Raw genomic sequence first — 72089 nt, forward strand, 5'->3', positions numbered from 1 at the left:
AGGTCCCCAATGTCTTTGTTTATGGGCTCCATGATGATCCTCTCCATAGCCTTGCAGACTAAGCTAGTCAGGCTTATGGGGCGATAGTTTCCAGGGTCCATAGAGGTTCTACCTTTGTGGAGTGGGACCACTGTTGCTGTACGCCATTCTGTGGGCACATATCCTGTAGTGAGGCTGAGATTGTATAGCTGTTTTATTTGAGGGATTAGTTCCTCTTGTAGTTCATGTAGGACGCAACCTGGGACGCCATCTGGTCCCATGGAAGCAGTGTTTTTTGCTTTGGAGAGGGCAGCCTTCACCTGAGCATCTGAGATGTTTGGTAGGCAGCCCTCTGCCGGGATAGATACTTGCTCTTTTGGGGGGGGGGTGGAGAAGTTTGCACTGAACCTGTCTGCCAGGATATTGGCGATGTCTGTGGGTTCAGTGTATTTTTTGTCGTTTAGAATCAACTCAGAACAAGTCTGGGAGTTGCATCCCAGGTTTCTAACATAACTGAAAAAAGCCTTATGATTGTCTTTGGTGTCCTGTGCAATGTTTCTCTCGAAGCTGGCCTTGGAGGATTTTATGAGGGATCGTAATTATTTGCTAGTACTGATCAGAGATGCCTTCCCTATTAGGGATTTTGCTCTATCATGTAGTAGCTTCCTCCTTCTGTTGTACAGTTTATTTATGGCAGGGGTCCACCAGACTGTACGCCTGCCTTTGGATGATTGGGTCTTGGTTTTGTTTGGGATAGCATGATCCATGCATTCCTGGAGATGTCCGTAGAATGCAATTATATATTAATTATATATTAATACATCTCACTTTCATACTGCCCTCTCTGCTCGGTCCTGCTTCTCTTGGCATGCTGGGCAGTGCTAATTAGAGGTGTGATTCTGTTAGTATCTCCATGTGGCCAATGCATATGTCAAACCACAGTCTACTGATACCACCATCTCCTCTTGCAGTTAGTGATGGGTAACATACTAGGATCTACAGCAATGTCTCCAGAGGTTGTAACAAGACTGCCGCCACCTCTCTGGGAGAGACATCCCTCCATCCTGAGTGAGACACCACACAAGGCCACCATGGAAAACTCAAGGTCACTCACTGCTGGTTGACCTAGGATACCTCATGAAGACAGTTGAAGGTCCAGAAGGAGAAGGCAGAGCAGACAAATGGTGTGGTTTCAGCTGCCACACAACAGACACTATTGTGGCTTAAACACAACCAACATTAAATATATATATGGATAATAACATATAGACAGATAGACACACACACACACACACACACACACACACACACACACACACACACACACACACACACACACACACACACAGAAATTACTATCAGGTCCATGTATGACTTTCAGGTATACAAGCGGCTAGAGAAATACAGATATGCAGTGGTAAAACTGAGGATATGTGTCACGAAGCACACTACAGGATAGGATGCAGCTGCAGGAAGTGAATTCAAAGAGGCATTAAGATACAAATATCATCCATGCACACTACAAGTGTATTTGAGTATAATGCAGGTGGTATGCTCTTGGACAGCAGGAACATGGAAATTATAAGTTAACACATCCACTAATATATCTTAACGCAATGGGAGAAAGAAGGGTATGGTAAACATTGTCACCTTTGCAGATGTTTTGGGGCAACATGACTATGCCAGTATGACTTTAGAAATGGCGGCCAATCCAATAGCCAAAACAGGGAGAGCTGCCAACATATGTCAGACAAAATATTCAATATATGCAAGCCACTAGTTCAAGACAGAGTAGTCATAAAGGTAGCATGCACAAAGCATGGCGGTCAACCAAATCCTTAGGTGTGAGACAGCTCATGGGAGTTTGCTTGATGTAAGATTAAGCTTTGACAAGCCTATGTTCACTACTGTGATCACTAATGGGATAGGGGGTGAGTCAGTCCCTTTCCTTGCATGGAAAATGCAAGTGTGTTGAAAACTACATATTGCTATAGGCAGTGTTACTAGTAACCACAACATAAGCATAATTTAGGGAATTCTTCTGCTGTGACGTGTAAATGTGGATATACTGGTACATACATGTACTTACCCAAGACGTCTGGAGAAATTCTGCATATAGCTATGAATGGTGAGCTGATTCTCATCAAACTGCTCAGGAACTAAAGAAACAGAAAGAAAATTAAAATATACATAAAGCATATGTCCTTGACATGCCCTGATAGTTATGCATTACATTAAACTAAGAGGCATCTGTTAAGCACACTTACTGTACAATTCATGGATACTATATCTGACCTATCCTTCCCACTGGAGCAGAACATCTAGGTGATACCACCGGGGTCACTATAGTGATGCCAGCACTGATCGCCAGTGTAGATGATGCCAGTTCCTGCAGTCACTGCACTGTCAGTGCTGTGCCAGGCATCCATCTTATACTGTTGACCCTCTGAACAAGAGATTCCTAACAAGCCTTCCTTGTGGTTTCTGTACATGAGTTCTTCCAGAAATATTTTGAATTTTTTAGAACACCTGAGCCTTGCCACTCTTTGCACCTTCAGACATCATGGCCACTTCACAGGTCACATTTCAGGGAAAAATGGTAGCTCATTCACTTCGAAGCATACTGCTACTGATAGAACATGAAGTGCATCAGTGGTCTCCATAGTAGGATGATGTGCCATGACATGACAGTACAGATCTGGGTATATAAAGCATAATTATATCATTATCTATAGCCCAGAGTGCCCACATCTACTTCCATTGTTACTCTTAAGTATTTGTGTGAGACATAGAAAACTGTTACATATATCTATGGGCTGGCTGGTGTCAGTGAGCCACTCACACATGTGAATGTACTTCACAGCTACCCATGTGAGTTTAAATCAAGGACAAACCTCAGAGAACAGCCTTGGGCAGGTACACACACAAAAAAAATGTGACGCAGAGAAATTTACCCATAGTTGATTTAGCTTCAAAGCTGCATGCTAAATACATACAATGAGCCTTAGGAAGCAAATAGCAGCTACCAGTATGTTGTGTGGAACTGAAAAAGAGGATAAGCTGGAGAGAATTTGAGGAAGGAAATCTAGCAGTAAATTGAAAAACAGCATAATTGAAGAAATCTCTGCTAGCACAGTGTATACGTATATGAATGCATGTTGGTATGTACACATTTATGAATGTTTAAGTTGCAGTTTCTTGTATATTTCTTTACAGAATATCTACAGATAAACACTTTCATAGATTATCATAAAATGCTGTAAAAATATATGCCTTATATTCCTAAGTGAAGACCTAACAGAAAACCTGTATTGCAGTCTATCCTGGTTATTTCAATTTAAAATTTACATAAAATTGAAAAATAGAGTGATTATTAATGACACATATGCTTATGGCATGAGACCTGATCTTAATCCTTTGTTGGGCGTGGAGATTGAGCTGTACTGATGTACAACTTTCAGTAATTAAAAAAGTAAGTGTAGGAACATGATATGTTTTACATCATTGAAAGCTGTAATACACTTACAGCTAACACACACAATATGAATGAGCAAAGTGCCTATATCATCAATCACACTATCAGTGTATGTGTGTGTGTGTGTGGGGGGGGGGGGTGGCAGAGTGAAGTGTCTTACCATATCTATCAACATCCTAACTTAAGAAATCTGGACATAACCTTAAATAATGGGGGGAAAAAAGACCCCAAAATGGGGACAGAACTTAAATATTGCTCTTATAAACTTATAATGTTGTCAGAGTAACAGGTTTTGTGTTAGCTTGCATTTTAGGAAATATATGAAGTTTGAAGCTCTTTACATCATTATTTAGTGACTTCAATCCCCTGTAGCTTGCCAGAAAAATACAAATTTTAAGAGGAGTGGGCCAAAAATGTTCCACATTGGCCAATATGAAAAATGTTCCCCATTGGCCCTTTTTTTCAATAATAAAGGAATTCCCAATACTATTCTAGCATGTCCAAAGGTCAGTTGTCAATCTCCACTCTGGTCCAGCTGGTGAATCTGGGAATCTTGAGGCAATGTTACAACTGCCTCATGTACACAGACAACCTTCTCCTTCTCCCATCAAATTCCAACACATGTGAGAGATGCAACCATATAGCCAAACTGGAGGCTAAGCTCTCTCAACTCAGTACTGGCGTAACCCCATCTCAGATGCTCAGGTAGGAGAAGGAAACCACACTCACTACAATTCCAGTCTCACATAGACCTACCACGACAGCAAACCAAACACATAAACACACAAAAACATACTCGGAGGCTCTAAATAAAAATCTGCCTAAGCAACAGAGACCTCCAAAGCAGACACCCAAGCAACCACTACCCCAAAACAAAACACGTGCAACACATAGCTCACAAAGCCAGTGTGCCAAACAGTCACAGCCCTTAAGGCTAAACAACACACTTGATACACTTGTCATAGGTGACTCTATCGTCAGGCACACTGACGTCCTGCTCACCAGGCTGAACAAGGAGAAGGTCATGGTGAGCTGCCTGTTGGGCGCTAGGATCCGCCACATAACACAAGCACTCAGGTCACTCCAAGGCAAGTACAAATATGACTTAGTCATTGTCAATGCTGGTGTGAATGACCTGAGATGTACCTCCCTGGACTACATGAAAAGAGACATAGAGGAGCTCTCTGAGCATGTAGCCCAGGCCAGTATGACCCTGACCTTGAGTAGCATCTTACCCTCACCAAGAATGATGCCACAATATGAAGACAAGATGATCAATTTCAACAATTGGCTTAAGTATTGGTGTCATTCAAAGGGGATCCAATACCTGTCAGCCTGGGATGACATGCTCGACAAGCCACGATGCTTCGCTAGGGACGGCTTTCACCTGTCACCCCTGGGCTTTCGGATATTGGCAAAGGCTCTTGCCACCCCCATAGTGCCTTTTTTAGGCAAGGCTCAAAAGGCAAACCAACCTCCATAGGTATCACAAGGGATAAGAAACTAAGAGTAATGCTACTCAACGCCAGAAGTCTAAACCTCAAGATGCACGCACTCGAAACTCTCCTTAGCATGGAGAACATCGATATCTGTGCAGTAACAGAAACCTGGTTCAAGGCTCCCAAGAGCACCCCAGCACTTCCAGGTTATACCTCATACCATGTTTTTCGGCCCCAAAACTTGGACTGAACCACAAAAGGAGGGGGAGTATCAATATTCATCAAAGATACCCACACCTCCAGGTTGGTGGCACAGCACGAAGCATCAGAGAATATCCATGTGCAACTAACAGTGGGAAAACTGCCTTCCAGTTTATAGCCTGCTACAGACCACCCTCCCAAACCCAGGAACCCCGCTCGGCCTTCCTGAGAACACTGGAAAATATGAAGGTCTCTCCAAACACCATTATATTGGGCGACTTCAACTACCCAAACATAGACTGGGAGCATTACTCTAGCTCCAACACCCTAGCCCAAAGGTTCCTAGAATTTATAAACTCAAATGCTATGGAACAACTTGTTACCACTCCCACAAGAGAGGAAAACATACTGGACCTGATCATCACCAACATGGGGGCTCTATGCTCCAGACCAGAAGTGTATCCCTCACTGGTAAGATCATGCAATAAACTAATCTCACTGGATATTCACATCCCGACCCCACCCCCTGCCCAGAAAACCACAGTGAAAAACTTCTCTAAAGCAAATTTCACACTCCTCAAAACCGAGGTGGAATCCTTCAAAGCCCTCGGGCCTGTGGAAAATATGGCCCAGACAACAGAATCCTTTATAAACGCATTCTATGAACACCTTCAGGAATGCATGGATCATGCAATCCCAAATAAAACCAAGACCCAATCCTCCAAAGGCAGGCGTCCTGTCTGGTGGACCCCAGCCAAAAACAAACTATACAACAGAAGGAAGAAGCTACTATATGATAGAGCAAAATCCCAAAAAGGGAAGACATCTCTGATCAGTATTAGCAAAAAACTATGGGCACTCATAAAATCGTCTAAGGCCAGCTTCGAGAGAAAAATTGCACAGGGCACTAAGGATAATCACAAGGCTTTCTTTAGTTATGTTAGGAACCTGGGTGGGAATTCCCAGATATGCTCAGAATTAGTCCAAAATGACAAAAAATACACCGAACCCACAGACATTGCCAACATCCTAGCTGACAGGTTTAGCGCAAACTTCTCCCCCCCTTCCCCACCAAAAGAGCAAATATCTATCCCAGCAGAGTGTTGCCCCCCTAATATCTCAGATGTTCAGGTAAGAGCCGCCCTCTCCAAAGCAAAAAACACAGCATCAATGGGACCAGATGGTGTCCGGGCTGCATCCTACATGACCTCCAAGAAGAGCTAAACCCAAACATAAAACTACTGTTCAATCTAAGCCTTACTACAGGATATGTACCCAAAGAGTGATGTACAGCAACAGTGGTCCCTCTCCACAAAGGTGGTGCCTCAACGGATCCTGGAAACTATCGCCCCATAAGCCTGACTAGCTTGGTCTGCAAAGCTATGGAAAGGATCATCATGGACCTCATAAATAAAGATATTGGGGACCTACAGACACTGGATCCTACCCAGTTCAGCTTTGTTAAGGGCAGATCCTGCCTCTTAAACCTGGTTGATTTCTTTGAAACAGTCACCAAGGCCATTGACGAGGGAAAGGTGGTCCAAACAGCCTACTTGGACCTCGCAAAAGCCTTTGATGCAATACCCCACTCGGGCATTATAGATAAGCTCACCAGCTTAAATATAAACCCCTATGTCACTAGATGGGTTGCAAACTGGCTCAAGGACAGAACCCACATGGTTAGAATTGCTGGAGCCATGTCAGACTCCAAACCAGTTACAAGTAGCATCCCACAAGGCTCAGTCCTGGGACCTCTCTTGTTCGGTATATATTTCTCGGAGGTACAGGCCAACATGGAAGGACTGTAGCTGACCAAGTTCGCAGATGACTGCAAACTAGGCGCCATAATCGACTCTTCAGCCGACACAAGCATCCTACAAAAGGGCCTCATAGAAACAGACAATTGGTGCCAGAGCCATGGCCTCAAGCTAAATGCCAAAAAGTGCATACTCATCCCCTTTGGCAAAAACAAAGTGCCCACAAATTACCACATAGGTAGTAATCCATTAAGTATGGAAGAAGTAATTAGGGACCTGGGGACCCAAGTTGATAGCAATCTCTCATTTGAAAACCACGTGGCCAAAGTGGTTCGAAAAACATTTTATATAGCCCACCTAATCATGAAGGGATTCACATCTAGATCAGGGGAGGTCATCTTGCCTCTTTACTCATCCCTCATCAGGCCCATAATTGAGTACAATGCCCATTTTGGGATCTACCTTACCAGACACCTGCAGCAACTGGAAAGACCCCAAAAGTACCTCACCAAGAGGATCAAGGGGCTCAAACAGCCATATGCTGCCTGGTTAAAGAAACTCCAGCTCTACTCAGTGGCATACCGCCTGCTCAGAGGTGACCTGTGCCTGATGTTTAAGGCCATGTCCAACCCGGAATTAATGGACATGCTGCACCTCAGAAAATCCAAATCCCATCGAGCTACGCGCTCGAGAGACTTGAACCTCAGCACTGAAATAAATAGGACACGCTGGAGGGACAGATTCATAACCCAGAGGCTCCCTTCACTCTGGAATAAAATCCCAGTCCAGGTTAGGCAGAGTCCCACACTGACTCTCTTCAAGAGGAATCTTGATGAGTGGATGGGAGATCGTAGGTTTACCCCGGGTATCACTTCTGTGTCACTGTTAGACAGAGGCACAGTATACTAACCTCGAAAAAGGGCATAGCAAAATTAATTTAAAATGGGTGGCGAAAGCCAAACACACTCTGACTAGGCTTATAAATGCCCTAGGGCAGATAGCCTAGTATGAACCTATGAACCTATGAACCTAAAAATATGATTCAAACATTTGGAGATTCTGAGAAAATCTGGACAGTTGAGAGATATGTCAGTCTTACAACTTGTAAAGCTGTTAAAATGTTTGCAGTACTGTTCCCTGGTAGTTGTTTGTGTGCTGTATTATGAGAATTATAATACCTTTTTAGGCAACCCCAAACAGATACACTTACCAACATAACAAAACTAGCAAAAGAATATCTGGATGTGTTTCCAGTCAATGCTTGAAAGCTAAAGAATACTCTTCAGTTCCTACAAGCTCTCCTTACCCTGGATAATGCAGAAGTCTGTGTTGTGCTTCAGACAATGTAAAACATTGGAGAGCAGTCCAGTGGTGCAGGGCTATAATACCTTTTTTCACTTTTAGACCTGTTACTGTGTAGAAGGAGGAAAAAAGATGGCGGTGTCAATCTTCATTCAAGAGAGACTCACATCAAAGCTGGTAAAGCAGCATAATGCACTGGAGCTTCTTCATGTCTAAATCACCATAAGAAAAATCCCATAGTATATAACAGCCAGATACCGAACTCCCTCTATGACCCAAGAAACCATAACTCCTATATACAGGAATTGAAGTCTCTCAATATAAAACTCAACAAATTGTCGTAGGTGATTTTAACTACCTGGCTATAGACTGAAACCTACACCACCATAACTGCACAAGCAGAGATATTCCTGGACTTTGTAAATACAAGTGTATTGGAGAAATTAGTTAAGGAACTCACTAGGGAGACAACATCTTAAACATTGTCCTTACCAATGTGTCGGCATCTTGCACCAAGCCATGAGTATCATCGCCCCTTGTTAGGTCTGATCATAAAGCTGTCTCTTATAAAATAAAATTGAAACCAGAGGCCACTTAAGCCCATGGCTCCTTTAGACATTTTTCTACGACAAAATATCTGTTCCTAATTGACTCACTGGCAAGCTTCAAATACCCACCAAAACCAAAAAGCTCAGTGAAACACATAGAAGTGTATATCACTAAACAGTACCAGCATGTAAACAACTGCATAGATGCAGCTGCCCTCTGTAGAAACAAGTGCAGACCAAACCACAGGAACAAGCCCCCCTGGTGGAACTATAATATAAACAAGCTATATAATAAAAGGAGGATAATTTTGACCAAAATTAAGAGGAGTAATTCCCAAAATGATACAGCTGTTGCTATTAAATTAAACAAAAAAAAACTCAGGTGCTTAATCAGATCAACCAAAGACAAATTTGAGGTGAAAATAGCCACTGAAGCTAAAGAAAACTAAATTTTTTTTTTCAGTCATGTTCTTCTCAGGAACACAGTACAATGATGTTCTAAATGATTGTGAACAATGTTACCTTCACAGAACCTGAAGATATAGCTAACCTTCTGGCTCATAAATTTAGCTCAGACTTTGCCCCATCTCCTTTCCTTATCTATCCAACATGAAATATACAAAACTCAACCCCAGCTATCACATCAGACGAAGTATTGGAAGCGCTCTATAAAGCAAAACATAGTGCATCAATGAGTCTGACAATATCCATGGATGCATATTGAACAGCATAAATTACGATTTAGCCACACTCCTAACAACACTGTTTAATCTTAGCCTCTATATGGGTTTTGTACCATGTGAATGGAGAACATCAACATGTGTTCCACTGCACAAGGGATGAACGTACAGAGACCGAAGAAATTACAGGCTTGTAAGTCTGACCAGCCACATATGCAAAGCCATGGAAAGAATTGTCATGGAATTAATCAATAAGGGCATACAGAGCTACAAAACACTGGACCCTTCATAGTTTGGATTCATTAAAGGAAGGTCATGCTTACTCAATTTGGTAGACTTTTTTGAAAAGATCACCATAGCTATGGATGAAGATAATAGAACCTGGAAGATTAAAAAAGGTGACACTGCATCTATTAAAAGAACAATCACCTATGGAGTCACTCAAGGCTCAGTGCTGGGACCTCTCCTATTTAGCATCCACTTTTTCGAACTAAAAAACAATACCTAAGGGCTCTGGCTGTCTATGTTTGCAGAAGACTGCAGATTTGTACAGTTATCAGATATGCAAAAGACATAGCCATCCTGCAGAAAGGCTTATCTCAAACAAATAATTGGAGCCCAAATCATGGTCTAAAACTACTTGCCAAACAATGTGTTATCATATCATTTGTTAACTTGTCTGCCCTGGAGAGCTACCACATTGATAATACAACCCCTAAGGGTTGACCCAGTTATTCGTGATCTGGGATCTTATTTGGACAGTGACTAACTTTTGATCAACATGTGAACACTGTGTCGAGGAAGTCCTTCTGTATCATACAGCTCATTAAAACTAAGGAATTGCTTCCAGTACCAAGAATGGCACCCTTTACTCAGCCGTTCTAAGGCCAGTCATTGAGTATAATGCCCCCAGTGCCATGCATTTATCCAGACACTTGCAGTAGCTGGAATGCCCCCAGATATACCTTATAAACAAGATACTAGGCCCTACATGGACTGCTTCAAACCCTGTTTCTATACATGGTCTGTTACAGACTGCTAAAAGATTATGTCCTCCTTAGACAGAGGAAGTCAGTATTAACTACCATAGACCCTTACCTCTGCGAACTTTACTCACTTAACCACCAACCATTGGGGTAACTCGGGATAAATATGGCTAGGGTTGTAAGGGCTCTTGCCTAGTAACCTTCTCTGAACCTATGAACCTATGTGTGTCTGGCCTACAAGGCATTCTCTGACCCAATATAGATGGGCCTAGCACACATCAAAAAGTCAAACGGCATCAGAAACACTCATTTGAGGGATTTAAACCTGTTTTGCAACATCAACAGAATGGTTTGGAGGGACAATGTATCTCACAGAGGATTCCATTGCTTTGAAATGGACTCCCTAACTAGGTAAAAGAAAGCTCATCCCTGGCCAAATGCAAGCATAGCTTGAATCAATGGATGGGGAACAGGAATTTTGCCCCAGGGCTATCCTCTATGATACTAATGGACAGATGCGGCTCCTAAATGAGTTGACCCACAGGTAGAGACTTTCTAAATATCTGTGGTAAGATCTTAATTACTACCACTAGAGGTAATATATGTATAGTCCATTAATGAGTAAGGTTAATCAAAGCACTAAACAAAACAGGTAATTCCAACAACCAATATGCGGTTAGGCTTAAAATGGTCCACAAGTGCAGCTAGCCTATGAAAGCAATATGTATCAAAGATGCATAACAACATTTGTTCAGCACTCTTCTTCCTCAGAAAGGTGAATAACAACTGTATCACTGTGTCATGTGATCACAGTCCAACCAATCAAAATTTAGAATACTTTAACTTCCTTTTATTTGGAAAAGCTTTAAAACTTTATCTCCCTGTTTCCTTTCCATGTAACATAATCCAATTTGAAAAGTTATGTCTAAATTTCCAAAAAATAACTCTTGCTCTACTCTTCTGAATTATCTGCACACATTCAAGGATTCCACTTCTGTGACATTGCTTTTTATGCTTACAGAGGCTGACATACCAGTAGCTTGGTATAAAACTATGGATCTTAAAACACAGCAAAAATCTAGAAACATGTAGACTAGAGGGGGGTTAGACATATTTTTAAACAGAGTAGCAGAGGATAGAATACTAACTCTTGTGAATAAGGAAGTTCAGGGGTGGCTATGACTAATTTTCATGCCATGTAGAAATAAGAAGAGGGCACTAAAGGTGGAATTGGTGACCTGGTTTATGGTATACAAGAAGGAGAATGAAGGAAAATGGACCTAGCCATTTATCATCCAAATTCAGACAAAGAGGAGCTAAACAAAGTGACAATGTTACCAATGAAGGAAGAGATGCAGGGCAAAGCAAGGAAGGAGGAATAGAAACATATGGGAAAAGAGATACAGGTGAATGCAAGTAGAAGGATTAAAAAGGAGGAGGTAAAGCAGAGAGAAATAAGGACATCTCGGAATACTCCTTAGGATTCCAATGGAAGCTCACTGCTTACTAGAATTGATTACTGTAGGTAGGAATCATTACCACTCCAGGGAGAACATTGGATTTGGAAACAGCTATTATTGCAATGAGAAAGACCTGATCATTGGCTCATTAGCAAGTGTCTGAGTCACTATCTAACACAAGAGCTGTCAGACTAGATGGTAATAGTGTTCTCCAGAGTAACCCATACATTGCACTGGCAGATGTAATCACCCTAGACTCAAGCACATACAAACACACACACACACACACACACACACACACACACACACACACACACACACACACACACACACACACACACACACATAAACGCAGACACATGCACTCACACATTCATGCAACTTCATTTGTGCCTTTACAGACATGCACACACACATGTCAATACACATAGGCACACTTAGACACACTCTAGCCCCACATTGTCTCTGAGCATGTCTGCATTATGATTGCTTCTATTGGAGTGAATGGGTGACCACGACCTTTTGATGTCATTTACCTTTTCCTGCAACAGGTGAAACTGCACACTGTCAAACAATTATTTTAATTGTTCAGCAGTACAAATAAGGAGTCACAAGGATTTCCAGGGGAAATCACAATGGTTAATTAGAATTACTTGCTTCCCTGGATTGCCACATTTGGTATGAAGCTCTGCTAGTGAACAAGCCTTCAGCCCAGAGGTGTCTGATAGCAGGAAATCTCAGTGCTAGGGCAGCCAAAGAATAAGAATGGCTTACTGCAATGGGGAAAACACTGATGCTAAGGCTTCTCCTTCATGGTAAGCTTTTCTGAATCCCAGCCTCTGTTTAGAAGGAAACAAGAAAGGAAAATGTAATGGCAGTAGACTCTAAGTGTGGGAAGACAAGAAAGGAAAAATCTAATGGCAGTAGACTTTAACTGCAGAGCATTTCATATGCATGAACAGTAGTAAAATTTTACAATATTGACTTAGGGATAAGTGGTTTTATGGTGGGTAAGTGAAACAGGAAATTAGTGGGCATAGAGAAAAAGAAGAAGAAGAAGAGCTTATATACTCAAAATAAACATGAGAGGAAAAACTGACTTTAATACAGAGTTATACAAGGAGAAATACGGGTGGATATGGAAAACATCAAGCTTTCCGTCAGAAGGGAGGTGAACACAGGTGATGTATTAAATAGGAATAAGACATGTAAAATGTACTTGGAAAGGGGAAGAGTACACACAGCAGAGAGAAAGAAAGAAAGAAAGAAAGAAAGAAAGAAAGAAAGAAAGAAAGGAAGGAAGGAAAAGCAGAGATAATCAAAGGGAAAGAAGCAGAGGGGCTGCAAATGAAATGATTATGAAAATGGAACTGAAGAGGAACAGTAAAAAAAACACAGGATAAAAAAAGATTGGTGACAAAGAAAGTTATAAAATGCACCTGTAGAATAAAAAGGATCAGGAATAGCATGTGAAAATTATCAGTCAGTGATACATTAGAAGAAAGAAGGTTGGCTTAGCAGTTGTGAAGGACATGAAGCACTTCAGATGCACACTTAACAACTAATACCAGCAGGATGAATAAAAGATCTTGTGGAAAAGAAGAAACATATCAAACCAGAATCTTGAAAAATAATTCTGCTAAATTAAGTAGTGCAGCATATAATTCATATATGCTGGCAATGATAAATACCAGAATTAGCAAAACTGGTAAAATTATCTGCTCTGCAGAGTAGGTAGAAAGTAACATTCTCCCAAGCAGCTCATGTGAAAGTACAGAGATTAGAAGAAAAGGAAATCCCCTTCATGTCAATACTCAGAAAATGAGACAGCCAGCTAAAGGATGGAAAAATATTCTTTAAAATGTTTCTCTTATATGTTTTAAGTAGGCCAGTAGTGTAAATGAAAGTTGGGGGATATATGTACTGGGAAACACTGGAATGGGATTTAATATACAGCTCAGCAGCCTCCTGCTTGGTGCCCTGCAGCAGCAGAGAGACTTTGGAGTGATTAAGTATCATTTTTCTGCATTTTCCTGCTGCCTTTAGCTAATTCCACCTAAAAAGTCGATTTTCTAGAGTTTCTGTGATTTAAAAAGCTTGTTTCAGCTACATATTGTACTTATTTTACTTCCTGCACTTTAACAAAGTCGTTTTTGTGTTTAAATTACCTGTTTAACTGTTCTAGTCCAGTTTTCAGGTTAGTGCTGAATTCAGGGCTGTGTTACAAGTTTCTGTGTTTGCCCATGCCTTACTTGGATAGAAGGAAGTTTCTCTGTTCACTGTGAGAGAGGGAACTTTGAGCAGCCTATCTGTCCCTGCTCTAAAACCCGCATTTGCAATGTTTTTGTGCTAGAATGCAGCTCAGCAAGCTCCTGCCTGGTACCCTGCAGAGTTCTACAGCAGCAGAGAGGCAAAACAGAGACTTTGAAGTGATTAAGTATAATTTTTCTTCATTTTGTTGCTGTCTTTAGCTAATTCCACCTAAAACACAAATTTTCTAGAGTTTCTGTGATTTAAAAATCTTGTTTCAGCTACATATTGTACTTATTTTACTGCCTGCACTTTATCAATGTTATTTTTGTATTTAAATTACCTGTTTAACTGTTGTAGGCTACACACTCATGTGTGATAGCCATTTCTGTGCATATAAAGTGTTTTTTTCATTGTATCTCCTTTATTTTCTGAAAAGAACAAAACAAAACAAATACTTGTTTTCCCACCTTTCTAAACTAGTATAGTCCAGTTTTCATGTTAGTGCTGAATTCAGGGCTGCGTTACAAGTTTCTGTGTTTGCCCATACCTTACTTGGATAGAAGGAACTTTCTCTGTTCACTGTGAGAAAGGGAGCTTTGAGCAGCCTATCCGTCTCTGGAGGAGTGGTTTCAGCCCAGAAATTAGTAGTTTATTGGCCATTATGGGCTAATTTCCATCTCTTTCATTTCCCTGCTATAAAACCTAAATTTGCAAGGTTTTTGTGCTAGTATACAGCTCAGCAAGCTCCTGCCTGGTGCCCCTGCAGAGTTCTACAGCAGCAGAGAGAAAAAAGAGAGACTTTGGAGTGATTATCATTCTTCTGCATTTTCTTGTGCCTTTAGCTAATTCCACCTAAAACACCAATTTTCTAGAGTTTCTGTGATTTAAAAAACATGTTTCAGCTACATATTGTACTTATTTTACTGCCTGCACTTTAACAAAGTCATTTTTGTGTTTAAATTACCTAACTGTTGTAGGCTAAATACTCAAGTGTGATAGCTATTTCTGTGCATTTAAAGTGTTTTTTTGATTGTATCTGCTTTATTTTCTGAAAAGAACAAAAAATATGTGTTTTCCCACCTTTCTAAGCTAGTATAGTCCAGTTTTCAGGTTAGTGCTGAATTCAGGGCTGCGTTACAAGTTTCTGTGTTTGCCCATACCTTACTTGGATAGAAGGAAGTTTCTCTGTTCACTGTGAGAGAGGGAGCTTTGAGCAGCCTATCTGTCTCTGGAGGAGTGGTTTCAGCCCAGAAATTTGTAGTTTATTGGCCATTTTGGGCTAATTTCTATCTCTTTCATTTCCCTGCTATAAAACCTAAATTTGCAAGGTTATTCTGCTAGTATACAGCTCAGCAAGCTCCTGCCTGGTGCGCTGCAGAGTTCTACAGCAGCAGAGAGATGAAAGGGAGACTTTGGAGTGATTAATTATAATTTTTCTGCATTTTCTTGCTGCCTTTAGCTAATTACCCATAAAATGCTGATTTTCTAGAGTTTCTGTGATTTAAAAATCTTGTTTCAGCTACATATTGTACTTATTTTACTGCCTGCACTTTATCAATGTTATTTTTGTGTTTAAATTACCTGTTTAACTGTTGTAGGCTACACACTCAAGTGTGATAGCCATTTCTGTGCATTTAAAGTGGTTTTTTGATTGTATTTGCTTTATTTTTGAAAAACAAACAAAACAAAATACTTGTTTTCCTACGTTTCTAAGCTAGTATAGTCCAGTTTTCAGGTTAGTGCTAAATTCAGGGCTGTGTTACAAGTTTATGTGTTTGCCCATACCTTACTTGGATAGAAGGAAGTTTCTCTGTTCACTGTGAGAGAGGGAGCTTTGAGCAGCCTATCTGTCCCTGGAGGAGTGGTTTCAGCCCAGAAATTAGTAGTTTATTGGCTATTTTGGGCTAATTTCTATCTCTTTCATTTCCCTGCTATAAAACCCACATTTGCAAGTTTTTTGTGCTAGTCTACTCTTCAATTTTTCCCTTGGAACTAGACAAACTTTCAACTTAAGCACTCAAACCATTCACTTTTCATCACGGCACTTGCTCTAAATTCATAGCAAGTACTAAGGGTTGGGAGGGTGGCCTAATGGTTAAGGTGTTTGCCTTACAAACACAAGGTGCAGGGTTTGAGTCTCACAAGGGATAATTGGCTAAGCTTAAAATGGCTCGCAAGGGCAGTTAGCTTAGTACTAATCTATGAATCTATGAATCTATAATAAACCTTAGCACTAGACCCCCCCTATACTGTAGAGAAGGACAAGGCACTCTATTCAACCTTACCAGCCAATCAGTAAAACAGTTCACTGTACCTATTCAGGCATGTCCAAAGGGCAGTTTCCGGTGTACTCTCTGGTCCATCTGGTGAATCTGGGCATTTTGAGTCAAAATTCCAATTGCCTCATGTACACAGACAACCCTCTTCTCCTTCCACCAAACACTAATACATGCAAGAGATGCAATTATACAGCCAAACTGGAGGCTAAGCTCTCTCAACCCAAGACTGGACCAGGCAGTCAAGAGGAGAAAGGAATTATTTGCATCACACCACCAGTCTCACATAGACCTATGAAACCAGCACCGTCAAAAAACACAAATAAATACATGAAAACATACTCAGAGGCTCTAAAGAAAAATCTGCAAAAGCAACAGAGACTTCCAAAGGAGACATCCAAGCAACATCAACCCCTCAACACAAACCATGAAACACATACTTCACAAAACCAGTGTGTCACACAAACACAGCCCTTAAGGCAAAATAACATACGCAACACACTAGTAATAGGTGACTCTATAGTCAGGCACACTGATGTTCCACTCACTTGGCTGAACAAGGAGAAGGTTACTGTTAGCTGCCTGTTGGGTGCCAGGATCCGCCACATAACACAAGCATTCGGGTCACTCCAGAACAAGTGCAAATATGACTCTGTCATTGTCCATGTTGGTGTGAATGACTTGAGCTGTACCTCCCTAGACTACATGAAAAGAGACATGGAGGAGCTCTCTGATCACATAGCCCAGGCCGGTATGAACCTGACCCTGAATAGCATCTTGGACTTACCAAGAATGATATCATGGTATAGAGAAAAAAATTATCAATTTCAACAATTGCCTAAGCTTCTGTTGTCATTCAATGGGGATCCAGTGTCTGTCAGCCTGGGATGACATACTCGACAAGCCATGCTGCTTTGCTAGAGATGGCTTGCACCTGTTACACTTAGGCTTTCAAATACTTGCCAAGGTTCTTGCCACCCCGTAGTGTTTTTTTTTTTTAAGCAAGGCTCAAAAGACAAGCCCACTGCCGTAAATAGCACAAGTAACAAAAAAACTGGGGTTAATGCTACTCATTGCCAGAAGTCTAAACCTCAAAATGCATGCACTCAAGGCACTCCACAGTATGGAGAAAATCAATATATGTGCAGTAACAGAAACCTGGTTTAAGGCTCCAACCAGGCTACAATTCATACCATACATTTTGGCCACAAAACCCGGACCGAAATGCAAAAGGCAGGGGAGTATCCATATTCATCAAGGATACCCACACCTCCAGGTTAGTGGCACAGCACGTTTCTTCAGAGATCATCCACGTGCAACTAACAACGGGCAAAACTGTTATTCAAATTATAGCTTGCTACAGATCACCCACCATGTCCCAGGACCCCCACTCTGCATTCCTGGAAACACTGGGAAACATAAAGATCCTACCAAACACCCTGATATTGGGTGATTTCAATTACCCAAACATTAACTGGGAGAACTACTCAAGTACAAACTCCCTTGCCCAACATTTCCTAGAATTTATAAACTCAAATACCCTGGATTAAATGGTCAACACCCCCACCAGAGTTGACAATGTATTGGACCTGGTCATCACCAACATGGGCGACTGGTGTTCCACACCAGAGGTCAACCCCTTGCTGGTTAGATCTGACCATAAACTAATCACTCTGGATATCTACATTCCGCCACCACCCTTGGTCAAAGAAACCACCATGAAAATTGTTTCAAAAGCAAACTTCACATTACTTTAGATGGAGGTGGGAAGTTTCAAAGCCCCCATGCTAAAGGATGATGCTGTTCAAGCTGCAAAATCCTTTACTAATGCACTCTACGGGCACCTACAAGAATGCATGGATTGTGCTATCCCAAACAAAATCAAGACTCACTCCTCCAAGAAAAGGAAACCAGTCTGGTGGACCCCTGCCATAAACACACTATACAATAGAAGGAGAAAACTAGTACAGAGAAGAGTAAAATCCCAAGAAGGGAAGACAGCCCTGATCAGTATCAGCAGGAAACTACGTTCCCTCATAAAATCATCCAAGGCTAGCTTCGAAAGAAAAATTGCCATGGACTCCAAAGATAACCACAAGGCATTCTTTAGCCATGTCAATAATCTAAGTGGCAATTCTCAGATATGCTCAGCGTTAGTACAGAATGGCACAAAATATACTGAACCAACAAATATAGCCAACATCCTGGCAGACAGGTTCAGTGCAAATTTCACCCCCCCCCTCTCTCCCCCAAAAGGGCCCATAACTATACCAGAATAATGTAGAGCACCTGAAATCACAGACACTCTGGTTAAAACAGCCCTCTCCAAAGCCAAAAACACAGCATCAATGGGATCGTACAGTGTCCCAGGCTGCATCCTACACGAGCTCAAAGATGAACTAACCCCTCACCTAAACACACTGTTTAAACTCAGCCTCTCCACAAGCTACGTGCCCACAGAGTGGCACACAGCAATGGTTATTCTGCTCCACAAAGGTGAAGCCAACACGGATCCCGGAAACTATCGCCCTATAAGCCTGACTAGCTTGGTCTGCAAAGCTATGGAGTGCATCATCATGGATCTCATTAACAGAGACATTGGAAACCTCCAAACACTGGACCCTACCCAGTTCAGCTTTGCTAAGGGCAGATCATGCCTCCTAAACCTGGTGGACTTCTTTGAGACAGTTACCAAGGGTATAGACGAGGGAAAGGTGGTCCACACAGCCTACCTAGACATCGCAAAGGCCATCGACACCATTCCCCACTCAGATATTATAGACAAGCTCACCAGCCTGAACATAAACCCCTTCATCATGAGATGGGTTGCCAACTGGCTCATGGACAGAACCCATATGGTAAGAGTTGCGGGAGCTAGGTCTGATGAAAGAAATAAAAAAGAAAATCTAAGGAAAACCTAAAGCTAAAGAAGTCCAAATCATTGCAAGCCACGTGCTCTAGTGAGATAAACTTCACCACAACAATAAATAGAACATGCTGGAGGGATAGATTCCTGTCACAGAGACTCCCCATGCTTTGGAACAAAATTCCAAATTACATCAGGCAGAGCCTCTCACTAACACTCTTCAAGAGAAACCTTGACGAGTAGATGGGTAACAGAAAATACACCCCTGGGATCACTTCATTGGCTCTGCTTGACAGAGGATCAGTTAATTAATCAATGCAGTGGTGAAAGCTGACACACTCTGGCTAGGCTTATGAATGCCCTCAGGCAGATAGCCTAGTACCTACCTATGAACCTATGAATGTATGACTCTAAACCGGTTACAACTGGCATTCCCCAGAGCTTAGTCCTAAGACCCCTCCTGTTTGGCATATACTTCTCAGAGGTACAGGCAAGCACAGGACTATGGCTGACCAAGATCGCAGATGACTGCAAACTAGGGGCTATAATTGACTCTACGGCTGACACAGACATCCTCCAAAAGGGTCTCACTGAGACATATACCTGGTGTCAAAACCATGGCCTCAAGCTAAATGCTAAAAAGTGCATAGTCATCCCCTTTGGAAAAAACAAAGTACCCACAAACTACCACATAGGTGGTAGCCCCCTAAATACGGAAGACGTAATAAGGGATCTGGGGACCCAAGTAGATAGTAACCTCTCCTTTGATAATCACATTGCCAAAGTGGTTAGAAAATCCTTCTATGTGGCCCACCTAATCACAAAAGGGTGTGTATCCAGATCGAAAGAGATCATTGGGCCACTCTACGCATCACTCATCAGACCCAATGCCCCATTTTGGATGTACCTTACAAGACACCTGCAACAACTGGATAGACCACAGATGTACCTCACCAAGAGGATCACTGGCCTCAAGCAGATGCCCTATGCAGCTCGACTGAATAAACTCCAGCTGTACTTGGTTGCATACCGCCTACTCAGAGGTGATTTCTGCCTGACATACAAGGCCATGTCCTACCCAGAATTGATGGACATCCTCCACCTAAAGAAAATCATATCCCCTCGAGCCACATGCTCCAGTGATCTAAACCTCATCACAACAATAAATAGGACATGCTGGAGGGATAGATTCCTGTCCCATAGACTTCCCATGCTCTGGAACAAGATTCCAATCTATATTATGTAGAGCTCCTTGCTAACCCTCTTCAAGAGAAACCTTGATGAGTGTATGGGAAACAGAACGTTTACCCTAGGGATCACTTCAATGGCTCTGCTAGACAGAGGCACATGGAACTAATCTAAGTGGGTGGTGAAAGCCAACACATTCTGGCTAGGCTTATAAATGCCTTTGGGCAGATAGCCTAGTACCTACCTATGAACCTATGAACCTAAGAAGTAATAACTCAAGACAGTCTACAAGCTGTGTAGAAGATGACATAAATTCACTTTTTTGGTTCAGAAAAGAATGATATATTCTTAAGAAGTGGATCTTAAAGAAAAAAATGGAGAGAACAGGATCATAAAGAAGAGATAGATCACTCCTCTCAGTTAAAGGTAAAATAAAGAAACATAGGTTTTGGAATCCAAAATGTGCTGTATTACTAAGACAGAGACCTAGTTTTTGAGGGCATTAGTATAATGGGCAGAAGTTGAGACCAAATATAGTCAGGTTCTTAGACACAAAACTTAGATAGTCAACAGGACCCAGATTTGATTGGTTGGATTTACATTGGTAGGTTGACAGCATTCCTGATGAATACTGAAACTCTGAATCCAATTTGTTGAAAATAATTGCAGTGAGACTCAGAGCAAAGTTTTTCTTAGCTCAGGTCCAAGCCCCTCTACACTCTCCAGTGTGAGAGGACCTCCCAAATCTCCTTGTCTTAATACATATGTACTCTGAGGTAACACAACAGTTTAGAAAAAAATAGAAAATACAGAGTTAGCAGAACTGAGGAAGGAAACAGAGGAAGCAGACCATAGAAATGGGACCTTACAACAGTATCAAATGGATGTGGGATTCAACTCCAGATCATTGATATGGAATATATCTTAGAAGATTTTATCTGATTCTCACATATCAGTCTTTGAGAAAGGCCTTTCTTTTATTCCTGCCACTAAGGCTGATTTAAGTGAAACTGTGTTGGACCTACCTTGCACGTACTTTAATGTTGAAGGCATTTTTTTCAAATGTCTCTGTCCCTAATGTTTTTAAAAAATCAAGTACTTTTGTTCAAACAATGCATCCTCTATGAGAAGCTTTCTGTAGAACATGTGAAAAAGATTTATTTGATGTGCTGAACAAGGACAATCATGGTAAGAAATTTTATAATTTTACTCAGTTAGAATATAAAGCTTTAAAGAGCCTACAGAATGATCAAAATATATTTATTCGCCTCACAGATAAGGGCAGGGTGATAGTGATAACACATAAAAAGTTCAGTGTAAATACTACAAAAAGTGGTACTGTCAGATTCACTAACATATTGTTTGATTAATAAATTAGACACTGATGTTATGATTAGGTCTGTACATGTAACAATATATGATTGCCTTCTAAGTAGGAGAATTACCCTGGAATTATATGAATATTTTATTATTGATCATTCATTAGTTCCGATTTTTCATAGACTCCCAAAAATATATAAAGATCCAACCCTTCCAGCTAGGAGACCCATTGTCTCAGGACGAGGTTGGCTAATGGACCTCTTTTCAATATTTGTTGAAAAGCAACTTAGACTAATTCTAAATTCAACAGTAATGGTCCTGAGACATTGTAAGCAGTTTTTGCAAGATATATTTGTTTCTGCACAAGATGCTGTAATTGATCTACATTGTCTCATGGCTACTTTACATATCAATTCTTTGTTTACTGTGATTCTGAATAACTGGGGGCTTCAATTGGTCAAAACATTTCTTGCAGAGAACAGTCATTTGACATGTCTTCTTCTAGAAATGATAATAGAAAACAATGTGTTTCTCTTTGGGCAAAGTTATTATTGGCAGAAACCTGGCGTAGGTATGGCCACACCATGTGCTGATAGTTACATCAATATAGTCTTGACTCAATGGGAGAATAATCATGTGCTAAAAGGTAATAATTTTGCCCCTTATATAAAATTTTATTGGAGGTTTGTGAATGATATGTTTTTGTTATGAGCAGGGTCAAATAGCTTGTTCAAAGAATTTGCTCAATATCTTCACACTACTACCAGGATTTTTAAATTTCACATATAATTTTTTGATGAAAGATACAGACTTTCTTGATGTAAGGGTCAATAGGAATCATGCCCAGTCTTTTACTACTGGTTTATTCAGAAAAAACTTGTCAGAGAAATAATATATTGCATATGAACAGCATGCACCTTGGTTATATTTATAGGAACATTTTTAAAGGGCAAGGAATCAGGATATCCAGGCTCATCAATGATAATGATAATTTTCAAAAAGATCTTAAAATGTTACAACATGAGTTTCTTAAAAGAGGCTATAAAAAGAATGAAGCAGATCATATGGTTTCTGATACTGGTAAATTAAGGCTGGGTGAGACGAGACCATGGGCCGGATTCACGAAGGCTTGCACAGAGTCTAAGAGTAGTGTAAGACTCCAGACAGCCAATATGTCTTCCAAGCGATCCAGGAACAGCCGGCAGGGGCGTGCATGAGAGCTCCTAAAATGACTCTTGCACGGTCAGTGTTAGGTTATGCAAATTACCTCATTTGTTGCTGAAAGCTATGCAAATGAGGTAAATTTGTGATCCAGGAAACAATAACCTGTCCGAGTAATAGTAGTGTTATTTGCAGAAATGTACTCGGTTGGTAACTGAGTACCGTTCTATAAATAGCAAAACGGAGAAATGACAGCTCCAAATAAAGGATGCATCCAGTTGAGGAAGCATTAAATTGGCCAAATATAAGGCCATTGGCATTTATATGTGTTGCAAAATAATAAAAAATATTTTTCCCCCGATCTCCAATGTTTAAGCATAGCGCAGCGTTGTGCAAACGTGCGGTGCTATAAAACCCCCCAAAAATAAAAAATAAAAGCCAAAAATAGGCATTTTATTACAAATATCCATCTGCCATGCAAGTAAATGGCAGGTTGAAGACAACATGGCTACTGAGTAGTGGTTGCTAAGGGGGGAAGCTCAGTGTGAGAGATGTAACCAAGCATTAGTAGGCAATCCTATACAAATGAGTATAAGTATAGTGAATCCCAATTTTCCCTGCCATGTGAACCATGTCCCTAGAGTGTAAGAGTAGGATTAGGGAAGTAACAGAGTAGTAGATAGGTGACATCATGAGGGGGGTATTATCAAAGACTGTAAGCTTATTAGAGCAGAGTGGCATGTGTTTGCTGTGAGTTACTCAGGACTGGGAGAAGCATGTCTACAGTTGTCTGAACTGAAACTAAAGGTGTACGCTTTGGCTACAACCAACGTTTCTTGCAAAGATGCTTACACTGTGTGTGCACATGTGCGCGCCTGTACACCCGTCTAAGCCTGTGTGCACGTGTGTGTGCCCGTGTAAGCCTGTGTAAGGCTATCTAAGCCTGTGTGCATGGATGTGCACCTGCCTAAGCCTGTGTAAGCCTGTGTAAGGCTGTGTGCATGCGTGTGCACTCGTGTGCGCGTGTTTGCGCTTGTTTGCGCAGCGCTGCCCCCTGTGGAAACAGAAAGGGAAAAGGAAGGTAAAGTAGTAGTAGGAAGTTAACCAAGGAGAACTAGCCGAGCTGCCAAGTGAAATCAATCAGAATCAGCCAATTACACAGGCAGTACACTAGCGCAGCTGAGCCCAGCACTTAAAACTCTACAAACAACAGTCTCCCATGTTTTACTCAGAAACACTGCAACACTGCAGTTTACAAAGAGAAGTGAAAACTTAAAAAGCTTAACTGAGAAAAAAAAATGTTAGGGGCTGCCATTGCTATTATAAGGTAACATGTGCAAGATGCTGAGGCTGGTGCCATTGCAGATGTTGCTGAGCAACCCACAGTGAGGAGATGGAGAAGAGTGTACAGACCCAGGGTAACCTACCAGGGGCTACAAGAGCTGGAGATAGTGGAGAGCTATAGAGTGGACAGAGAGCTCCTGCAGCAAATTGTTGAGCTGTGCATGCCACGCCTCACACACAGAACCAACAGAAGGGAACCCATCCCAGTGGAAACCAAGGTATGTGTTGGCCTAAGAATACTAGCAACAGGTACCTTCCAGAGACCAACTGGTGATATGATGGGGATTTCACAGGCATCAGCATCCAGGGTACTGCACCAGTTCCTGAATGCCATGTCAGCACATGTTGGTGATCATGTATATTTCCCCAATTCCAGTGAGGTATTTGCCAGCAATATGCATCTCTTCTAGCAAATAGCGGAATACCCTGAGGTAGTGGGTGCAATTGACTGCACGCACATACACATCAAAGCACCAGCCGATGAGCGGGGTAGGGCCTACATCAACTGCAAGAGCTTCCACTCCATCAACTGCCAGGTCATGTGCGATGCCCAGGACATAATACTGAATGTGTGTGCTGGCAGCCCTGAAAGCTACCATGATTCCCATATCTGGCATCTGACGCAACTGTACCAGACATTTGCCAATGGGGACATCCCTGACGGTCACCTAATGGGGGATGCTGGTTACGCACTGGAGCTGTGGCTGATGACACCAATCAGAAATGCACACACACATGAACAAGAACTCCATAATGAGGCACACACACAAACATGAAATGTAATCGAGTGTGTGTTTGGGATGCTCAAGTCATGGTTCCAGTGCCTGGACACATCTGGTGGAGCCTTGCAGTACTCACCAACTACATGTACCCAAATTGTCATGGTATGTGCCATGCTACACAATATGATCCGGCGAAAACAGCTGCAGCGGGAACAGCATGGGGCAGGGCCAAACAGCCCCCCACCATTGCCAAGGCCTGCACAGGCACAGTGTGACTTGGAGGAGAAACAACCTGAGCCTTCCCCAGTAGGCAGAAGGAGGCATGCCCAGTATGCCTTGGCCTTGGCAAAGAGGCAACGCATAGCACATACACTGGCTCAGTAGGAACCCTGGAAATTATACCTCTGTCTGACTCGTACATAAAATAAAAGGGATTCCTAATTTGACATTACCTGTTTCCAAATATGTATTGGGATTGTAGTATGTCTGACATAGGCAACCCTGCAGCACCACCAGAGGCATTATTGCCATGTTCTAAGCAATATAAAGCAGTGCTAAGCAGCATTTACCAATATTTAGTATATGTAAACAAAATTGCCTGTGCTAACTAGTGCAATGTTGGGCAATGTTGAGCAATGTTGGTCAAGGTCGGGCAAAGTAGTGCAAAGTTGAGCAAAGTCAGGTAAACATGCTCATATTTGCTTTACTGTTCCTTAAGCAGTCTGGTCTGTCCAGCATGAAAATAAAAAGCAGTGACAGGGCTTGTACCCAGGACACTGTGCACTATAGTCACAGTACTGAACCACTAAGCCATGATAGCATTTCAGTGGCACAGACACAGCAAGACAATTGTACAGTAATGCAAACACAAAGAAATGCTATATCATGTCCCTAAAGAGGCATATGGGTTACCTCCCCCACAGGCCCATGCAGACAGAGAACATCAGGGCAGGTGGTGTGATGTGGGTTGTGTAGGCTATGAAGTTGCAATCTAATATACATGACACTGGATGCTAGGATCTGTAGCACAGTAGTATGCCTCAAGCCAGTACGATAGGCAACAGTACAGACTGAAATGGTATACATTACACAGCAGTGCAGGCATAGCAAATGTGTATAAGTGTCAGGTGAAACCCTCATCCTATGTACACCCACAGTAACAATCAAGTGTGCCCCTGGGTAGAAATGTACAAAGAATAGCTGTCCCCCCTGTATGTAGAAATGTTGATAAGTCTATGCAGTGTCTCATGGAAGCCCTGCAGGCACAGCATGATCCCTGTTGATCTATGACACAAAGGTGATCCCTGCTGTAAAAATACTACTTGATTTTCCATACACATATAGTATAAATGTTTATATTGGGCGTGCTCACACACCCCAACAAATGTAGTGGATGTCATGCAGCATCACACTGAATGGTCATACTGGGCATGCTCACACACTTAAAAAATGAAGCAAATGTCAGGCAACAACATACTGAAAGGTCCTACTGGGCATGCTCACACACACATGCCAAATACGGAGGTGATTATAAGGGATCTATGGGCAAATGTGGATAGACATCTCTACTTGCAGAAACACATTCACAAAGTTGTCAGAAAATCATGCTATGTGTTCACACAAACTGCCAAGGTCTGTGCATGTAGGTCAAAGAAGGTTCCCAGTACTCATCCGTCATCAGACCCATCAGAGAGTACCACAACACACTTGCGATGAATCTGACTAGGCACATTCAGCAGCCAGAAAGACCACTGAAGTACCCTAACAGGAGAATTACTGGCCTCAAACAGTTGCCCCATGCAACAAGACTGAATGTACCCAATCTGTACTCTGTTGCATACTGTCTACTCTGGAGATCTCTGCCCAACAGACAGGTCCATGTCATGGCTACACTCAAATCTGTTCTGAGTTACAGCTCAATGGCACTAAATATGCAGACCCAACTGATATTGCCAACATCCTGGCAGATAGGATCAGTGTTAACTGTACCCCCCTCTAACCCATGAAAGAGCACATCTCTATAATGGAAGACTGCAAAGTTGCTGTAGTCATGGCTGCACAGGTAAAAAACACTCTCCAAAGCCAGTATCACAGCAGCCATGGGACCAGATAACTTCACAGGCTGTGTTCCACACAAACCACAGAATGAACATGTGCAGTCATAGTCTCACCTCATGCTTTGTGCCTGTAGAATGGTGCACAGTGACGGTTATCCCACTACACAAGGGTGGAGACACCATGGACCCCAGGAACTAATGCCCCATTAGCCTGAGTGGCCCGCTCTTCAAGGCCATGGAATGTATCATCATACAACATATAAACAATTACATTTGTAATACCCAAACCCTGGACCACAACCATGTTGGATTTGTAAAATGCAGATCATGTCACCTAAACCTGATAGATGACATTGAAGCAGTCAACAGAACCGTCGACAAGGGTAAGGTGGTTCACACAGCCTATGTTGATCCTGCCAGAGCTTACAACACCACCCCACAGTCTGTAAATATAGATAAACCCACTAAACGAGGTATAAATTGCTATGTCACAAGATGGGTTGCCAACAGGCTTACAGACAGAACACAGACTGTTAAAGTAGCAGACTCCAAGTATGACTTTAGAGCAGTGATGAGTGCAGTACCACAAGGTACAGTCCTGTGGCCTGTCCTGTTTAGTATCTACTTTCCTGAAGTAAACTTTAACATGGAAGGTCTGTGGCTACAGAAGTTTCCAGAGGACTGCAAACTAGGAGCCATAATTGTAAACACTAAAGATGTGGACATCCTACAAAAGGGCCTCACTGAGACAGATGGCTGTTGTCAAAGCCATGGGCTCTAGCTCAATGCCAAAAGGTGCATTGTTGCCCCCTTTGTTAAAAACTCTGTAGCCAAGAACTACAACATAGGTGGTAGTATACTTAACACTGAAAGTGTGACAAGAGACCTTGGGTCACAGGTGTACACTGGACACAACTGTGATAATCACATCCCCACAGTAGTCAGGAAACCCTGCTATGTGGCACACCTCATCACAAAATGTGTCTCATGCAGAATAGAAGAGGACATTGTTCCACACTACTCATCACTCACTAGAACTATAATAGAGTACAACCCCACTTTTGCTATGTACCTCACAAGACAACTACAACAACTGTAAAGCCTGCAGAAATACCTCACAAAGAGCATTAGTGGACAGACATACATGCCATACACAGACCATCTCAAAATGCTCCATCTGTACTCCCTTGCATATCACCTACTCAGATGTGTTCACTGCCTAACATACACAGCTATGTCAAATGCAGAGCTGTTGAACATGCTCCACGTAAAACACTCACAATCCCTCTGACCTTTGGACCCAAAACCACTAGTGAAATACAAAAGAAAGCGGTGTACCCATTTACTTTATGGATACCCACACCTTCAGGTTAGTGGCACAGAATGAGGCCTTGGAGACCATGCAAGTGCAACTAACATTGGCCAAAGCTGCTCATCAGATTGTAGCCTGCTACAGATCACTTACCTTGTCACAGGAATCTCACTCAGTATTCCTGAGAACAGTGGAAAATATAAAGGTCCTATCAAACACCATTATATGAGGTGATTACAACTACCCAAACCATGAGTGGGAGAATGACTTGTGTACAGCATACTTTGCCCAATGTTTCCTAGAATTTAAAAGCTCTGACACCCTGGAACAGCTGGTCACCATGCCCACTAGAGGTGACACCATACTGGACATGATCATCACCAACATGGGGTACCAGTGTTCCACAACAGAGATAAAACCCTCGCTGGTAATATCAGATCATAAAGTAATCACACTGGACATCCACATCCCACCCTCCACCCAGTCAATGAAACCACCGTGAAGACATTTTCAAAAGCAAACTGCACACATCCCAAGACAAAAGTGGAAAGTTCCAAATACCTCTTGCTGTAGGATAATGGTATACAATCTGCCGAATCAGTTACAAGTGAATCCTATGAGCATCTACAGGGATGCATGGATCGAGACATCACAAATAAAACCAAGATGCTCTCCTCCAAAAATAAGAAAACAATCTGGTGGTCGTTGCCCATAAATAAGCTAGACAACAGAAGGAGGAAACTAACACCTGATAGAGCCAACTACACTAAAGGAAAGGCATCACTGATCATTATTAGGAAGAAGCAATGATCGCTCATAAAATAATTCAAGGACACTTTCAAAAGACAAATTGCCAAGGGCTGTAAGAATGACAACCACAAAGCCTGCGGTAGCTATACCAGACATCTAGATGTCAACTTCCAAATATGCTGGCAGCTACTGACAAATGGCAAGGAATACACTGAACCAACTTTCATTGCCCACATCCTGGGGGACAAGTTCAGTGAAAACTTCCCCCCCATCACCCCCAAAATGGCCTGTGTCCATCACAGAAGGATGCAGAGCCCCAGACGTCATGGACATGCAGGTAATGACAGCCCTCTCCAAAGCCAAGAACACAGCATCAATGGGACTGGATGGTGTCCCAGGCTGCATATTACACTAGGCCCAAATGTAACTACACCCTCACCTACATTCACTGCCCAGACTCAATCATACCACAGGGCATGTCCCCAAAGAATGGCATACACTAACAGTCATCCAGCCCCACAAAGGGGGTGCCACAACAGAACCTGGAAACCATTGCCCTATATGTCTACTCAGCCTGGTCTACAAAGCTATTGAGCAAATTGTCATGGAACCCATAAACAGTGAAATTGGGTACCTCCAGACACTGGACTCTACACAACCTCGCCTTGTCAAAGGCAGATCCTGCCTCCTAAACATAGTTGACTTACTTCAAACAGTTACCAAGGACATAGATGGAGGTGAGGGTAGTCCACACAGCCCACCTGGACCTCAATAAGGAGAGTGTACGCCATTCCCCACGCTGTCATCATGGACATGCTTACCAGCTTGAACATCAACAGCTATGTCACTGGATGTGTGGCCAAGTGGCTCACAGATCAAACACACATGTTCAGAGTTGCGGGTGCCATGTCTGACTCTAAGACAGTCACAAATGGCATCAAACAGGTCTTGGCCCTGGGACCCCACCTGTTCAGTAGACACTGCTCAGAGGTACAGGCAAGCACGGGAGGAGTATGGCTGAACAGTTTTGCAGATAACTGCTAACTATGGTCCATAATATACTCTATGGCTGACACACACATCCTCCAGAAGGGGCTTACAGAGACAGATACCTGGTGTCAAAACAATGCCCCATGAAGAATGCCAAAGAATGCATAGTCATCCCCTTTGGCTAAAACAAAGTGCAAACAAATGACCACATAGGTGGTACTCCAGTATGTATGGAGAAAGTCATGAAGGTCCTGGGGACATAGTTAGATAGTAAACTGTCCTGTGATGATCACATGGCCAAAGTGTTTAGACATTCCTTCTATGTAGCCCACCCAATGTCACCTAATGTAACCCACTTTGTCTAGTCTGATGATGTCACCATCCTACAAATATACCTGTGGAAAAGAGAGCTCACAGTAGTGTGTATAGCGCGTTGTATAAATGCGTACACCTGTAGTATCATAAACCAGTTAGGTAGGGGTTTGAATCCTGCACTTGACAAGTGTGTGTATATGTCTGTTTGTGTGTGATTTCCTTGGAGAGGAGCAACCTTTTTGGAGAGTACTCAAACACCTTAACAGTGGTAGACTAATCTTTGTCTGGTCTGATGATGTCACTATCCTATAAATATACCTGTGGAAAAGAGAATGCACAGTAATGTGTATAACGCGTCGTGTTAATGCGTACTCCTGTAATATCGTAAACCAGTTAGGAAGGGGTTTGAATCCTGCACTTGACAAGTCTGTTTGTGTGTGATCTCCTTTGAGAGGAGCAACCTTTTTGGAGAGTACTCAAACACCTTAAAAGTGGTATACTAATCTTTGTCAGGTCTGATGATGTCACCATCCTACAAATATACCTGTGGAAAAAGAGAACTCGCAGTAATGTGTATAGTGTGTTGTGTAAATCTGTACTCCTATAGTATCATGAAGTAGTTAGGTAGGGGTTTGAATCCTGCACTTGGTGAGTGTGTGTGTGTGTGTGGGACAATGGGTTGTGGCTTTTGTTTTTACTACTGTATGACATATCAGTATGACACCAGTATGTGCATTGCACATGTGAGGTAGCTGTGTGGCAAATACATATGCGTGCATGTGACCTCAATGATTGCATGTGTGGGAACCCTGATTTCTCCAAGAACACATCTGTCATCTTTTTAAGAGTGTGCTGCTGATTTCCAGACCTTAGGTCACATCTGTATGCTTGTGACAAGGCCAGCCACTGCAGTGATGCCTGGCCTAGGTCAACTGTGTCACACACACTCATTACAGATTCTATAGAATTGTGTGAGTGAGGGTTTATGGCCGAGGTATATGTCAGACCTGTTCAAACGCAGCAGGGTCTATCAATGATCGCTATTCATTATAGCTGTACAACAACCTTTGTGGATATGCATGCAGACCCCTTATTGCTTATGTGATCCACTGAGGGATTTAAACATACCTTTGGAAATGTGATTATCAAAGGACAGATGGCGTACCACTTGGTTGCATGCACACATTGGTACCTGTCCTTCATGTTGGTGGCTACTACCTATGTGGTACTGTGGGGATACTATGTTCTGTAAAGGTGGATGATTATGCATAGTTTGGCTTATAGATTTACAGCATGGGTTTGACAACAGGTATCTGTCTGTATGATACCCTTGTGGAGGATGTGTATGTCATCTGGAGAATGCATTATAGGCCGCAGTATGCATTACCAGACATGGAGAGACATATCCCTACTGTGATTGCTTGTACCTAAGAGAGCTATATGCCAAACAAGTGTGGTCTCAGTAATGGGTGCAGGTAAATACCAATGGTTACTGGCATAGTATAGTACCTGAAGGATCCAAATGTTGCTGTGTGTCCTACATCTGTGTGTCAGTTGTCAAGACATCATCTAACGATTGGCTATGGTCAGGCTGTTGAAGTTATGTATACTACCAGAATGCAAAACAATGACAGATAGTAGCAGTATTACCCACAACACAGTGTCAAACCATGTCATACACACATGTGTAGTCAGGTTCCGAAATGTGTGCAGTACAATGCATACTGGCCACCAATGAAACTATTACTGTGAAATACAGAGCATGTCACCCTGCCCATGTGTCCACTATGCATGTACATGCAGACAGTGTACCTCCACCATGTTCACAAATGTACACCTGCAAATCTGTGCTACACACATCCCACACATACTGTCCACTCTCTAACACATGCTGCCAATACTACACACATCAGCCAAGTGGCACGTGGGCAGACAATACACTATTTTAACTAACACTGGTGTAAACAATACTACAATGACAATCACAGCTTTAATGCATCATGCCTGCTCAGCTACACCTTCAAGCATATCATTACACTCTACTGCTGTCAACATGGTAACATTGCTATACTGCTATAAAGTCACCCTGTGCCTCAGCACCATTGTAGCCTGTTCCTGCATCGATGTTACAGATGACAAGAGATGGCACAGGCTTCATCATATGCACAGGGTGTGTTGTTGGATTGCCAGAGGCCTACAGTGAGCCATCCAATTGACATGTATGTGTGTGTGTGTGTGTGTGTGTGTGTGTGTGTGTGTGTGTGTGTGTGTGTGTGTGTGTGTGTGTGTGTGTGTGTGTGTGTGTGTGTGAGGGGCAAGAGTACTGCTATGGGCCAATGTTGATATAATGTGTGTGGGTATGTGTTAGCCCTAGGTGTCTGGTTCATGTGTGTGTGTGTCTGCATGCACACAGTTCCACCATGTGGCTGCCATATATGGGTATTTGTGGGACAGCCACAGACTGTACCTGCCAGGCTTTACAGATCACTGTCTCTGGCCATGGATACTGTACCTGCACCTGGCAGGGGTGCTACTGACACTATCAGGTACTAAGACACAAACAGAAACTGGGTCTGTACTACCAAAAGACGAAGCTCCACAGTGTATCCAACTGCCCAAATAAATCCTGCAAGCACGATGAAATAACATACTGTTTATTACAAAAAACAAAAAATCACATAAAGCGCTTTTCATCAGGCCACATAGCCCAACTTCTTCAGATAATTATACAACATAGGACATGAACTATATTTATGATTTTTTAATGTGCAGACAAATTAGCCATGAATTATACTTATATTTTCTAGTAGAACATCCACGTATACCATATATTAAGGGTTTACCCAAGGTACATAAAAATACCTTTCCGTTACCAATGCAACCTATAGTAGTAGGTAACGGATGGATAACTGAAACAATTTCTCTATATATAGAAAGGAAATTGAGTCCATTGATTAAGAACATACCCTCTATACTGAGGGACACATATCAACTTTTAGATACATTGAATATTTCATATAGTAATGGTCTACCTGAAGCTTGTCTATTAGTTACCTTGGATGTTAAAAACATATTCACTTCTATCCCAAATAATTATGGCTTAGAAGCGATTAAGGAGGTGTTGAGTCATAATACTGAGTTCACAAATGATGAACAAATATTGTTTAGTGCTCTGTTAGATATGGTTCTATCCAATAACATATTTACATTCAATAATAAACTGTACTTACAGAAATGGGGGGTTGCCATGGGCACCCCATGCACAAATACATATGCCAATCTGGTTGTCCATCATTGGGAAAGAACATTTCTCTTTGACAGCAAATATTATTCAAAAATATTACTATATAAAAGGTTTGTGGATGACATACTACTTTTTTGGAATGGCACATTGAACGAATTAACTGAATTCATTCAGTACCTAGAATCCACTACTAGATTTTTTAGGTTTACTATGGAATTCTCTAGAGATAATATTGATTTTCTAGACATTACCATCAAAAAAGATACACTGGGCTATATAACTACTGCTTTATATAGAAAACCATGCTGGAAAAATACTTTACTTCATTTTAATAGCATGCATCCAAGATTTATGTTTCATAACATTGTTAAGAGCCAGTTTATTAGACTTACTAGATTTTGTCAAGATCCATTGGTCTTAAAAGAACACGCTGATTTTCTAGAAGGATTATTTATAGAAAGAGGCTATAATAATAAGATGGTCAGAGGAATCAAGAATTTAATATTTAATGACAACATTGATATTAAAAAACAGAGGCATATTAATTATAAAGGACCACGAAAAGTAAATAATGAATCTAAGGTAACTTTCATCACTAGATTTACGAGTGATAATAAGGCCATTATTAAGATCATATCTAATAACTGGCATGCACTTACAGCAGATACTGACATAGTGAGGATAGTAGGTATAAAACCGAGATTTACCTACAGAAATAGTAAGAACTTAAAAAGGCTTCTCTGTATTGAACACAGCTATCCAGAAGTTAGGCAGTTTAGACCTCCTAAGACATATGGCACCTTTCCCTGTGGTAAATGTAATATGTGTAATATGATTTCTAAAGAACAGATATTTATACATCCTACTTTGAACTATAAATTTGAGCCAAGATTCTTTGCCTCCTGTAATGATACTAACCTTATACGTCTAACCATTTGTGGTCAATGTCATGCCTTTTATTTAGGCATGACCACTAGGAGACTGAAGGATAGGATTTATAACCACACATATGACATTAAAAAATTAGATCAACGTAATGCTTTAGCCAAACATTCTATGCTGTATACAGGTCATAGTTTTAAATTTAGAGTACTTCAAGTAGTACCCCTTAACAAGAGAGGTGGCAACAATATGAATAATCTGGAAACAATAGAACTTCAATGGATATTAAAATTGAGAGCACATCAAGATCCAGGCCTCAATCAATTCATTAGTATTATACCATTACTTGAAGCACGTAAGCTAAAATGAATGGGATGTACATCACATCACTTAATTATACTTACCACATTTAAAATTTTTAGTTTAAGATTATTTTCAAATTTTAGCCTAACTTTCATTTTATTTTATTATAATATATTCAAATATTAAGTTATTGAGTATTGTGAGATTTCTAGTTACTTGTTTGATAATAAAATAAGGATATTTATATATATATTTATACAGATATTCTCATATTTTTATGTTAGGTCATCATGAATAGTATAAACAAGCTTATATACACATTTAATATGTTTTTTTATATCACATTAATTTATGTTATTATTAAGAATTTGTCTTATAAGTATTAATTTTATGTTTTTGGATATAAACTGTAATGATGCTTCAACAATGTTTTTATTCAGAGTTGCATTAGAAGCTTAGTACTTGATTAATATTATTACTAAGACATAAACCTAAATGTTCAATGATTGTTTAATTAATTAATTGATTGTTTGATCCTGAACTTCTCAATTAATGAAAATGTTTATAATGCCAGTGTTTCATTTGTTAAAATAGATCTGATGAAGCGTACCGTGGGAGTACTCGAAAGCGCTCATCTTTTATAAATAAATTTGAATTTTATTTTATTTTGTCGTGTTGGTCCGCCTCCGTTTTCATATCTAGGACATGAACTATATAGGGAGTGGAAAGGAAGTGAAAAGTCAGCTGGTTCCTGAATCAGCAGGAATCAACTGCTCTTAAAGTGGCAACCACCTTCATTCATTACCTAAAATATGTAGCTTAAACAACTCTCATCTACACATTGTTTCAAAACAATATTTTAAAATAACAGATAAATAGTATAAAAAGATCTAAAACCAGTGATTATCTATTATGAAATATTAATGCAGTTAAAATTAAAATTAACAGTATATATGTATATTTATATTTTTTATTTTTATTATTTTTATGCTCAAGTAAAATAAACCTTGAAAGCATGTGAATGTGAATAAAAAACAGTAAAATCTGACTTAAGAAGCTGAAACTCAAATACACTCTAAGACAATTCTATGCATAGACCATTTTAAACACAGCATAATAGTCAACTCTTAACCAAATTTTTAAGTTGTAGTATGCACTTAATTGAATACATTTTATTAATGCCCGGAGGGTAACATGCAGAGGTACGTAATTGCAAACTCAATTCTAATTTCTGTAAGAGCAAGGAAAGAGGCCCTCCTCTAGGGTCATAGGCAATACAATCTATAGCCCTAAAAGTAAAACCATGGGAGGGTGCTTTCATAATATGCCTGGCCAATGCATTCTCTGATTTGTTAGACCTAATAGCATATGTGTGTTCGTAGACTCTATCCCTAAGCCTTCTGTCAGTTTTTCCGATATAGAAGGCAGGACAGGTATGACACTTAGCCAGGTATACCACTCCCTTGCAGTTGCAAACAAATTTGTACTTAGTATTGTATTTAAAACCTCTTATACTAAATGTTGTTCCCTGCTCCATATATTTACAGTAAGGGCATGACAAACACTTATTCATACCTGCATGGTTAAATGTAGCAGAGTTTGAGTACCGAGTTTCCACTAGATTCTTTAAGTTTTTTCCTTTTCTATAAACTATTTTAGGGAAGGCAATAGGGTCTCTTAGTAAATGTGTATCCATGTTTATCAAGTCCCAATTTTTCCTTAATAAAAATAAATAATAAAAATATAAATATACATATATACTGTTAATTTTAATTTTAACTGCATTAATATTTCATAATAAATAATCACTGGATTTAGATCTTTTTATACTATTTATCTGTTATTTTAAAATATTGTTTTGAAACAATGTGTAGATGAGAGTTGTTTAAGCTACATATTTTAGGTAATGAATGAAGGTTGTTGGCACTTTAAGAGCAGCTGATTCCTGCTGATTCAGGAACCAGCTGACTTTTCACTTCCTTTCCACTTCCTATATGGTTCATGTCCTATGTAGTATAATTATCTGAAGAAGTTCTATGTGGCCTGACGAAAAGCGCTTTATGTGATTTTTTGTTTTTTGTAATAAACAGTACGTTATATCATCGTGCTTGCAGGATTTATTTGGGCAGTTGGATACACTGTGGAGCTTCTTCTTTTGGTAGTACTATCAGGTACTAAGCCAGACTGGGTACTATCCCCAGAGGTAGATGAATGTACACTGGACCCAGGACCCTGCTGGGACTGTCCAGAGCCATGTGCACATGGTCTTCTAGGACGGTCTATGGACAGCCCACCCCCAACATTGCTGGGGCTGGTACTGGCACTATGGGAGCGGCTGTGACTTGAGGGACGTACATGGCGACTTCCAGCTGCTGATGTTGCTGGCATACATCCACGTCGATGTCTCACCCATCCTGCACTGTCCTGACACATGGACATGACATTGTGGAGGACATCTAATGTCTCACCCCAACGTCTATCCATGACTTCAGTGTAATTATTGATGGTACCTGCTAGGTCATGGATACTGTCAGTTAATGTGGTGCTATGTGCCCTCTGTGCCCTTAGTCCCTGTCTGGTGTACCGTTCCATACGTGCCTGTGCCTCCATGACAGCCTGGAACATGCGAGAGGTTGTAAGACCTGTGGCACGCTTGCCAGGGGCATGATGACCAGCATGCTCTGATGCCATAGGTACCACAGTGTCCTTGCCATTGCAGACTGTAAACTGTCCCTCAGCTATGGGCATTGGTGATGGGGGATGTATTGGCAGTATGACTGTGTGCATGGATGGGATGGACAGCTGTGTACTGTCGATTGGTGGCCCAATGACAGAGCCTGGCAAACATGCCTGTGCCTCAATACACCTTTCATCATTATCACTATCTGAGCCAGTGACATCAGCTTCCCTGCTGCAGTGAACCAGTCCAACCTCAGCACCTGTGAGAGGAAGACAAGAAACACATTTTACGACCTGTACATGATGTCAGAACACATGCACACATGCACACATGCCCACGTGCACACAAATACACTCCTCACTAAAGCAGAGACACACACACACACACACACACACACACACACACACACACACACACACACACACACACACACACACACACACACCACCAGCAATCCAGAACATACTCAATAGTGGTTGAAGGTCGGGCACAGTATCACAAGACAAACAGTCATATCACACGTGTTAGCGTGCAGGACGTGTGTTGCTCAACAGCATGCAGTGCGAGTGTAGACAGTCCTTGTTAATAATGGTATACATGGCTTTGATGCATGTGTGTTGTTGTTCAGTGATTGTCCTCACCCTGGAATGCATTGTCTACATGGACACAATATTGCTGTGCAGTATTACAAACTCTGCAATGTCCTGTGCACCATCACTCACAGGTATACATACAATGGCTGGATGTGTATCTGTGTGTCACATAGATATCCATTTCTGATTAGAGCGTCTGTGTCTTTAGCAGATGATTGTGGACACAGGTTTAGCACATGCATGCTATGTATACACACAGGATGAGTGGTGCATGTATACCTGATGGAATACAATTGCTCAACATAGCCATTGTACAGTGGTTATTGTGAGTGTAGGTCATATTGTGGACATGCCAGTGCCAGCCATGCCACAACTGCAACATTAAACATCACACATACACAGTGTGTGTCATGTGACCTATACACAATAGCATTACAAGACATATATGTGTCACTTTGTACAAATGGTGATTGCTATGCATATTGTGTATCGGTGCATATGTTTGCACATACACAACATTGAGGTGCATAGCAGTTAATGCTATGTGTAGTACTGTGGTTACTGTAACTGGATGGCGTGTTGTATCATGAGCCATCATCATGCAGCATCATGTGGTCACTCACAGCTACTTATGTGTGCCAGACTGGCACCTATCATGCTGTACCTGTACCACAGTACCATGGCTACATTCACCATTTTACAGCCAGGTGTTACATGGGTTTGTAAGGTGCCCAATAGGGAGCATTGCCTAACATGAATGTGTTGTGTGTTGTAGAGTGTCGCACTGCCCCATGATAGGCCTCTACCCCTCAGGTATATTATGTGTGCTGTGTGGATGACATTTGGGATACTGGATTGTGACCTTACAGCGTGTCTGAATATGCCATGTGTAGCATATTAACATGTACTGCGTATGATGGAGTTGTGTATGTCGTGTGCATGTGTATCGACTGCCTATCCAATGTCCACTATAGTGTAGCCACAATTGTTTGGGATGCTCTGTGTATTGCAAGTGTTTGAGGCAGCCACTCACATTGCTGAGATGTGCATAGTCTCACAGCAAACATGCACAGCATGCATTATGCGTAGGTGTGTTACATGTGTACATGGCCTACACCTCACCTATGACATACACATTTTATTAGCAATATTAAATGTAGAACACACTCACCAGCATGGCTCTGCTGCCTTGCTGTCACACCAGAGGGACCTACAAGGATATGAAACAGTTTGTCAGTGGCAACAACTGTGACATTGCTACTGTGGCTTTGCAATCTTACAGTAGCACAATGGTTGACAGTCACAGGCCTACACACCAGGCTCCAAATCTTCTGACTACACAGTACACATCTCAAATATGCATGATCTAACAATAGAGGTAACAGTAGTCTACAGATATGCCATCTTACCTGCACGTTCCATGTAAACTTGCTGGGGGGCTCCAGCCTCCACGATGATGCATGTGTGCTGTTGTTGTTGTTGTTGGCTGGGAGCCCCCAGGCTCAGGAGCAGCTCCTCCACTCTGGTGAGGGTGGGATGGGTGGCAACCCCACCACCTGTGGCAAGATGTTGCCTACGGACATCAGACACATGCTGCCGGACATGTCTAAGTAAATCACTGCAGTGATGTTGTACCTGCTCATAAGTCCGGTTGTGCATGCCTATGTCATTTATCCTATGGACAACATCTTGTCACAGCGCAGTCTGCTCATGCTGGTCCTGGCTGGTTCTTGAAAATAGCAGGGTGTACTGTTCGATGAGACAGTTGGTTAGTATCTCATCCTCTGCACGGCTGTAGGCAGGATTGTGATGGTGGGACATGGCCCTGGAAGACAAGAAAACAATATTTGTGAGCAAGTCATGTGGCACACTTAACATTCTACAGTACAGATATCACTGAACTGCCATAAATAGCAAACTATTGTCTGTCAGAGGATACACACTTTCAATACCACATATCAGTGCTCAACCCACAACTGCCTGACACTGCCTGACATGATCTATATATTAAAACATTTTCTGCACAGCAACAAAGAGAAACCACTATGCAAGAATATGCAACAGTAAATGGCACACTGTATGCAACACAATGTACTACCTAGACACAGTAGGTATATATCCAGCTAATGCATAACGAAATATGTAATCCATTGCAATGATTGTAAAGTCCAGTTTCAGTATTACCAGTATACCACACTACTTGTTGATGGAAAACCCCTGCCTACAATATGTGCACATTCATGAATATAGGAGGCATACTGCTGTGCTAGACTATACATGTTGCTAGATACCCACTCATATCCTGTAACACACATATGACCGGGGCATGTTACAGGCATACCCACACACACATCAGACATACATACAGGACACGGTGGTATGGCAACCCAGATGAGCTTTACGTGTGTACCATACAGTACTGTGTGTCAGTACTTACAAACCCTTATGCCTGAGGTATGTAATCTGTGAGGACTACAGGGAGCACACAAAACAGTGTTTCCAAGCAATGTGGACATACACCATACTGTGCTGTTTAGGCCTACAGCTTCAGGTAGTACTACAGTTTATACAGGGGTTTGATTCACCAGCAGTACCAATCAATGAGCATACATGTACTGCTTTATCCTCCAGTGGCACACCCCAGTTAACACAAAGGGACTATGTCGGACCGTATGCCATACTGCTTTTTCTGGCTAGCAATAGCATACACATATTTTGCTGGGATCAGAGCTAGGACACATAATACAATGACAGAAACAATTTCCCACTGAGCTATCCCACATATACACAACTGTGACACATTCACCAACACATTCACCATCACACTCAGTCAACCTCACATAGCAATTATTGTAACAAGTACATGTGGATGTGTATTGGTTCATAGGTAGGTTATAGGCTATTGGCCCTAGGGCCTATAGAAGCCTAGTCAGATGGTACCCTGGCCTTTGACACCCAAGGAATTTAGTTCCATGTCTCCCTGTCAAGCAGAGCCACAGAGGTGATTCCCGGGGTATAATTCCTATCTCCCAATCAATCATCTAGATTATACATGAGTGCTACTGAGGAGCTTTGTTTGCTATTGCTAGGTAGTTTGTTCCACAGTATGGGATGTCTCTGAGATAGGAATCTATCCCTCCAGCATGTTCTGTCTATTGTGGTGACAAGGTTTGGGTCCCTAGAGCATGTAGCTCGTAGGGATAGTGATCTGTTTATGTGGAGCATGTCCAACAGCTCTGGGTTTGACATAGCTTTGTATGTTAGGCAGGGGTAACCTCTGGGTTGCCGGTAGGCAACACAGTGTAGCTGTGGTTTGGTGAGACAGTATGCATAGGGCACCTGTTTGAGGACAGTATTACTCTTTGTGAGATATGTCTGTGGCCTTTCCAGTTGCTGTAGATGTCTTATGAGGTACATACCAGAAGAGGCATTGTACTCTATAATGGGTTTTGTGAGTAATGAGTAGAGGGGAACACTGACCTCTTTTTCCCTGGATAACACAGCTTTTGTGATGAGGTGTGCCATGTAGACAGATTATATGACTAGTGTGGCAATGTGATTATCAAGGGTGAGACTACTGTCCACCTGTGTCCCATGGTCTCTTATCACACTGTCGGTGTTAAGTCGACTACCACCTATGTGGTAGTTCATGGGTACAGAGATTTTAGCAAAAGGGATGCGAATGAATTTCAGACATTGAGCTTGAGGCCATGGCTTTGTCACCAGATATCTGTCGCAGTAAATGTGACTCTGTCTCTCCCTGCCTCTCTCTCTATATATTTATATATATATATATATATATATATATATATATATATATATATATATATATATATATATAAAGCAAAGCAAAAGGCCTCCACAACAAGGCCTCCGCATGCCTTGTAAGTGATGCTTAGGCAATTTAGTAGATCTGAGATTTTAGGAATACGGGTGTAATAACTACTTTAGTGATGCAAAACATGAAATATGAGCATATCATTTTCATTTACTCACTTTATTTAACTTTGTTAGTTGTTGGGTGTCAATAATCTGAACATTTTACCTGCTACAGCCTAATTGTAGAAATGAAATTCAGGGAGTATATAAATCAATTACAAACTAGTTGAAGTTAAAAATCTCAAGGTGAAATATGTACAACAAATAAAGGCATTAGTACAGTTTGTGGAGAATTAAAATATGGCTTTACAAATTTTATATAACAAGCAGTACAGAACTAAGATTCATATATTAAAGAGATACCCCAGAATTCAATAAAAAATGACACAGTTGTTTTTCACCATCTGCACGTTGCAGCGTGATGCACACATGGTCATGGAAAGTTTTAGATTCAGTAAGTGCCATGTAGAGGTTCACACCCCCGCGCAAACCAAGTAAACACTGAGGTATGCTAATTACAGCATAAGCAGCTGAAGACCATGCTAAGCAACCAATCCAACATGATAGAGCTATTCAATAAACTATAAAACATCCATGTAGAGTCCGTGCTGGTTTGTCCTGGATATTCCAAAACTTCTGGAATACAGCCACGGAATGGAGTCTGCATGGATAGAACTATGTCAACTGCTGCATTTAAAGGTAAGTCTTGAACCTGGAATGTATTGCATAATAATAGGAATGAGTGGCATATCCTTGTATCACACTAATAGAGCAACATATCCTTGTTTGTACCATAACAGTAACTCATCTTTGACTGACTCCTCAAAAGAACAGTCTATCCTTGTTTGTGCCATAACAGTGGCTCACCTATGCTCCCCCTAAATAGAACAGGAAAATGACACAATTTCCTAACAAACCCTCTTTGAAATGTTAAAAGTTCTATCAAAGGAACTGTTCCTGAAACATTTGCAAATATTTATCACACAGCATTCTATTTTCATGTACTGGCAGTCATTTATGCCTATGAAATGGCTTGGCAAACATGCCTATGCCATCAGTACAGTTCTAACTAATGCATAGAGATAAGAGTGTAAAAGCAGTGCTTCAGATATTTCTTAAATATATTCCAGTATATGCAGTATGTAGCTGACCAAATGAAAGCATACCTTCTGAAGTGCAATACTTCTCTGTGCAGATATACCCTGAAGAAATCGCACCATGAGCAGTATTTCCAACATAAACAAGTGTCCCCACCATCAGTTCGCCTAACCACATGGTTGCTTTTCTATATTGTAGATTCAGGGCTGTTAACACAGTGAAGATGAAAATGAGGTGTGAACTCATTACAATTGCTGAATTCCAAAAAGTTGGATCTGCATAGGAGATGTAAACATAGTGCAGGCACTCCCTCAGTGTTTGTTTATAATGGATTGTAAGTGTGATTGATTAGTGGTTGGAAGAAGGAAAACACAGCAGCACTGTAGGCTGCCTTACTTCCACTGGATGTGTCAGGTTAGATCTACAAAGTGTTAGATGTAAGGTGGGAAATGTAACTAAGCAGCACACAAGTCACAGGTTGTGTTCCTTAACATCTAACCTGCCCTTTGTTTGTTGTCAACTGCTTATGATGTTATTTCCAATTAAAATCTTCACACATCTTAAGGCCAATGATAATACGCACTGCATGTTTCAGAGTACTGCTCAGATAAATGAAGAATGGCCAACAAACACACACATGTAAGACAGAGCTGTATATTTGCAAAAATAATCATGGCAGGTTATGTGATCACTAGGTGCACTGCATCCAAAACTAATACATGTGCAAATAACACTTGTATGTTTTGATATCACTGTAGATGCCATTGCAATTAGCTGTGTACATACTGAATTAGGTTCTTTGCTGCAAATCTGCTTATGTGGCAAAGATGGATAAGGCACCCATCATGTGTTCGGAAGATGCTTTGGAGTGAGAGTTGAAATCCAGATCTAAGTAGAAATATCTCATGTATAATAACATGTTGTATTGTGTATGTAATAGATTGCATGTAGGGGTTGGGAGGGTGGCCTAACCATTAAGGTATTTGCCTTACAAGCACAAGGTGCAGGGTTTGAGTCACACAAGGGATAATTGGCTAGGCTTAAAATGGTTCGCAAGAGCAATTAGCCTAGTATGAACATATGAACCTATGCTTTTCCTCAGTTTTATCTACCTTTCCCTTTGTGTGATGTGCCACTTAGCACAAACAGGCAAAACAGAGAAAAATGACCATCAGGTTTGGCTGTGCATTTCTGGTTTGCACAAAGCACAGCAATGTGCGATCTGGACAATTGACCCACGTAGGAAGCAAACAGGACCCAGACAGCCAAAAATAGAAACTGGATGCATTCAATTAATACTATTGGGCATCAGGCAAACCCGGTAAATGACATTGTTCTGTAGTTAACAGAGAGACCTTATGAATGATTAGTAAAATAGGGAATGTCATGTAACTAGTCCTGTGGCAGCAGGTGTTAAATGTAGGGTTGGAGTACAGAAGGTCCGGGATTCAAGTATATGGTGTGCAACCTTTGTTTTACTGTTGTGACGTTACAATTTATAGCAATGAACTGCAACATATACAAGTGTTTTCTCAACCTTCTTGTGGCAACAGATGTAAGTGTAGGACTGATATACACATGGTTCAGGGTTCAAATGCAGCATGTTCCATGCATGTTTCTGTTGTTCCACTTCCTATTACAGTCACTCTCACTTATAAAACTTGACATAGTGTCTCTGGTATTAATTATATGTATGAGGGCTGAGGCACTAATATTGTGTCAGTTTTGTATTTATTTATCTATCTATGTATTATTGCATGCATTGTCAAATGTATGACTGTGGGTATACTGTATAGTATATTCCTGTAAGTATATTTCTGTTATCTGGACTGCCATGGCTTCATATTGGTCTAACACACATACAAAACTGCCTGTATATCCAAAAATCTTGAAATTGCCTTGCTTGCCACTGTTGCACTCCCCTTACCATAGTGCAAGTGAGGTGTTCGGAGGTGTGTACTGCTGATCATTGTGTTTGCACGACGGTAAGCAGAGTACAACATTTTCAAACAGTGTGTGCACTCCTAGTAAAGTCAATGACTGGAACTGATAGGAAAGCATCATTCTCCTTTGCTCTAGATCCATGGCAGACATGGCAGGAGTTTGTGGAGAAGGTGTCAGGTTTAGGGCTCAGAGATGGGGTGTCCAAGAGTTCAAAATTTTAATTGGAGTCCTAGTCAAGAACCACCTTAAAAATGAGCTGCAATGGTGGACATTCAGCAGCAACAAACTTTACAATAAATGCAAAAAATTGCTGTACAAGAAAACAAAGGTAAGGCCCCAACAATGGAAATGCACTCCCCTCAGCCTCAATGGGCAAATAAGACAACTTGTCAAATTCTCTTAGGGCACCTTTGAGAGAAACATAGCAAGTACAGCCAAGGATAACCATAAGGCCTTTTACAGCTATGTACATGGTCAAAAAGGTAGTACCCAAGCATGTGCAGAACTAGTGACTGACAGTATTTCACACACTGAACCCACAGAGAAAGCAAACCTGCTAGCAGACAGGTTTGTCAAAAATGTCACTCCTTTATCCCATTCTAACTTATCACAAACCTTCCTCCCAACAACTAGACAAACTTTCAACTTAAGCACTCAAACCATTCACTTCTCATTCCGGCACTTGCTCAAAACTCATAGCAAGCACTAATAAACTTTAGCACTAGACCCCCCTATACTGTAGAAAAGGACAAGGCTCTCTATTCAACCTTAACAGCCAATCAGTAAAACAGTTCACTGTACCTATCCAGGCATGTTCAAAGGGCAGTTTCAGGTGTACTCTCCGGTCCAACTGGTGAATCTGGGCATTTTGAGGCAATGTTACAATTGTCTCATGTACACAGAAATGCCTCTCCTCCATCCACCAAACACTAATACATGCAAGAGATGCAATTATATAGCCAAACTGGAGGCTAAGCTCTCTCATCCCAAGACTGGACCAGGCATTCAAGAGGAGAAGGGAATTACTTGCATCACACCACCAGTCTCACATAGACCTATGAAACCAGCACCGGCAAAAAACACACATAAATACACAAAAACATACTAGGAACCTCTAAATAAAAATCTGCAAAAGCAACAGAGACCATCAAAGCAGACATCCAAGCAACTTCTACCCCCCAACACAAACCATGAAACACATACTTCACAAAACCAGTGTACTATGCAATCACAGCTCTTAAGGCAAAATGACATACCCAACACACTAGTAATAGGTGACTCTACAGTCAGGCACACTGACATCCCACTCACTAGGCTGAACAAGGAGAAGGTTACTGTTAGCTGCCTGTCAGTTGCCAGGATCTGCCACATAACACAAACACTCAGGTCACTCCAGAACAAGTACAAATATGACTCTGTCATTGTCCATGTTGGTGTGAATGACCTGAGCCGTACCGCCCTAAACTACATGAAAAGAGACATGGTGGAGCTCTCTGATCATGTAGTCCAGGCCGGTATGACCCTGACCCAGAGTAGCATCCTGCCCTCACCAAGAATAATACCACGGTATAGAGAAAAAATTATCAATTTCAACAATTCGCTAAGTTTCTGGTGTCATTCAAAGGGAATTCAGTGTCTATCAGCATGCTCGACAAGCCACGCTGCTTCACTAGAGACGGCTTGCACCTGTCACACTTAGGCTTTCAAATACTGGCCAAGGCTCCTGCCACCCCCATAGTGCCTTTTTTAGGCAAGGCTCAAAAGACAAACCCACTGCTGTAAATAGCACATATAACAAAAACTGAGGATAATGCTACTCAGTGCCAGAAGTCTAAACCTCAAAATGCACGCACTCGAGGCACTCCTCAGTATGGAGAAAATTGATATATGTGCAGTAACAGAAACCTGGTTTAAGGCTCCAGAGAGCACCCAAGCACTACCAGGCCACAAAACAAGGACCAAAATACAAAAGGCGGGGGAGTATCCATATTCATCAAGGATACCCACACCTCCAGATTAGTGGCACAGCATGATGCTGCAGAGATCATCCACGTGCAACTAAAAATGAGAAAAACTGCTGTTCAAATTATAGCTTGCTACAGATCACCCACTATGACCCAGGACCACCACTCCGCATTCCTGGAAACACTGGGAAACAAAGGTCCTACTAAACACCCTGATATTGGGTGATTTCAATTACCCAAAAATTAACTGGGAAAACTACTCAAGTACAAACTCCCTTGCCCAACATTTCCTAGAATTTATAAACTCAAACAGCCTGGATCAACTGGTCAACACCCCCACCAGAGGTGACAACATATTGGACCTGGCCATCACCAGCATGGCAGATCATGCCTCCTAATCCTGGTGGACTTCTTTGAGACAGTTACCAAGGCTATAAACAGCCCACTTAGACATCACAAAGGCCTTTAACACCATTCCCCAGTCAGTTATTATGGACAAGCTCACCAGCCTGAACAGGAATCCCTACATCACGAGATGGGTTGCCAACTGGCTCACGGACACAACCCACATGGTAAGAGTTGCAGGAGCTAGGTCTGACTCTAAACTGGTTACAAGTGGCATTCCCCAGGGCTCAGTCCTAGGACCCCACCTGTTCAGCATATACTTCTCAGAGGTACAGAAAAGCACAGGAGGACTATAGCTGACCATGTTCGCAGATGACTGCAAACTAGGGGCTATAATTGACTCTCCGGCTGACACAGACATCCTTCAAAAGGGTCTCGCTGAGACAGATACCTGGTGTCAAAACCATGGCCTCAAGCTAAATACCAAAAAGTACATAGTCATCCACTTTGGAAAAAACAAAGTACCAACAAACTATCACATAGGTGGTAGCCCCCTAAATATGGAAGATGTAATAAGGGATATGGGGACCCAAGTAGATAGTAACCTCTCCTTTGATAATCACATTGCCAAAGTGGTTAGAAAATCCTTCTATGTGGCCCACCTAATCACAAAAAGATTTGCATCCAGATCGAAAGAGGTCATTGGGTCCCTCTGTGCATCGACCCATCATAGAGTACAATGCCCCATTTGGGATGTACATTACAAGACACCTGCAACAACTGGAAAGACCAGAGAAGTACCTCACCAAGAGGATCACTGGCCTCAAGCAGATGCCCTATGCAGCTTGACTGAAGAAACACCAGCTGTACTCAGTTGCATACCGCCTACTCAGAGGTGATCTCTGCCTGACATACAAGGCCATGTCCAACCCAGAATTGATGGACATGTTCCACCTAAAGAAAACCATATCCCCTCGAGCCACATGGTCCAGGAATCTAAACCTCACCACAACTTAAGTAGGACATGCTGGAGGACAGATTCCTGTCCCAGAGACTTCCCGTGCTCTGGAACAAGATTCCAGTCTACATTAGGCAGAGCTCCTCACTAACCCTCTTTAAGAGAAACCTTGACGAGTGGATGTGAAGCAGAAAGTTTACCCCAGGGATCACTTCAATGGCTCTGCTGGACAGAGGCACAGGGAACTAATCTAAGGGGGCAGTGAAAGCCAACACATTCCGGCTAGGCTTATAAATGCCTTCAGGCAGATAGCCTAGTACCAACCTATGAACCTATGAACTTCCTCCCCACCCTACATATCTGAAGAGCAGACACTCAAAGCCTTGTCCAAAGCGAAAAATACTATGGGACCAGACAACATCCCAGGCTGCCTTCTAAACAGGCTAAAACATGAGCTAGCTTCACCATTAATTACCGTTTACAGTCCCATAAGCCTGACCAGCTTCATCTGTAAGGCCATGGAACATATCATTAATGACCTCAGAAATAAAGACACAGATGACCTCCAAACCCAGGATCCTACCCAAATTGGCTTTGTTAGGGGCATATCCTGCCTGTTAAATCTGGTGGACTTCTTTGAAATTGTGACCAGGGCCATTGATGAGGGAAAATCTGTGCACACAGCAGACCTTGACTTGGCAAAGGTTTTCGACACAATCCCACATTCAGGCATTACTGATAACCTTAGTAAACTCAATGTAAACCCCTTTGTTGTAAGATGGGTTGCCAACTAGCTCATAAACCAGACACACACTATCAAAGTGGCTGACTCCACATCAACCAGCATACCTGTTATCAGCAGGATCCCACAAGGGTCAGTACTGGGCCTCCTACTGTTTAGTATATACTTCTCAGAAGTTCAGGTCAAAACTAAAGGGTTGTGGCTGACCAAGTTTGTAGAAGACTGCAAATTTGATGCAATCATTGAACCCCCCCACCAAATGATGTCAGTGTAGTCCAAGAGGGTCTCATGCAGACCAATGAGTGGTGTATTAGTCATGGTCTCAAACTGAATGCAAAGTAATGCATCATCATTCCCTTCAGCGCAAATAATGTCCCTTCACACCATCAAATCAACAACAATACCCTGAGTACCCACAAAGTGGTATGGGACCTGGGATCAGAAGCTGACTATAGCCTTAACTTTGACCACCATGTACCTACTGTAGTAAGGAAGGCTTTCTACGGGAACTAAAGAGGTTATAACCCCTCTATAATCACCACTAATCTGCCCCATAATTGAGTATAATGCCCTGTCCGGCTTGAACTGTAGAAAGCACCCACAGCAACTGGAGACACCTCAAAGATTTCTAACAAAAAACATCAAGGGGCTCTAGCATGAACCTTACACTGACCAACTAAGCCCCTGTCACTTTACTCTATGTTGTATAGACTTCTTAGGGGATACTTATACCTGGCCTACAGAGCAATCCAAGACCCAAACCTAATGAACTTGCTGCATATAAGTAAATCAACTAGCTCTACCTGTTCCAGGGATCTAAATATGTCCTGCAACTTAAATAGGACATTCTGGCTCCCAGTATAAGTCAGAAGCTTAGGATAGTTTAGCCTGGGCTATAACCAGTACCACCAGTATTCCATGCACTTGTAGGAATCACTACAATGACCTATGGAGGAGGGAGAGGGATACCCTGGACTGGGGAATTTAGGACGGTGGACATCCCACACCTGGATAAGTATCAACTACAGTGAGAACTTCTAAGACCTAAAAGATGAAAATAGGTAAGACTGGTATTCATAATGATATTCTGTTCTGTGCTGTTTTTTTTTTCACAGCTGCCCATGATTGTGAACTAAATGTCCAAACCCTTGAGGCTAGATTGGTGAGGATGAGGGAAGCATGTGCTATGTGTGCAGCAGAAGAGCAGTGTTATTGCAGCACTAAAAGTTAAAGATAGCTTTTTTGGTATTTTATAGAGCTGTATCAAACTTTGCATACATATCTCAACTATAAAAGCCAGTATGCATGCAGTAGTCTGTAGCACAAACCAAGAGTACAATATTAGACTTTAGTCAGAGGTTGTGGGTTCAGATACTACATTTCCAAACTACATAATACTGTTACTTCTTCAATTATATTTAAATTAAATTCAGACCTCTATACCAGTGGCACAAATGCCCTGCTGTAAATTGTAATCTGTAAAACTGGAACATGTGTATGTGCAATATATGCGCATGTCAAGGAGTACTTGCTGCAACCTGTAGTACAGTGTGCATCTGTTAGGAGCTGGTAGTCTTAAAAGTAAACGTTATCTGTTAGGAGTTGGTATTCTTAAAAGTAAAAGTTAAGATAATAGAGTCAAATAATTGTATCAATGCATTGTGTGTCACATATGAACGTAATAATCTTATCTCTTTTTTTCTCTCACCCCCATCCCTTATCTCTCTTTTTTTTTTATTTTATTTTTGTATTTTTATTTTTTTCATTTTATTATGTGTCATCAAAATGTGCCCTTGTCATCCATGTGTAACACATCACTAAATGCTCCATAGCACAGCAGGGTAGGCCTACCCCACAAAATCCACCTACATGCCCTCCAAAGGATCCAGCACCATTGCTCAGCACATCTGGGCACCAACTTGGCAGCACCTCCTCTGCTACCCCTGCACTACCTGCTCCCTCAGGTAGTCCTGCCCCAGAGGCTGGACTAGTGGTACTTTCTGGGAGCAGTGGCAGAGGTGGTGATTTTATCACCCTCGTTAAATTGCTAGGGATGGTGCATAGGTTTGTACGCTGCACTGTTGGTGCACACCTATGCATACCAGGAGGAGGAGGAGGAGAAGGAGACATCAAGCAGTCCAGCCAGCAGTGAGGTGAGGTGACAGTGATGACAGTCCAGATGGTGAGGACTTGATTTTCACTGTCACACAGCTTGACAACCATGGGTTTGGGATGTTCCCACCCTCAACCCAGTCATGCTGTCCCACAACCTTTTGTGTCCATCACAATACCTGTCTATAGTCTTGTTTGTCAGCAATTGCTTCCTCACCTTCCCATCTTACCTAATCCATACATTCTTACATCCCCTCCCCAACATTCCTCCCTCTTTACAAAAAAAAAAAAATCTTGTCATACATAGCTCTCCATTTCATACACGTCTTCATGACACACTTGATTTGTTCCAGTTGGCTATACAACATGATTGTCTTGTGGTCACCGCTCTCTCTGGAAGTGACAGTCCAAATTCAGTTAATATTTTCCACATACTGTATGTTCACTCCACACTGTTAAAGAAATGGATAGGTATGATTCTATCCTATCTCCCTCCTTTACATTCCTGTCCTGTCTCCCTTGTTCTGCTCTCTGCTTGCTCCCCATTTCACCACTGTCCTATCTACCTATTTAACCTCTTTAAGGCATTTTTGAACAAAGGTGCGCATCATGCATCAACTCACAGCAATAGGGAATGACAGCTATGTATTTACATGTAGCTAAAAGTATTAGATACAGTGGCAAGGTGTTTCATTGTATTTAAAACTATTAGATACACCTGTATTCTAACCCAGTGCCATCTGGCCCCAGAGAAGAATGTATCAGTGCATCGGCACGTGCTGCCACAGAGTCAGTTAAGTAGCAAGTGTATTTCATAGACTCAATACTAACTGTCAGATGTTAGCAATGTGGGTCACATTTGCACACTGCTTACCTATGCACAAACATGTGTAACTCACATGCATATACACTTTGCTAACCATCAAGCAGACTTGCTGCTCACTGCACTATAGAAATGTACATATTATGTTGTATTACTGTTGTTTATTGTCCAGTCTCTGTGTATGACATGAAATTACTTGTGTAAACATTATAGACTGAGGGCCCTAACTAATAATATGTCACATATTTACAATGCATTCATCTATTTCCACCACCACCCTCTCCCAAATACTGCAACCCTGGTACCTCAGTACTGTTTCCACATATATATCAACCACAGTACAAAATGCAATATCAAATGTTATGAGCTATGCAATGTACATCCATCTGGAAACATGCAGAGCTACAACTATTAACCCATATGCCTAAAAAGACTTATCTGCAAGGATAGAGAAGGAATCAGCATATACAATATCCACAGGGACATAGGTGACCTTCAACACACTTGACCCTTCAAATGTTGTTTTTGTCAAGGGTAGATCTTGCTCACTGAACCTTGTGGACTTCATTGATACTGACTCCACAGACCTGGATGAGGGATAACAGGACATACCACTTGGGCCTTTGACACTATCACCCATTCATGTGTCATAGTGAAAATCTCCCATGTGGGAATTAAGCCATACAGGAGTACACGGATAGGCAAATGGCTCACTGGCATAGCACACACTCTCAAAGTTGGGGACTGCTCCTCCACTAGCAGCCAATTACCATTAGAATATCAAAAGGATCTGTGCTTGGCCCTCAACTGTTTGCAAACTACTTCTCTGAAGCACAGACAATGGTAGATGACCTGTGGTTTACTAAGTGTGCAGATGACTGGCAACTGCATGCAATAATAGAGTCCCCCAATGAGGGTAACATATTATGGAAGGGGCTGCCACACACAAATGATTGCTGCCAAACTCCTGGACTGAACCTTAAAGAATACAATGGCTCATTGTCCCCTTTGGCAATGAGGTACTTCTGCTAATTATGATATACATAGCACCCCTCACAGTGTTGTGAGGCTTGGGAATGAATGTCGATAGAAATCTACACTTTCATCACTGTGTGTACATAGTGGTGACACACACATTCTGCGGTGTGCACATCATATATATGGACATCACATTCAAGACAGGGAGGTCATACCTCTGCTGTACTCTACCCATATCAAACCAGTAATTGAGTACAATGCTGTCTTCTGTCTGTACCTCACCAGGCACCTGCTGTAGAGCACACTGTTGTGTCTAGGGGACTCCAAAGCCTCCAAACATGACATACATGAAAAGACTGAAAGACCTGTCAGTGTACTCACTATCATGCAGGCTGCTGAGAGGTGAGCTGTGCCTGCCCTACAGAACAGTCTTAGAACCTGCCCTGCTGGAAATGTTGGACATCTGCAAATCAAATGGGACAAGAATAACGTGGCCCAGGGTTCTCAACTTACTCTGTGAAATAAACAGAACATGCTGGAGAGAGCTATATCCCCCAATAACTCATACTCCTCTGTAATAGGCTCCCACTGCACGTGAATCATTGATCCCCAATGACCCTGTTCAAACGCAACCTTGTCTACTGTTTGGGTGACTGTAAAGTCACTTTTCTAATTTCTCCACATCTTTTGGGTTTCTAATACAATGACGGGAATGGACCCAGTTCCTAAGTCAAAGTATGATTAAAGTTCATGAAATTAGTATTGCTTTAATCTTTGATATCAGCCAAAACAGCTCTTAACAGCACCCGCAGTGTGCCCAGTAATGACTCTTTTTGCAAATCGTACGGGGTTACATGGATTGGTAACATATCTAAATATGATTGTAAATTCTTTTTTATAATATCCATTGCTCCTACTACTATTGGAACTATCTATGCATTTTTCTTCCACATTGCTCTCATTTCTGCCTGCAGATCCTGGTATTTTATGACTTTGTGTCTCTCTGTATGCAAGACACTATAGTCACTGGGTGTGGTGATTTCAAAGATCAATGCTACTTTTGCCTTCTTTTCTTGGACCACTGTATCCAGTTTTCTAGCATCTATCTTTTGAACTGTTGGTAATGGGTGATCCCATGTGATATAAACTTCATTGTTTTCTATGATGCTTTGTGGCTCATGTTTCCAGTGTTTTTCAGCCACTTTGATACCATAATGTTTGCACAATCCCCAGTGCAACAGTCTCACCACATTATTATGCCTTTCAGTATACAGTCGTTCTGCCATTAGTGTGTCACAACCAGTAATGAGGTGTGTGACTGTTTCCAATTAGGTTTTACAAAACTTACATTTGTCTGTTTCTCCCACATGTTCAATGGACTTTGTAAACCAACATGTATGTAGCACTATCTTGGGCTGCCAATATTAACCTTTCATTTCTTGGTTTGAATTCACCTCTCCTTAACCATTCCTGCATTCATTCTTGATTAACATGAGGCTCTTCCAGAAGTTTTCTATACTTGCAACTATATTTTTGTTTTTTCCAGATTTCTTGCTTTCTCATTTGGTCCTTCACCTTATATTCTTTCTTTTGTTTTTTGGCACATTCAATTGCTGCCTGGTTTTTATCTACTTCTGGTTTGATTTCCATTCCTGCTTGATGTCGATATGCTTCTGCTAAATTAATCAGAGAAGTAATCTTAGATTTATTCTCCTCATATTTCAAAACGTTCACTACATTTGGATCTTATGAGGTCAGTAGATATGCGTGGAGTCCTACGATTGCAGATCTATACATGTAATCAGTATCAAGGAGGCCCATCCCGCCTTTGGAATGGGGAATATATAATCTTGGTATACACTGATTTTTATAAATCATTTGGTGAGCATGAAGCATCCTTCTTGTTTTAATATTTAATCTATCCAACACTTTTTGGGGCCAGTCAATCACTCCAAAACTGTACGTTAGGACATGAAGAGCAAATTGATTTATAGCTTGGATCTTGTTTCTAGATGTCAATGCTGTTCTCAGGATTAATTTATGTCTTCTAAGGTATTCCTCACTGAGTTTTATTCACATTTATTCTTGTTTTATTGCTGATCATTCATCAATTCCCAAGTATTTATACACTCCCTCTTGCTCAAGTTCTTTTATATCACGTTCTTGTCCCAAACTGATGTTTTCCTGGTGCTGCAGTTTTCCTGCTTTAAAGGTTGCTTTTGCATATTTATCAAAGCCAAAGGCATTCTAATACCATCTGAAAAAGTTTTGACAACCTGTAGCTGTGCTTTCAGTTCCTCATCTGATGAGATATAAAGTTTTAAATCATCGACAAAAAGAAGATGAAAAGTGATTAGACTGCTGTTTTCTAGGAGCCAAATTGTAGCCATGGCCTAATCTGTTAGGTAAACAGCTTAATGGATTAATGGCAAGGCAGAATGCCAGTGGTGACAGAGAGTCACTCTGGAATACCCCCCTTTGAATTTTTATCCACGGGGTAATAATCCGTCCTTTATCATGACTTAATTGTAAAGTGGTTTACCGTTGTTTCATGGTTACTGTAATGTAGTCAATCAGTGTAAGGTGTATCTTATACATTATTAAGCACACTTTTATCCATGAATGTGGGATACTATCAAATGCTTTTTTGTAGTCAATCCATGCCATACTTAGATTTTTACCTTTTTTATAGTTCTCCACTATAACTTTATTTAACAACAAATGATCCTTTGTTCCACATGACTTTCTTTTATTGCTCTTTTGCTCTACTGCTGCAATTGACTTTTCTTCTAAATGATTATAAACTCTGTTGGCATCAGTTCCCGTGTATAGTTTATACATTGTCAGAAGGCAAGTTATTATAGCAATAACCCACGCCTGGGTGTGGGTAATGCTGGATTTACCCACGGTTGGCGTGGTTTGGTCCCGAGGGCGAAGCCCAAGGGACCAAACAAAGCCAACCGTGGGTAAATACAGCATTACCCACACCCAGAAGTGGGTTATTGTTATTATACCATGACATTATTTAAGAAAAGAAACTATTACTTTTCTTAAATAATGGCATAGTATAATGCCTGTTCACTGCCCTTCCGCAGATGTCTGGCATCCGTGGCAGTTCTGATGTACTGCGCGCCTGCACAGTACATCAGAGCTGTGGGCAAAAGCAACGGAGAAAGCAAGATCTCTGTTGCTTTTTTTTTACTGTTTCGCTATGTTAAATGGGTTTAACATAGCAAGACAGCTTTAAAATAAGCAATGGAGATGTCCGTTGCTTATTTTAAAACTGTCTCACTATGTTAAACCCATTTAACATAGCGAAACAGTTAAAAAAGCAACGGAGATCTTGCTTTCTCCGTTGCTTTTTTTTTAAAACCTGTCTCGCTATGTTAAATGGGTTTAGCATAGCGAGACAGCTTTAAAATAAGCAACGGAGATCTCCGTTGCTTATTTTAAAGCTGCCTCGCTATGTTAAACCCATTTAACATAGCGAGACAGTGTTTTAAAAGTAGAGTTATAGTAATGGAAAAAAGTCCGGGCGACCAGACCTTTTTCCATTAGTATAACTCGATTTACAATGTGCACGCTGGCCAATCAGCGTGCACGTTTTGGGGGGGGTCATGGTATAATGGTCTATAATTTTTACGGTAGCTTGCAGGTTCACTCTTAAGTAAGAGCATTGTTTTGCCTGTTGTTAGCCAGTGAGGTGTCTGTTAGGGGTGCGCATATAAATAGTTCTTACTCATGGATAAATCCTCGTGCAAAGATGTTAATACTTTTAACCAAATTGTTAGGTACTGCATCGGGGCCTGGGGTTTTCCAGTATGAGGCTTTTCTCAACTTTGTTTCAATTTCTCTGGCTGCTACTTCATCCCATTTCATATCCTGTTCCTTTAAACTTATTATTATTTCTTTTACTTCTTCTATCCATTTAGCATCTTTGTTATGTTCTACAGGATCTTCATAGATACTTCTCCAAAATGTATCTACAGAAAAGGGCAATTGTTAAAGGACAGTTGGTACGGGCCAGTAGAATGACCTCAGATGAAGATGATTTTAAGCACGAATGTGAGCTTATTATTGAAATGTTTCAAGTTAGGGGTTACCCTGAAGACTTACTAACAAAATTGTATAGTGAGGTAGTTGAAGCCAGACTGTCTAGGTTTGCCCCAATTTTAGGAAAGACTTCTGGTTTGGTTAATATTTCTTATTCTGCAAACACACTAGACATTAATTCTGAATTTCAACCAAAAGGAAAAAGATATCAGTCAGCCTTGGTTACTACATTTGATGGAGAAAGTAACTTAGTAAGGAACATCATTGGTAATGAATGGAATAAATTTGCCAGTTTGTCTGACCTCAAACCCATTTTTGAACAACCTTTTAAATGTGTTTATAGAAAAAGGAACATCAAGAAGATTTTTTGGAAGGAGACTGTATAGATTTTTACAACAGCAACAAAAAAGGCATCCGCAAATGTGGGAGTTGCCCCCATTGTTCTAAAATAAAAGAAGGCGACTCTATATTTTTGGGTTGTAGGAAAAAAGACATTAACACTAAAGGTTTTGCGAACTGTAACACCACTGGGATGGTATATATTGTTTTATGTGTGGCCTGCGACTCCTTCTATATAGGCAAAGCTGAAAGAAAATTGAAGCAAAGAATGTACGAGCATGTCTATGATATTAGAAAGAAAAATGACCAAAATGCTCTGTACAAACATTCACAAACGTGATAAAGCGGATTTTCAATTTTTTGTTATAGAGGTTGCCCCCCTGGATCCTAGGGGTGGTCCATGGGAAACTTGACTGAAATACACAGAGTTATACTGGTAGTTAATTTTGGATGCTAGTAACTCACCAGGGCCTAATTATATGTTAACTTTAAAACCAGTATTAAAACTTAGACCTGCTAAGCTATAAAACAATTTGAGGAACTGGTTTCTCTAATATACACACATATACACTTTTTATGACATGTATAGGATGTCTCTGAACATATATTCACTTATACACTTGTTTATGTTTTTATATACACACACACACACACACATATATATATATATATATATATATATATATATATATATTTTTTTTTTTTTAAATTGTCTTGAACATTTTAACACAATCTGCTGCATGGTCTATACCAGGTTATTCCAGCAGATGGCAAACATGTTTTTTAAATAATTTTTAAACAATTTTAGCAAGCGTATTTTAAACATTTGTATTTGGACAGCCGTGTTGGTGCAGCAGTTAGCATTGCCGCTTAACAGCAAGAGGTTCTCTAATTCAATTCTCGGCTGGGGTGCCTTCTGTGTGGAGTCTGTATGTCCTCCCTGTGGTCGAGTGGGTTTTCTCCGGGTGCTCCGGTTTCCTCCCACATCCCAAAGACATGCAGTAGGTGAATTGATCACTCTAAATTGGCCCTAGGTGTGAGTGTGTGTGTGCCTTCTGTGGAAGGTTGGCAACCCCGCACCGTAAAACTCCACTGCCAATCATGAGCGGACAGATGATCTGTTGTGGTGACCCCTAACCAGGAAAAGCCGGAAGAAGAAGATTTTAAACATTTGATGTAATTGATCTTACAATACTTATTGTTTTCAAAAGATATGGTAAACAACAGGTTATATGTTATATTTATGTTTTATGAACTGTTTTACATAATGTAATCACATTGAGGTAGTTTAGGGTTAATTACGTCTTATTATTGATTGACACTGTTACTTTATTGGATGTTTTAAATTGACAAGGGCTATATAAATGTTCATTTTGGAGGGAACAGTTGATCTGATGAAGTTTGGATGACGAAAGCATAAAACGAATTTTATCACAACATTATTTCTTGCTCTGGTCTGTGGTTGGTGTATGTTTATTTATTTATTTATTTTATTTATTTAAATTTGTTGACCGGGAGTGTCCAACTGGACGAAGGTCCATTTTCAGCGGAGGCCTGGGGAGAAAAGCTCCACAGTTAAAATAAACAGACAGTAGTTACATTGGATTACATAGTGATTAACAATTTACATAGCAATTACTTACAACATATTTACAGATGAAGAACATAGTACATCAGTAGACAACTAGAATCTTTATCTGTGAAGTACATAACAGACATTAACAAATGTTACAATGAGAAGTTCCTGCTGTATAATAAGTACTAGGCTTATGTGCATCTGAGCTTGCTATAATCAAGGTAGTTAATGGAGTGGAAAGAAAGGTAGTCGTTGGAAGGGGTGGATGATATTAGAGTGGGAGTTGCAAGGGCATAGCCAGCATGTTATTAGGTGCGCTTTTAGTAAAGTTTTGAAGTGGGTGCATGATGGTATAGAGGTAAATGTGGGTGGGAGTGAGTTCCATAATTTGGCTATGGCGCAAGAGAATAGTGCTTCACCAGCAGAGTTATTGGCTTTAGTGATCTGCAAGTGATTTTTGTTGCTGGATCTTAGTGGTCTGGTGGTGCGATAAGGTTGGAGTAGATTCTGGAGGGATGGGACATTTAGTGGATGGTTTACTAGTTTGTGGGCGAGTGAGAGTTGATACCACTGAAGGAGGTGAGGGATGTGTAGGAGGTGAGGGATGTATGTGTTCTTGTGTGTACAATAAACGGACTGTCAAGACTACTGGTTTCCCGGTGCTTTGTGCAGGTTTACTAGTTTTTTCATGTTGGCACTGAGTCTACTTTGTTTATAAATACGATCCTTGGGTATTTCCTTTTCAAGAATAATTTGTTAATAAACAAAATTTCTTTTTTTTTTTTTTAATTCCACTTTGAGCACATCCGTGTTCCTCTTACCAGTTGCCCCATTAAAATATTTTACTTAGTCTTATAGGGGTGCTGACTATTGAAATTTAAGTAACTATTGGAAAAAGTGTCTTTACAGAAGATAGCTGAACAAAATTTTCCTTCTTACAGATCTTTATATAACCTTACATCCAAAAAGTCAATGAGGGTATTGGAACTATTGCTAGTAAAGTTCAAAAAAGAGGGAGTTGGTTCAAAAAATAAGCTAAATCTGTGTTATTTGACACTGGTTCTTTCCACAAAATAAATACATCGTCTAAAAAACGAAGGTATTAATACCATTTTTCTTTGAATTCGAAAGAAAACACAAATTTACGCTCCCATGCGTACATCACCATATTTGCGTAAATAGGGGCACAACTGGCCCCCATTGCTACTCCCTGGATTAGTCTGAAAAGGCATCCCTCAAACATAAAATAGTTGTTTTCTAGGATCATATCCATCACATTAACCACAAAGTTGGTCATAGTACTACCTAGAGTGGTAAGATCTAAAACTGCTTCTAAAAACAGTTCTAAGCCCTCTTGATGGGGGAATGCAAGTAAATAAGTCTACAACATCCATAATTGTAAAACAAATTTCTGGAGAAAAAATATCTTGTTTAAGTCTGGAAAGGTAGTCCCCAGAATCCATTAAAATGTAGTCTATGGACAAAACCGTGTGCTTGAAAAGCCTATCTATGAAAACACCTAGGAGGTATGTGGAACTTCCCCTTGATGTTATTATAACCCTATATGGTGGGTCTAAAGCATTCTTGTGCACTTTGAGAATTCCAAATGCTTCCAGAATGGTTGGGTGGTCTACCTTCAGGAAGTTGAATAAATCTTAAGAAATAATTCCCTGCATAAAGGAATCTTCTAGAATTAATTGAACCTTCCTGTGGGCAATCATAACCTCATTAAAAGAGGCCTCAATATATTTATTTGTATCGTAAAAAATTTCCATCAATTTGAACTGTAGTCTATATTCTCTACCAAGACCACCCCCACCCCCTTTGCCAGGTTTTGTTACCCTAATAAAACTGTCAGTTATTTTCTCACTCAATATTGCTGTTTCTTGTTTTGAGAGATTAAAAAAATTTTTTCTATAGGAGGCTAAAAATGAACGAGTATCCTTTAAACACAGATTTTCATAAGTGGCTACTAAAGAATGGGTGGGAGGGTTGTAAGTACTCTTACACCTAAACTTGTCTTGAATGTTCTCAAACACAACTGGATCACTAATTCTATCTTGAAACATTAATTTTAAATTTAATTTCTGAGAATATAACTTGATCTCAGTAATTACCTCTGGTGTACTAATTACAGACCCTGGTATAAATCTGAAACTCTTTTTGAAAAGAGAGGAATGTTCTTTATTAATACATAGATATGTGTAATTAAAAATATTAAACCCATGAACATTAAGTACTTTCCCTTCATTTGTAATTCTAATGTCTTTGTTCTGTTCCACACCCTCCCCCTTTAAAACAAGATCTAATTTTGTTCTTAATTAATGTATCTGCCCCACTGCTGTCCCCTGGGGTAGTTCTGTGTGCCCTGGGGTGCTGGGGAGGTGATAAAAAATGTTTTGAAATTGTTACCATTGCCCTTCCTTTGTTTGTTATGATTAACTAATCTTTCTGATCTCCTCAGGGTAGGATAACTTTCGTTTTGTTGGTCATAACCTTGTGGACACTCAGAATCATAATGAACATCAGTATTAACAACTTTGTCTGTTTGTTCATGTTCACTGTTATCCATAAACTGAGAAGCCTGACTAAAATGTTTTGGTGTTGGATAAACCCTACCACTTTTATACTCTTCTATATCTCTATTTAACTTCTTCCTTTTTCTATCCATGTTGAGATCCACTTGTTTCTCTATATGTAAATTCATCGCATCATATCTAGCCACATTAAATTCAAAAAGCAAATAATTTGCATAGAATTCAGTTACTTTACCAATTAGTTCATCAATAAAGTTATTTAAATTAACAATGAATTCCACCAACTCTAGAATAAAATGGTCGAACATAGCCCACATTTATAACTTGTCCTTTTCTTTCAAGTTTAAGCCTGTGGGAAATTTAAAAAGCCCTTAAAGACACTTTTTCCAAAAGTTACTTAAATTTCAATAGTCAGCACCCCTATAAGACTAAGAAAAATATTTTAAAGGGGCAACTGGTAAGAGCAACACAGATGTGCTCAAATTGGAATTAAAAAAAAAAAGAAATTTTGTTTATTAACAAATTATTCTTGGAAAGTGGATACCCCAGGATCTTATTTATAAAGTTAGTATGGAGGTGGTTCAAGCATGGGGTTCAAAATATAAACACCCTCCTAGGTGAAGGTAGCATGAATGTAAAGAAAGGAGTGATTCAGCTACTGGGGATGCACAAGCCAGTGCATTTCTTTGTGTCAGTCCCAAGCCCGGATAAATGGGGATGGTTGTGTCAGGAAGGGCATCCTGTGTAAAGTTTTGTCAAATCATACATGCAGACAACAGTACAGATATACATACTGGATCAGTCGAGGCCCGGGTTAACAATGAACGCCACCAGTACTGTTGGCCAACAGGGTGCTGGCTGAAATTGGGCTACTGCTGGTTGAAGGAGGAGAAGCGTGGGAAGGCATGCCCGAAGGCAGGTAAAGGCTAGGACTGTGATAGTGAGGGTCAGAACTTTAAATGTTGGCAGTATGACTGGTATAGGGAGAGAGCTAGCTGATATGATGGACTGAAGGAAGGTTGGTATATTGTGTGTGCAAGAGACCAGATGGAAGGGGAGCAAGGCTAGGTGAATCAGAGGCGGTTTCAAATTGTTTTATCATGGTGTGGATTGGAGGAGAAATGGCATAAGCATTATCCTGAAGGAACAGTTTGCTAAGAGTGTTTTGGAGTTGAAAAGACTGTCGGATAGAGTGATATTTATGAAGCTGGAAATTGATGGTGTAATGATGAATGTTGTTTGTGCATACGCTCCACAAGTTGGGTGTGCGATGGATGAGAAAGAAAAATTTTGGAGTGAGTTGAATGAAGTGGTGATGAATGTACCCAAGGGTGAGAGACTGGTGATTGGAGCAGATTTAAATGGGCATGTTGGTGAAGGGAACAGGGGGGATGAGGAAGTGATGGGTAGGTATGGTGTTAAGGAAAGGAATGCAGAAGGTCAGATGGTAGTGGATTTTGCGAAAAGGATGGACATGGCTGTGATGAATACGTATTTTAACAAGAGAGAGGAGCATAGGGTGGCATACAAGAGTGAAGGAAGATGCACACAGGTGGATTATATCTTATGTAGAAGGGCCAGTCTGAAGGAGATTGGAGACTGTAAAGTGGTGACAGAGGAAAGTGTAGTTAGGCAGCATACGATGGTGGTTTGTAGGATGGCATTGGTGATCAAGAAGATGAGGGTGAGTGTGAAGGCAGCACCAATGATCAAATGGTGGAAATTGAAAAAGGGTAATTTTGAGGTGATGTTCAGGGAAGAGTTAAGACAGGGACTGGGTGGCAGTGAAGAGTTACTGAATAGCTAGGTAACTACAGCAGAGCTAGTAAGAGAGATGGCTAGAAAGGTGATTGGTGTGACATCTGGAAAGCAGAAGGAGGACAAGGAGACCTGGTGGTGGAATGAAGAAGTGCAGGAGAGTATACAGAGAAAGAGGCTGGCAAAGAAAAAGTGGGATTGTCAGAGAGATGAAGAAAGTAGACAAGAGTATAAGGAGATGAGGTGCATGGCAAAGAGAGAGGTGGTGAAGGCTAAGGATAAGGCATATGAAGAGTTGTATAAAAGGTTGGACACTAAGGAGGGAGAAAAGGACCTGTACTGACTGGCAAGACAGAGGGATCGAGCTAGTAAAGATGTGCAGCAGGTAAGGGTGATAAAGGATAATGAAGGAAACGTACTCACAAGCAAAGAGAATGTGTTGAGCAGATGGAAAGAGTACTTTGAGGGGCTGATGAATGAAGACGATGAGAGGGAGAGAAGGTTGGATGATGTGTGGATAGTGAATCATGAAGTGCAGTGGATTAGCAAGGAGGAAGTAAGGATAGATATGAAGAGGATGAAGAATGGAAAGCCTGTTGGTCCAGATGACATACCTGTGGAAGCATGGAGGTGTTTAGCTGAAATGGCAGTGGAGTTTTTAACTAGATTGTTTAAGGAAATCTTGGAAAAAGTGAGAGGATGCCTGAGGAATGGAGAAAAAGTGTTTTGGTACCGATTTCTAAGAATAAGGGTGATGTGCAGAGCTGTAGTAACTGCAGAGGGATTAAATTGATCAGTCACAGCATGTCAAAGCCATGGACTCAAGCTCACTGCCAAAAAGTGCATTGTCATCCTCTTTGGTAAAAATTCTGTACCCATGAACTACAACATAGGCGGTAGTATACTTAACACCGAAAGTGTGATAAGAGACCTTGGGACACAGGTGGACAGTAGTCTCTCCTTTGATAATCACATCGCCACAGTAGTCAGGAAATCCTTCTACATGGCACACCTCATCACAAAAGATTTCTCATTCACAAAAAAAGAGGTTATTGTTCCACTCTACTCATCACTCATTAGACTCATTATAGAGTACAACGCCCCTTTTGGTATGTACCTCACAAGACATCTACAATAACTGGAAAGGCTGCAGAAATACCTCACAAAGAGGATTACCGGCCTCAAACAGATGCCCTATGCAGACCGTCTCAAAAAACTCCAGCTTTACTCTGTCGCATATCGCCTACTCAGAGGTGATCTCTGCCTAACATACAAAGCTATGTCAAACCCAGAGCTGTTGGACATGCTCCACTTAAAGAAATCCCAATCTCTCTGAGCTACACGCTCTATGGACATAAACTTTGTCACCACAATAAACAGAACATGCCGTAGGGATAGATTCCTGTCCCAGAGACTTCCCATACTCTGGAATAAACTACCTATCTATATCAAACAAAGCTCCTCATTAGCACTCTTCAAGAAATATCTTGATGATTGGATAAGAAATTGGAGATTCACCCCAGGGATCACCTCTGTGGCTCTGCTCGACAGTGGCACAGGAAAATAATTTTCTTGGGTGGCAAAAGCCAGGGTACCTTTTTGGCTGGGCTTGTATAGGCCCCAGAGCTGATAGCCTAGTACCTACATATGAACCTATGAAGTTATGGGAAAGAGTAGTGGAAGCTAGGTTAAGAAGGGAGGTGATGATTAGTGATCAGCAGTATGGTTTCATGTCAGGAAAGAGCACTACAGATGCGATGTTTGCTCTGAGAGTGTTGATGGAGAAGTACAGAGAAGGTCAGAAGGAGTTGCATTGTGTCTTTGTGGATTTAGAGATAGTATATGACAGGGTGCCTGTAGAGGAGTTGTGGTATTGTATGAGGAAGTCGGGAGTGTCAGAGAAGTACATAAGGGTGGTACAGGATATGTATGAGGGTAGTGTGACAGCGGTGAGGTCTGCGAAGGGAGTGATGGATACTTTTAAGGTGGAGGTGGGATTACATCAAGGATCAGCTCTGAGCCCTTTCTTATTTGCAATGGTGATGGACAGGTTGACAGATGAGATCAGACAGAAGTCTCCGTGGACTATGATGTTTGCAGATGACATTGTGATCTGTAGTGAGAGTAGGGAACAGGTGGAGGAGACCCTGGAGAGGTGGAGATATGTTCTAGAGAGAAGAGCAATGAAGGTCAGTAGGACTAAGACAGAATATATGTGTGTGAATGAAAGGGAGGCTAGAGGAATGGTGAGGATGCAGGGAGTAGAGGTGGTGAAGGTGGATGAGTTTAAATACTTGGGATCAACAGATCAGAGTAATGGTGAGTGTGGAAGAGAGGTAAAGAAGTGAGTACAGGCAGGATGGAGTCGGTGGAGAAGAGGGTCAGGAGTGATTTATGACAGATGAGTACCAGTAAGACTGAAAGGGAAGGTCTACAAGAAGGTAGTGAGACCAGCTATGTTATATGGGTTGGAGACAATGGCACTGACAAAAAGGCAGGAGCTTGACATGGCAGAGTTGAAGATGTTAAGATTTGCACTAGGTGGGACAAGGATGGACAGGATTAGGACTAAGTATATTAGAGGGTCAGCCCAGGTTGGGAGGGTTGGAGACAAAGCCAGAGAGGCAAGATTATGTTGGTTTGGACATGTGCTGAGGAGTGATGCAGAGTATATTGGGAAAAAGATGTTAAGGATGAAGTTGCCAGGTAACAGGAAAAGAGGAAGGCATAAGATAAGGTTTATGGATGTGGTGAAAGAGGACATGCAGGTGGTTGGTGTGGCAGAGCAAGATGCAGGGGACAGGAATAAATGGAAACAGCTGATCTGCTGTAGTGACCCCTAACGGGAGTAGCTGAAAGAAGAAGAAGAAGAAGATTCAACAAATAGAAAAATTCAGGAACAGTATGATTGTCCCTATTGGTGACGGATTCAGAGAAGATAAAGAAATCATGAAAAAAAATTGAGGTATTTTCAATAGTAATACTGACATTATAAGAATTTGGGCGATGAACCCAGATTTGTCTTTCGAATGGGAAGAAATTTGAAATATATGTTTGAACACAACATTCTTATTTTAAACCCTTTGAATAAGGGTACAACAAAGTGTGGATGCTTTTCTTGTTGTAAATATATTAATGAGGAGAAAAGAATTTGTTTACTTAAAAGACAGTTTCCTGTTATGTTAAAACCAGGGAATTGTTCTACGAAAGGTTTAGTTTTTCTTGCTGTTTGTCAGATCTGTGCATATTTTTATGTTGGTAAAACTGAAAGACAGTTAAGACGTATATATGAACACGTCTATGCTATAGCACAGAAAAATTAAACAAATGCTTTGTTTAGACATTCTAAAACATGTATTAATTTTAAAAGGTTTTTATTTGGCATCTTAGAAGTCATTCACAAATCACCAGGAGGTAGATGGTGGGAGGTTAATATTGAAATTTGTGAACTGAAGTGGCGATTTTTACTAATTTTTTTCACTGAACCTGGTTTAAATTGTCGATTGGCCCAGTTTTCAAACAGAGGGCACAGATTAGATAGAAATGATTTAGTACATTTTTTTGTGTTTTATTTGTGATTTTAAGAGTCAAACTAATTTAATTAGTTTAATTAAGAAGTTGATTAGCTTGTTTGCACATTAATTAGTTTTATATAAAAAAATTGGATAGTTATGGTGTTTTATTCTGAAGAAGTCTTACCTTTGTCTAGGCCTATCACATGGAATCAATGGACATTGGCAACATCACAGATCAGCTGTGGCATGACTCACCACATATACCTTCCTGATGGGGTTGAATATGCAGTTTAATACACCCTCCAAATGCTCTACGTTCCCATACAAGGGTGTACATTGACATGCATCCACCTGAGTTGGGGGGACAACACCTGACGCATGCATATATAGAGACATCTTGACTCTTCTCGACTGTGAGGTAGACTGGCATGTCATCATAGACCTCTTCTAGATGTACACTAATATTATTCCCGGTGTGTGCAACAGACCAATGTGAGTTGTCAGTGCTTCATCAAGTCTATACATCTGATAGATGTCCTCAAAGAGGTCATTGAGGGAATGCATGAAGACAACAGTATCATCTTGTGGAACTTGACCAGGTAAAGCATTTGACACAAATCTGTACTGAGGTATTCAACCAACACTGTCATATGTGGCCATAAACAGCTATATCACGAAATGGGTAGACCAGTGTATGACATATGAGGCATTTCACTATGTTGAAATGTGTGACATGACCTATTTTCCAGGTCCAGTGATCAGGTCAGTATATCAAGGGTGTCTGCTAGGCCCTTTCCTGCCCATGGGTTAAATGATGGACATCATAGCTGACATACACATACTGTGTCCAAACAGCTGTCAGAAGGACTACAGATTGTGGTCAGTCAGTGACTCCAAATGTGATATTAGTATAATACAGAGAGTATCACCACATACCACAATCTGCTGCCAAAGCTATAGCAACACCTAACTTGACAAGAAATATGGAGAGATTTGTCGAATCAGGAAACAAACACACTGCCCAAATATAACGTGAACATCACACTCTATAATGAGATTAATAGGTATGTGATCCATGTCCTGGGGTAGATGGTAAGTGGTACATCCACCAACATGTGGTCATAGTGCTGACTACTCTCTTGAATGTAACATAAGTACTGGGTATGTGAAGGACATACACATCAGACCCCATAATACCTTCATGGTTCCTAGAGCCCGTAATACCTTTATGGTTTCCAGCCTTCAACGCACCAATAACTGTGTAAAATGCACCCTTTTTCATGTACCTCCCTAGACATGTTCCAGTGATCTGCAACTGTGTACCACCTTTGCCACAGTGTGCTGTCATACAGCTTACTGGTCATACCTAGTTATTCTTTCTGTGGAATACACATGACTGTCAGATGGTGCAGAACACCACTCAAGATGTTACACCAGATGCATGTTTGCTACCTGTTCTGATTATGAACACACTATGTTCATAGATGTTTGACAACATTAATGGCATATATGTCATTCGTGTCAGTGTGGATGGTGTCATATATATAGACAACACATTTTCTCTGTACAGTCCTAACTGTACCATATAGATATGTGATTATGTGATTGGTGTTGCTGCTACAACCATCTTCCATTGACATACCCTTCTCTTCTGCACATGAGGGAGTTTTACCTGTCCTCTTTCCCTGTTTTCATTCCTACAATTCATCTGTATGTCCCTATTCAATGCACACAGTTCCTCTGAATGATCATTTTATATGGCAGTCCATGTCCTGTTACAGATCATTAGCATAGCTTCAGTAAAGAATGCCAGGAATGGGATATCACAAAACTCTGCACTGTAGGCACACTCTCCTGTACTGTGTTTGGACTATATACTTCACATTTATACCTCTCAACTGTCCAGATATTCCCAGGATGTCCAGATGTTTTCCTTATCAGATTTGTGGCTTTCTGCCATATCACTGAGATGATCTCTGGTCTAATGTGACTCAGTATTACTTAATTTGAGTACATACCTCTCAACTGTCCAGATTTGTGCAGAATGTCCAATTTTTGTCTCATATTTGTGATATTTTCCTCATAACATGTTTGTTTTCTGGCAAATCATTGGCGTGTCATTGTGGAGTCAAGTCAGAAACTGATGACTGACATTTGAGTCTCAAACGTCATGCTCTTCAGAAAGTTCATGCTAATGTACCAACTTTAATAAGTTTGGAAGTGTAATATTAAAAATCTGTCCCTATTTTTGTGAGATTGTCCCCCATTATGTATGCCTTTGTCCCCATATCTTGCTAAAAGAGGATGACAGTATGTTTTAGTTTAATTTTACCACATGCCTGTGAAACATCTATCACAAATATGTCCATATTACTGGTTAAATGTCCCTACATTATGTTTGCCTTTGGGGAAATAAGTTGCACTTCAGATTCACAGCTCTCTGTGAAACCCTAGCGGTCACTGTGGCATTCTGTGCAAATTCTCAGACTGTAGGTGTTCTGTTTTACATGGAATTGATGTCCATGTTTGGTTACATGGTTTATGGCTGGCAACAAAGTTGCCAGCCACAAAACATAGCTCAGGCATGCCATGCCTCATCAATATGCATTGCGTACTACTGCTCACTGTGCACCGTCATGCTAACATGTAAACTGTGTAGACTCTGTGCGAAGCCTACATGGAGATTATTAAATCCTGATGATAGCTTTCTGTTCAATATTCAGGCTAAGAAGGTCATTATGGATAGTCAGGTTAAGTTTTTCAGACAGTGGCATCCCTGTTTACTACCACTATGGATTCTGGAAGAATCTTTTGGATGTGGAATGTGTTCAATGAGGGGGGTGGATCTTATGAGATGACCTCTGTCCTACATATTATGGCAAACTACTTTTTAAGTGTGACCCTCTTCCACTAATATATGTCCTTGAAAATGTGCTGGATAATCAGAGGCTTGATAATCAGAGGCTTGTTTACATATAGTATATGAGTGGGTGGCTTTTGGCATTTTTTTCTTTTCTTTCTGGTGTTTTCTATCATCCTGATATGGATTATGAGCACTTATGCAGATTATTGGGATTGCACCCGTACTTATGTTTAAACAAACTTTTCTAAAACTTTAGTAAAGACCATTGAAAAAATAATATGGATCGGATAAGTTCACAGGTCTGTAGATTTATATTAAGCCATGGTATGTCAGCTGCTGTAGGCTTAGCCAAGAAAGCCATGGAAGTAGAACCCTTGAGGAAAGCAAAAAGTTCAGAAGAGTACGAGACAGAGAAAATTTTGGACAACTATTTTCAGCTTTGATTATTATTAGATGAGAGGGAACTTGAGCAAATCTGAAGAAATGGATAAAGAGAAGTAGAGAATGAATAGAGAGTAATGAGATGTGAGAACTTTGACTTTGGCCTAGACACTTTGAGCTACAGACTCCTCTGATGCATTTAAGGGCTCCCATCCATTCATCCAATAATAACTATATTTATTAAGCAAGTGGGCCCACTGGACAAACTGTTCCTTTTCTGGGGCAGTCTGTGAGCAAAGTTTGTTCAATATCATACAACAGGCAAATGAGGGCTGATGAAATCAAATCCTGTGCAACAGGATCTACAGCTGACAACCTCAACCTCTGCACCAACTGCCAGCATTAATTGAAATCTAACTGAAATTTAGATGTTAATACTGCATATTATGTACAGGAAGCTTGTGTCCTAAAATGAATTCTTTGGAATGAGTATTAGCTGTGAAGATGTTCCATCTTCATTGCTTTCTTTTTTTGGTCCTAATGCATGTTAGTCTTCAGTCAACTTTTTGACTATGTAGCCAAATGTATTCCCCATACCATGAAAATAGCCTTGCAAGAGGATTTTCTTTTTCTAATGCTGCCATCAGGACATTTTCTGTTTTTAAGCTCTAACATCCATTTATGCTTATTTGTCCCCAGGAGTTTTGACATATAATAGGCCTTTGTGATACATACCACTCCTCCATGTGAAACAATCAATTGGCCCTCTAGATAAGCATCTCTATATGATGCCAAGTAACCACTGGACATTCTACCACAGAAACTTGCTCATGAGAATACCTGTCCCCTAGGGAAGTAAGCAATTCAATTATTCCTCATCTTCTCTTGCCATCTCCAACAGGCACCAAAGCCACTAGTCAAAAACAGGTCAGCAGGGCTGTAGTCAGGGCTTTCTCTCTGTGGTAATGCAGCTGAGTAATTGTGTAGTTTTTATTTTGGGGAAAGAGAGATCCCAGAGAACAGAGTTTGCATCTCAGAAGGCATAGCAAATAACTTCTAGGAGTATAGAAGCCACAGAAAGTAAGGACAGGATTTTTGTCTTTCCAAATAAAAGATGGTATTTAAGCTTTAGTTTCTTTTGGGATAGTTGTTTAGAGCTATACATGCATCATACTCTATGATAGACTGGATGACTGGATGAGGGCAGAACTATGGATAATTAATACAGCTTGAGATAATGGATAAGTGCACATTACAAATGAGATGGGAGAGAGAGAGAGAGAGAGAGAGAGAGAGAGAGAAGGATTTTCTGGCAATATAGCAGGACATTGTTTAAGTGCCTAAGTCACTCTTAATATGAATTCCTTCTAAATGATATTGTACAGTAGTACTAGTTTTACCAAAGGTGACCTTAACATTTCTTTGCTTTTACCATGAGGTGGTAAGTAGAGCACAGATTAATGGTCCTAGCTAGTTTATAACATTATATAGTATATCAATGTGGGACTCTTAAACAGCTTAAAGTAAAAAGGTCTTCTATATTAAAGATTTTTATGGGTATGCCAGTTGAGATTTGAACACTCTCAATAATATCCATGTATGGATTCATGAAGTACATGGAATTTTAACTTTGAATGAAAAGCTTTAAAGGCGGCATGTTTTGTAAATTAGTAAGACACAGAGATCCAAGTTATGTAAGTAGATAGTGTGAGCACTATGGAACTGCTTTCTAATAGAAAAAGAAAAATTTCAAATGCCATTTACCAGTCAGTCTGCAGTGTAGTAAAGGCATTCAGAAATTAATAAATGCTGAAGTAGTACAAATGTAATAAACACAGTTTAAAGAGCTTTTTTTTTTTTTTTTTTTTTTTTTTTGCAGCTCGTGAAGGTTTTTATTTTGCTGCTCAATTTAAATTTAATAAGATGGAGGGGATGTCAGTTCAGGGAAAAACACCTGGCATTAGAAAAGCTATCTGCAACTTTGAGTACCAACAGAAAGTGACTGATTTTAATAATTGGCTTAGCTACTAGTGTCATCCCAAAGGGGTCCAATATTTGTCAGCCTGGGAGAACATGATTAACAGGCACTGCTGCATTGTTAGGGATGGTCTTCACTTGTCACCACTAGACTTTCAGATATT

The sequence above is a fragment of the Protopterus annectens genome, chromosome 2.part1 (genome assembly GCF_019279795.1).
Source record: "Protopterus annectens isolate FY-2018-M chromosome 2.part1, PAN1.0, whole genome shotgun sequence".
In the NCBI taxonomy this organism is placed as follows: Eukaryota; Metazoa; Chordata; order Ceratodontiformes; family Protopteridae; genus Protopterus; species Protopterus annectens.